At 43.9% G+C, this 72,089-nt stretch overlaps 1 protein-coding gene across 2 annotated transcripts; it reads left to right on the top strand.

Moving 5' to 3' along the window:
- Positions 1 to 13,388: 13,388 nt before the first annotated feature.
- Positions 13,389 to 56,115, top strand: ARHGEF39 (Rho guanine nucleotide exchange factor 39). 2 transcript variants are annotated; one of them, XR_012679377.1, is made up of 9 exons: positions 13,389 to 13,506; positions 41,825 to 41,943; positions 42,863 to 42,933; positions 43,646 to 43,774; positions 46,559 to 46,788; positions 47,127 to 47,215; positions 53,519 to 53,676; positions 55,297 to 55,370; positions 55,875 to 55,887. XR_012679377.1 is itself a non-coding variant. In XM_075187533.1 (9 exons), exons 1-9 carry the CDS (start codon positions 13,396 to 13,398, stop codon positions 55,942 to 55,944), a joined length of 1,008 nt encoding a protein of 335 aa, XP_075043634.1. In that variant the 5' UTR covers positions 13,389 to 13,395; the 3' UTR covers positions 55,945 to 56,115. The 2 variants fall into 2 exon arrangements, 1 of the variants encoding a protein (XP_075043634.1); XM_075187533.1 differs by having other exon boundaries at positions 53,519 to 53,633; positions 55,875 to 56,115.
- Positions 56,116 to 72,089: the final 15,974 nt, after the last annotated feature.

The raw sequence follows: 72,089 nt of genomic DNA on the forward strand, positions 1-72,089 counted from the left end.
GTATGGTGGTGAGAGGGTGGAGAAGGAGTAGTAATAGTTGTATGATGGTGAGAGGATGAGAAGGAGTAGTAATAGTTGTATGGTGGTGAGAGGAGAAGGAGTAGTAATAGTTGTATGATGGTGAATGGAGGAGAAGGAGTAGTAATAGTTGTATGGTGGTGAGAGGATGAGAAGGAGTAGTAATAGTTGTATGGTGGTGAGAGGATGAGAAGGAGTAGTAATAGTTGTATGATGGTAAGAGGATGAGAAGGAGTAGTAATAGTTGTATGATGGTGAATGGAGGAGAAGGAGTAGTAATAGTTGTATGGTGGTGAGAGGAGGAGAAGGAGTAGTGTAATAGTTGTATGATGGTGAATGGAGGAGAAGGAGGTAGTAATAGTTGTATGGTGGTGAGAGGAGGAGAAGGAGTAGTAATAGTTGTATGATGGTGAATGGAGGAGAAGGAGTAGTAATAGTTGTATGGTGGTGAGAGAGAGGAGAAGGAGTAGTAATAGTTGTATGGTGGTGAGAGGAGGAGAAGGAATAGTAATAGTTGTATGATGGTGAGAGGAGGAGAAGGAGTAGTAATAGTTGTATGGTGGTGAGAGGAGGAGAAGGAGTAGTAATAGTTGAATGATGGTGAGAGGAGGAGAAGGAGTAGTAATAGTTGTATGTGGGTGAGATGATGGGAAGGAAGTAGTAATAGTTGTATGGCAGTGAGAGGAGGAGAAGGAAGTAGTAATAGTTGTATGACGGTGAGAGGAGTGGGGAAGGAAGTAGTAATAGTTGTATGGTGGTGAGAGGAGGAGAAGGAGTAGTAATAGTTGTATGATGGTGAGAGGAGGAGAAGGAGTAGTAATAGTTGTATGATGGTGAGAGGAGGAGAAGGAGTAGTAATAGTTGTATGATGGTGAGAGGAGGAGAAGGAGTAGTAATAGTTGTATGATGGTGAGAGGATGGGAAGGAGTAGTAATAGTTGTATGACGGTGAGAGGAGGAGGAGAAGGAGTAATAGTTGTATGGTGGTGAGGAGAGGAGAAGGAGTAGTAATAGTTGTATGATGGTGAGAGGAGGAGAAGGAGTAGTAATAGTTGTATGATGGTGAGAGGATGGGAAGGAGTAGTAATAGTTGTATGGTGGTGAGAGGAGGAGAAGGAGTAGTAATAGTTGTATGATGGTGAGAGGATGGGAAGGAGTAGTAATAGTTGTATGATGGTGAGAGGAGAAGGAAGTAGTAATAGTTGTATGATGGTGAGAGGAAGGGAAGGAGTAAGTAATAGTTGTATGATGGTGAGAGGAAGGGAAGGAGTAGTAATAGTTGTATGACGGTGAGAGGAGGGAGAAGGAGTAGTAATAGTTGTATGACGGTGAGAGGAGGAGAAGGAGTAGTAATAGTTGTATGACGGTGAGAGAGATGGTAAGGAGTAGTAATAGTTGTATGATGGTGAGAGGAGGAGAAGGAGTAGTAATAGTTGTATGATGGTGAGAGGATGGGAAGGAGTAGTAATAGTTGTATGGTGGTGAGAGGATGAGAAGGAGTAGTAATAGTTGTATGACAGTGAGAGGAAGAGAAGGAGTAGTAATAGTTGTATGGTGGTGAGAGGAGGAGAAGGAGTAGTAATAGTTGTATGATGGTGAGAGGAGGAGAAGAGTTAGTAATAGTTGTATTGAGTAGTAATAGTTGTATGATGGTGAGAGGATGGGAAGGAGTAGTAATAGTTGTATGATGGTGAGAGGAATAGGAGTAGTAATAGTTGTATGGTGGTGAGAGGAGGAGAAGGAGTAGTAATAGTTGTATGATGGTGAGAGGAGGAGAAGGAGTAGTAATAGTTGTATGGTGGTGAGAGGAGGAGAAGGAGTAGTAATAGTTGTATGATGGTGAGAGGAATAGGAGTAGTAATAGTTGTATGGTGGTGAGAGGAGGAGAAGGAGTAGTAATAGTTGTATGATGGTGAGAGGAGGAGAAGGAGTAGTAATAGTTGTATGGTGGTGAGAGGAGGAGAAGGAGTAGTAATAGTTGTATGATGGTGAGAGGAGGAGGAGGAGAAGGAGTAGTAATAGTTGTATGATGGTGAGAGGATGGGAAGGAGTAGTAATAGTTGTATGATGGTGAGAGGAGGAGAAGGAGTAGTAATGGTTGTATGATGGTGAGAGAAGGAGTAGTAATAGTTGTATGGTGGTGAGAGGATGAGAAGGAGTAGTAATAGTTGTATGACAGTGAGAGGAAGAGAAGGAGTAGTAATAGTTGTATGGTGGTGAGAGGAGGAGAAGGAGTAGTAATAGTTGTATGATGGTGAGAGGAGGAGAAGGAGTAGTAATAGTTGTATGATGGTGAGAGGATGGGAAGGAGTAGTAATAGTTGTATGATGGTGAGAGGAATAGGAGTAGTAATAGTTGTATGGTGGTGAGAGGAGGAGAAGGAGTAGTAATAGTTGTATGATGGTGAGAGGAGGAGAAGGAGTAGTAATAGTTGTATGGTGGTGAGAGGAGGAGAAGGAGTAGTAATAGTTGTATGATGGTGAGAGGAATAGGAGTAGTAATAGTTGTATGGTGGTGAGAGGAGGAGAAGGAGTAGTAATAGTTGTATGATGGTGAGAGGAGGAGAAGGAGTAGTAATAGTTGTATGGTGGTGAGAGGAGGAGAAGGAGTAGTAATAGTTGTATGATGGTGAGAGGAGGAGGAGGAGAAGGAGTAGTAATAGTTGTATGATGGTGAGAGGATGGGAAGGAGTAGTAATAGTTGTATGATGGTGAGAGGAGGAGAAGGAGTAGTAATGGTTGTATGATGGTGAGAGAAGGAGTAGTAATAGTTGTATGGTGGTGAGAGGATGAGAAGGAGTAGTAATAGTTGTATGACAGTGAGAGGAGGAGAAGGAGTAGTAATAGTTGTATGGTGGTGAGAGGAGGAGAAGGAGTAGTAATAGTTGTATGATGGTGAGAGGAGGAGAAGGAGTAGTAATAGTTGTATGATGGTGAGAGGATGGGAAGGAGTAGTAATAGTTGTATGATGGTGAGAGGAATAGGAGTAGTAATAGTTGTATGGTGGTGAGAGGAGGAGAAGGAGTAGTAATAGTTGTATGATGGTGAGAGGAGGAGAAGGAGTAGTAATAGTTGTATGGTGGTGAGAGGAGGAGAAGGAGTAGTAATAGTTGTATGATGGTGAGAGGAATAGGAGTAGTAATAGTTGTATGGTGGTGAGAGGAGGAGAAGGAGTAGTAATAGTTGTATGATGGTGAGAGGAGGAGAAGGAGTAGTAATAGTTGTATGGTGGTGAGAGGAGGAGAAGGAGTAGTAATAGTTGTATGATGGTGAGAGGAGGAGGAGGAGAAGGAGTAGTAATAGTTGTATGATGGTGAGAGGATGGGAAGGAGTAGTAATAGTTGTATGATGGTGAGAGGAGGAGAAGGAGTAGTAATGGTTGTATGATGGTGAGAGAAGGAGTAGTAATAGTTGTATGACAGTGAGAGGAGGAGAAGGAGTAGTAATAGTTGTATGGTGGTGAGAGGAGGAGAAGGAGTAGTAATAGTTGTATGGTGGTGAGAGGAGGAGAAGGAGTAGTAATAGTTGTATGATGGTGAGAGGATGGGAAGGAGTAGTAATAGTTGTATGGTGGTGAGAGGAGGAGAAGGAGTAGTAATAGTTGTATGATGGTGAGAGGAGGAGAAGGAGTAGTAATAGTTGTATGATGGTGAGAGGAGGAGAAGGAGTAATAATAGTTGTATAGTGGTGAGAGGAGGAGAAGGAGTAGTAATAGTTGTATGACGGTGAGAGGAGGAGAAGGAATAGTAATAGTTGTATGATGGTGAGAGGAGGAGAAGGAGTAGTAATAGTTGTATAGTGGTGAGAGGAGGAGAAGGAGTAGTAATAGTTGTATGACGGTGAGAGGAGGAGAAGGAGTAGTAATAGTTGTATGATGGTGAGAGGAGGAGAAGGAGTAGTAATAGTTGTATGACGGTGAGAGGAGGAGAAGGAGTAGTAATAGTTGTATGATGGTGAGAGGATGGGAAGGAGTAGTAATAGTTGTATGGTGGTGAGAGGAGGAGAAGGAGTAGTAATAGTTGTATGATGGTGAGAGGATGGGAAGGAGTAGTAATAGTTGTATGATGGTGAGAGGAGAAGGAGTAGTAATAGTTTTATGATGGTGAGAGGAGGAGAAGGAGTAGTAATAGTTGTATGATCGTGAGAGGAAGGGAAGGAGTAGTAATAGTTGTATGGTGGTGAGAGGAGGAGAAGGAGTAGTAATAGTTGTATGACGGTGAGAGGATGGTACGGAGTAGTAATAGTTGTATGATGGTGAGAGGAGAAGGAGTAGTAATAGTTGTATGATGGTGAGAGGAGGAGAAGGAGTAGTAATAGTTGTATGATGGTGAGAGGATGGGAAGGAGTAGTAATAGTTGTATGACGGTGAGAGGAGGAGGAGAAGGAGTAATAGTTGTATGGTGGTGAGAGGAGGAGAAGGAGTAGTAATAGTTGTATGATGGTGAGAGGAGGAGAAGGAGTAGTAATAGTTGTATGATGGTGAGAGGATGGGAAGGAGTAGTAATAGTTGTATGGTGGTGAGAGGAGGAGAAGGAGTAGTAATAGTTGTATGATGGTGAGAGGATGGGAAGGAGTAGTAATAGTTGTATGATGGTGAGAGGAGAAGGAGTAGTAATAGTTGTATGATGGTGAGAGGAAGGGAAGGAGTAGTAATAGTTGTATGGTGGTGAGAGGAGGAGAAGGAGTAGTAATAGTTGTATGACGGTGAGAGGAGGAGAAGGAGTAGTAATAGTTGTATGACGGTGAGAGGATGGTAAGGAGTAGTAATAGTTGTATGATGGTGAGAGGAGGAGAAGGAGTAGTAATAGTTGTATGATGGTGAGAGGATGGGAAGGAGTAGTAATAGTTGTATAGTGGTGAGAGGATGAGAAGGAGTAGTAATAGTTGTATGACGGTGAGAGGATGGGAAGGAGTAGTAATAGTTGTATAGTGGTGAGAGGAGGAGAAGGAGTAGTAATAGTTGTATGGTGGTGAGAGGAGGAGAAGGAGTAGTAATAGTTGTATGATGGTGAGAGGAGGAGAAGGAGTAGTAATAGTTGTATGATGGTGAGAGGATGGGAAGGAGTAGTAATAGTTGTATGATGGTGAGAGGAATAGGAGTAGTAATAGTTGTATGGTGGTGAGAGGAGGAGAAGGAGTAGTAATAGTTGTATGATGGTGAGAGGAGGAGAAGGAGTAGTAATAGTTGTATGATGGTGAGAGGAGGAGAAGGAGTAGTAATAGTTGTATGGTGGTGAGAGGAGGAGAAGGAGTAGTAATAGTTGTATGATGGTGAGAGGAATAGGAGTAGTAATAGTTGTATGGTGGTGAGAGGAGGAGAAGGAGTAGTAATAGTTGTATGATGGTGAGAGGAGGAGAAGGAGTAGTAATAGTTGTATGGTGGTGAGAGGAGGAGAAGGAGTAGTAATAGTTGTATGATGGTGAGAGGAGGAGGAGGAGAAGGAATAGTAATAGTTGTATGGTGGTGAGAGGAGGAGAAGGAGTAGTAATAGTTGTATGATGGTGAGAGGAGGAGGAGGAGAAGGAGTAGTAATAGTTGTATGGTGGTGAGAGGAGGAGAAGGAGTAGTAATAGTTATGTGGTGGTGAATGGAGGAGAAGGAGTAGTAATAGTTGTATGATGGTGAGAGAAGGAGTAGTAATAGTTGTATGGTGGTGAGAGGAGGAGAAGGAGTAGTAATAGTTGTATGGTGGTGAGAGGAGGAGAAGGAGTAGTAATAGTTGTATGAGGGTGAGAGGAGGAGAAGGAGTAGTAATAGTTGTACGATGGTGAGAGGAGGAGAAGGAGTAGTAATAGTTGTATGATGGTGAGAGGAGGAGAAGTAGTAATGTACGATGGTGAGAGGAGGAGAAGGAGTAGTAATAGTTGTACGGTGGTGAGAGGAGGAGAAGGAGTAGTAATAGTTGTACGGTGGTGAGAGGAGGAGAAGGAGTAGTAATAGTTGTACGGTGGTGAGAGGTGGAGAAGGAGTAGTAATAGTTGTATGGTGGTGAGAGGTGGAGAAGGAGTAGTAATAGTTGTATGATGGTGAGAGGAATAGGAGTAGTAATAGTTGTATGGTGGTGAGAGGAGGAGGAGAAGGAGTAGTAATAGTTGTATGGTGGTGAGAGGAGAAGGAGTAGTAATAGTTGTATGATGGTGAATGGAGGAGAAGGAGTAGTAATAGTTGTATGGTGGTGAGAGGATGAGAAGGAGTAGTAATAGTTGTATGGTGGTGAGAGGATGAGAAGGAGTAGTAATAGTTGTATGATGGTGAGAGGAATAGGAGTAGTAATAGTTGTATGGTGGTGAGAGGAGGAGAAGGAGTAGTAATAGTTGTATGGTGGTGAGAGGAGAAGGAGTAGTAATAGTTGTATGAAGTTGAATGGAGGAGAAGGAGTAGTAATAGTTGTATGGTGGTGAGAGGATGAGAAGGAGTAGTAATAGTTGTATGGTGGTGAGAGGATGAGAAGGAGTAGTAATAGTTGTATGATGGTAAGAGGATGAGAAGGAGTAGTAATAGTTGTATGATGGTGAATGGAGGAGAAGGAGTAGTAATAGTTGTATGGTGGTGAGAGGAGGAGAAGGAGTAGTAATAGTTGTATGATGGTGAATGGAGGAGAAGGAGTAGTAATAGTTGTATGGTGGTGAGAGGAGGAGAAGGAGTAGTAATAGTTGTATGATGGTGAATGGAGGAGAAGGAGTAGTAATAGTTGTATGGTGGTGAGAGGAGGAGAAGGAGTAGTAATAGTTGTATGGTGGTGAGAGGAGGAGAAGGAGTAGTAATAGTTGTATGGTGGTGAGAGAAGGAGTAGTAATAGTTGAATGATGGTGAGAGGAGGAGAAGGAGTAGTAATAGTTGTATGAGGGTGAGATGATGGGAAGGAGTAGTAATAGTTGTATGGTGGTGAGTGGAGGAGAAGGAGTAGTAATAGTTGTATGACGGTGAGAGGATGGGAAGGAGTAGTAATAGTTGTATGGTGGTGAGAGGAGGAGAAGGAGTAGTAATAGTTGTATGATGGTGAGAGGAGGAGAAGGAGTAGTAATAGTTGTATGATGGTGAGAGGAGGAGAAGGAGTAGTAATAGTTGTATGATGGTGAGAGGAGGAGAAGGAGTAGTAATAGTTGTATGATGGTGAGAGGATGGGAAGGAGTAGTAATAGTTGTATGACGGTGAGAGGAGGAGGAGAAGGAGTAATAGTTGTATGGTGGTGAGAGGAGGAGAAGGAGTAGTAATAGTTGTATGATGGTGAGAGGAGGAGAAGGAGTAGTAATAGTTGTATGATGGTGAGAGGATGGGAAGGAGTAGTTATAGTTGTATGGTGGTGAGAGGAGGAGAAGGAGTAGTAATAGTTGTATGATGGTGAGAGGATGGGAAGGAGTAGTAATAGTTGTATGATGGTGAGAGGAGAAGGAGTAGTAATAGTTGTATGATGGTGAGAGGAAGGGAAGGAGTAGTAATAGTTGTATGACGGTGTGAGAGGAGGAGAAGGAGTAGTAATAGTTGTATGACGGTGAGAGGAGGAGAAGGAGTAGTAATAGTTGTATGACGGTGAGAGGATGGTAAGGAGTAGTAATAGTTGTATGATGGTGAGAGGAATAGGAGTAGTAATAGTTGTATGGTGGTGAGAGGAGGAGAAGGAGTAGTAATAGTTGTATGATGGTTAGAGGAGGAGAAGGAGTAGTAATAGTTGTATGATGGTGAGAGGAGGAGAAGGAGTAGTAATAGTTGTATGATGGTGAGAGGAAGGGAAGGAGTAGTAATTGTTGTATGGTGGTGAGAGGAGGAGAAGGAGTAGTAATAGTTGTATGACGGTGAGAGGAGGAGGAGTAGTAATAGTTGTATGATGGTGAGAGGATGGGAAGGAGTAGTAATAGTTGTATGGTGGTGAGAGGAGGAGAAGGAGTAGTAATAGTTGTATGATGGTGAGAGGATGGGAAGGAGTAGTAATAGTTGTATGATGGTGAGAGGAGAAGGAGTAGTAATAGTTTTATGATGGTGAGAGGAGGAGAAGGAGTAGTAATAGTTGTATGATCGTGAGAGGAAGGGAAGGAGTAGTAATAGTTGTATGGTGGTGAGAGGAGGAGAAGGAGTAGTAATAGTTGTATGACGGTGAGAGGATGGTAAGGAGTAGTAATAGTTGTATGATGGTGAGAGGAGGAGAAGGAGTAGTAATACTTGTATGATGGTGAGAGGAGGAGAAGGGAGTAGTAATAGTTGTATGATGGTGAGAGGATGGGAAGGAGTAGTAATAGTTGTATGACGGTGAGAGGAGGAGGAGAAGGAGTAATAGTTGTATGGTGGTGAGAGGAGGAGAAGGAGTAGTAATAGTTGTATGATGGTGAGAGGAGGAGAAGGAGTAGTAATAGTTGTATGATGGTGAGAGGATGGGAAGGAGTAGTAATAGTTGTATGACGGTGAGAGGAGGAGAAGGAGTAGTAATAGTTGTATGGTGGTGAGGAGGAGTGAGAAGGAGTAGTAATAGTTGTATGATGGTGAGAGGAGGAGAAGGAGTAGTAATAGTTGTATGATGGTGAGAGGATGGGAAGGAGTAGTAATAGTTGTATGATGGTGAGAGGAATAGGAGTAGTAATAGTTGTATGGTGGTGAGAGGAGGAGAAGGAGTAGTAATAGTTGTATGATGGTGAGAGGAGGAGAAGGAGTAGTAATAGTTGTATGATGGTGAGAGGAGGAGAAGGAGTAGTAATAGTTGTATGGTGGTGAGAGGAGGAGAAGGAGTAGTAATAGTTGTATGATGGTGAGAGAAGGAGTAGTAATAGTTGTATGAGGGTGAGAGGAGGAGAAGGAGTAGTAATAGTTGTATGATGGTGAGAGGAGAAGGAGTAGTAATAGTTGTATGGTGGTGAGAGGAGGAGAAGGAGTAGTAATAGTTGTATGATGGTGAGAGGAGGAGAAGGAGTAGTAATAGTTGTATGGTGGTGAGAGGATGGGAAGGAGTAGTAATAGTTGTATGGTGGTGAGAGGAGGAGAAGGAGTAGTAATAGTTGTATGATGGTGAGAGAAGGAGTAGTAATAGTTGTATGAGGGTGAGAGGAGGAGAAGGAGTAGTAATAGTTGTATGATGGTGAGAGGAGAAGGAGTAGTAATAGTTGTATGGTGGTGAGAGGAGGAGAAGGAGTAGTAATAGTTGTATGATGGTGAGAGGAGGAGAAAGAGTAGTAATAGTTGTATGGTGGTGAGAGGATGGGAAGGAGTAGTAATAGTTGTATGGTGGTGAGAGGAGGAGAAGGAGTAGTAATAGTTATGTGGTGGTGAGAGGAGGAGAAGGAGTAGTAATTGTATGAGGGTGAGAGGAGGAGAAGGAGTAGTAATAGTTGTATGGTGGTGAGAGGAGGAGAAGGAGTAGTAATAGTTGTATGGTGGTGAGAGGAGGAGAAGGAGTAGTAATAGTTGCATGATGGTGAGAGGAGGAGAAGGAGTAGTAATAGTTGTATGATGGTGAGAGGATGGGAAGGAGTAGTAATAGTTGTATGGTGGTGAGAGGAGGAGAAGGAGTAGTAATAGTTGTATGATGGTGAGAGGAGGAGAAGGAGTAGTAATAGTTGTATGATGGTGAGAGGAGGAGAAGGAGTAGTAATAGTTGTATGGTGGTGAGAGGAGGAGGAGAAGGAGTAGTAATAGTTATGTGGTGGTGAATGGAGGAGAAGGAGTAGTAATAGTTGTGTGATGGTGAGAGAAGGAGAAGGAGTAGTAATAGTTATATAGTGGTGAGAGGAGGAGAAGGAGTAGTAATAGTTATATGGTGGTGAGAGGAGGAGAAGGAGTAGTAATAGTTGTATGATGGTGAGAGGAGGAGAAGGAGTAGTAATAGTTATATAGTGGTGAGAGGAGGAGAAGGAGTAGTAATAGTTATATGGTGGTGAGAGGAGGAGAAGGAGTAGTAATAGTTGTATGGTGGTGAGAGGAGGAGAAGGAGTAGTAATAGTTGTATGGTGGTGAGAGGAGGAGAAGGAGTAGTAATAGTTGTATGAGGGTGAGAGGAGGAGAAGGAGTAGTAATAGTTGTATGATGGTGAGAGGAGGAGAAGGAGTAGTAATAGTTGTATGATGGTGAGAGGAGGAGAAGGAGTAGTAATAGTTGTATGATGGTGAGAGGATGGGAAGGAGTAGTAATAGTTGTATGATGGTGAGAGGAGGAGAAGGAGTAGTAATGGTTGTATGATGGTGAGAGAAGGAGTAGTAATGGTTGTATGACGGGTAGAGGATGGGAAGGAGTAGTAATAGTTGTATGGTGGTGAGAGGAGGAGAAGGAGTAGTAATAGTTGTATGGTGGTGAGAGGAGGAGAAGGAGTAGTAATAGTTGTATGATGGTGAGAGGAGGAGAAGGAGTAGTAATAGTTGTATGATGGTGAGAGGAGGAGAAGGAGTAGTAATGGTTGTATGATGGTGAGAGAAGGAGAAGGAGTAGTAATGGTTGTATGACGGTGAGAGGATGGGAAGGAGTAGTAATAGTTGTATGGTGGTGAGAGGAGGAGAAGGAGTAGTAATAGTTGTATGGTGGTGAGAGGAGGAGAAGGAGTAGTAATAGTTGTATGGTGGTGAGAGGAGGAGAAGGAGTAGTAATAGTTGTATGACGGTGAGAGGATGGGAAGGAGTAGTAATATTGTATGATGGTGAGAGGATGGGAAGGAGTAGTAATAGTTGTATGGTTGTGAGAGGATGAGAAGGAGTAGTAATAGTTGTATGACGGTGAGAGGAGGAGAAGGAGTAGTAATAGTTGTATGATGGTGAGAGGAGAAGGAGTAGTAATAGTTGTATGACGGTGAGAGGATGGGAAGGAATAGTAATAGTTGTATGATGGTGAGAGGATGGGAAGGAATAGTAATAGTTGTATGGTGGTGAGAGGAGGAGAAGGAGTAGTAATAGTTATATGGTGGTGAGAGGAGGAGAAGGAGTAGTAATAGTTGTATGACGGTGAGAGGATGAGAAGGAGTAGTAATAGTTGTATGATGGTGAGAGGTGGAGAAGGAGTAGTAATAGTTGTATGACGGTGAGAGGAGGAGAAGGAGTAGTAATATTTGTATGGTGGTGAGAGGAGGAGAAGGAGTAGTAATATTTGTATGGTGGTGAGAGGAGGAGAAGGAGTAGTAATAGTTGTATGATGGTGAGAGGAGGAGAAGGAGTAGTAATAGTTGTATGATGGTGAGAGGATGGGAAGGAGTAGTAATAGTTGTATGGTGGTGAGAGGAGGAGAAGGAGTAGTAATAGTTGTATGGTGGTGAGAGGAGGAGAAGGAGTAGTAATAGTTGTATGATGGTGAGAGGAGGAGAAGGAGTAGTAATAGTTGTATGACGGTGAGAGGATGGAAAGGAATAGTAATAGTTGTATAGTGGTGAGAGGAGGAGAAGGAGTAGTAATAGTTGTATGATGGTGAGAGGATGGGAAGGAGTAGTAATAGTTGTATAGTGGTGAGAGGAGGAGAAGGAGTAGTAATAGTTGTATGGTGGTGAGAGGAGGAGAAGGAGTAGTAATAGTTGTATGGTGGTGAGAGGAGGAGAAGGAGTAGTAATAGTTGTATGATGGTGAGAGGAGGAGAAGGAGTAGTAATAGTTGTATGATGGTGAGAGGATTGGAAGGAGTAGTAATAGTTGTATAGTGGTGAGAGGAGGAGAAGGAGTAGTAATAGTTGTATGACGGTGAGAGGATGGGAAGGAATAGTAATAGTTGTATAGTGGTGAGAGGAGGAGAAGGAGTAGTAATAGTTGTATGGTGGTGAGAGGAGGAGAAGGAGTAGTAATAGTTGTATGATGGTGAGAGGAGGAGAAGGAGTAGTAATAGTTGTATGATGGTGAGAGCAGGAGAAGGAGTAGTAATAGTTGTATGATGGTGAGAGGAGGAGAAGGAGTAGTAATAGTTGTATGATGGTGAGAGGAGGAGAACGAGTAGTAATAGTTGTATGGTGGTGATAGGAGGAGAAGGAGTAGTAATAGTTGTATGATGGTGAGAGGAGGAGAAGGAGTAGTAATAGTTGTATGATGGTGAGAGGAGGAGAAGGAGTAGTAATAGTTGTATGATGGTGAGATGAGGAGAAGGAGTAGTAATAGTTGTATGATGGTGAGAGGAGGAGAAGGAGTAGTAATAGTTGTATGATGGTGAGAGGAGGAGAAGGAGTAGTAATAGTTGTATGGTGGTGAGAGGAGGAGAAGGAGTAGTAATAGTTGTATGATGGTGAGAGGTGGAGAAGGAGTAGTAATAGTTGTATGAGGATGAGAGGAGGAGAAGGAGTAGTAATAGTTGTATGGTGGTGAGAGGAGGAGAAGGAGTAGTAATAGTTGTATGGTGGTGAGAGGAGGAGAAGGAGTAGTAATAGTTGTATGATGGTGAGAGGAGGAGAAGGCGTAGTAATAGTTGTATGATGGTGAGAGGTGGAGAAGGAGTAGTAATAGTTGTATGGTGGTGAGAGGATGAGAAGGAGTAGTAATAGTTGTATGGTGGTGAGAGGATGGGAAGGAGTAGTAATAGTTGTATAGTGGTGAGAGGAGGAGAAGGAGTAGTAATAGTTGTATGGTGGTGAGAGGAGGAGAAGGAGTAGTAATAGTTGTATGATGGTGAGAGGAGGAGAAGGAGTAGTAATAGTTGTATGATGGTGAGAGGAGGAGAAGGAGTAGTAATAGTTGTATGATGGTGAGAGGAGGAGAAGGAGTAGTAATAGTTGTATGATGGTGAGAGGAGGAGAAGGAGTAGTAATAGTTGTGTGATGGTGAGAGGAGGAGAAGGAGTAGTAATAGTTGTATGGTGGTGAGAGGAGGAGAAGGAGTAGTAATAGTTGTATGGTGGTGAGAGGATGGGAAGGAGTAGTAATAGTTGTATGGTGGTGAGAGGATGGGAAGAAGTAGTAATAGTTGTATGGTGGTGAGAGGATGGGAAGGAGTAGTAATAGTTGTATGATGGTGAGAGGAGGAGAAGGAGTAGTAATAGTTGTATGATGGTGAGAGGAGGAGAAGGAGTAGTAATAGTTGTATGAAGGTGAGAGGATGGGAAGGAGTAGTAATAGTTGTATGATGGTGAGAGGAGGAGAAGGAGTAGTAATAGTTGTATGATGGTGAGAGGAGGAGAAGGAGTAGTAATAGTTGTATGAAGGTGAGAGGATGGGAAGGAGTAGTAATAGTTGTATGATGGTGAGAGGAGGAGAAGGAGTAGTAATAGTTGTATGATGGTGAGAGGAGGAGAAGGAGTAGTAATAGTTGTATGATGGTGAGAGGAGGAGAAGGAGTAGTAATAGTTGTATGGTGGTGAGAGGAGGAGAAGGAGTAGTAATAGTTGTATGGTGGTGAGAGGAGGAGAAGGAGTAGTAATAGTTGTATGATGGTGAGAGGAGGAGAAGGAGTAGTAATAGTTGTATAGTGGTGAGACATGTGGTGTCTTTCAGGTCTCTTCTGATGTCTCTTGAACGGAACATGTCTGGCTCTGGATTTCATAGTTTCTCGCAGTACCTGCATCTGTATAAGAAGCATGCAGATTGTATAGAACCCACAAGGCATGCAGTACAGGTATGTACTATATAGATGAACCTTACTTTGATGCCCTGTTTGTAAGTTCACATGAGGGATCCTGCTGTCTCTGCCACTCACCAATGCAGTGCCCCCATGGTCCTTCACCTGTATTCTTCTATTGTGTACAGCTGTCAGAGGACCTCTTTGCTGGTTACTCTGGCTAATTCTTCCTGATCACTTAATTTTGATCCGGCCTGGTTTTTAGCTGTGTCCTCTCAGGATGCTGGATGTAACACAGGAGAGTCGGGAGATGGATTAGCGTGTTAGCTGTAATCTTTTAGTCACAGAAACAAGGCAGAATCTTAGCGCTGAGTTTATTTATTGGTCAGTGTCTCTTAAAACAGCTGTTACACACCAGTAGAAGGTAGTAATGTTGCACAATATACAACTTGGAATACAATCCCTTCTTATATAAAGCCAAAATTGGTTTCCACACCTGTTAAATTGATATAGGATCTTGGACGGCTGGACCAATCCCAGGGTGTGATTTGAGCAGGGCGGCCAATCTGAGTTGAGAGACTTCACTTGCTCAGTGCGCGGGCACTTTCTTCCCATGTATTTCTTCTCTATACAGGCAGGAGGGCAAAGTCTTCCCCTTGTAAGTAGAAGACTTTCAACACAGTGATCTAACATACAAAGATTTGGCACCATGATGTAGCTCTGACTACAAGAAAGAAAAATGTCTTGAGATGGAGTTTTAAAATGGTTATCAGCAATTTCTGGCACTCTAGTAACTGTATAGATAGTATTCACTAGTGTGATAATTTTATTTCCTCTTCCTGCTCCAAGGCAATCCTTACTGGTGGTTATTCCTTCTTTAGCTGAGTAGAGACAGGAAGCAAGTTGACACCCTGGAAGGTATATAACTTTCTCCTTCCATAACTTCTCTTTTTCCTGTCTTTTTCATAACTAAGGCAGTAGAGTGTTTATTTTTTTCTCTCTGGCAAGCTCCTTTATGCTTTCCTGCCCATACCGGAGGGTTCTGATTGGGCACTATGGTTTGGCAGGCTCACTGAGAGAGGGTTGGCTCCCTGGACCACAGTTCCCGCAATCAATGTTGTGGATTGGAGAAATAGGTTTCTGGCGTTAAGAATATAATGTTGCACATCGTCGAGCAGCGCCACACGAGCGACTGGTTTAGAGCTACTGAAAGAGGTGGAGTCAGTGGGCAGAGAGCCCAAGGAGGAGGTGCGCATTGTAGCTAGTGAACAAAAGTTGTAGGGAATGAGAACAGGAGGGAAGAGGTCCCTGCTCTCTACAGCTTACAATTTAAATGGAAAGGGGCATGCAAACGGTTGCCACATGGGGGTTAGCCAACGTAAGGGAATCTGAGGGAATGAAGCAAGAGATGGAAGAGGGTGAGTTATACTACATGGTGAAATGGGCAGCACGGTGACTAAGTGGTTAGCACTTCTGCCTTACAGCACTGGGATCATGAGTTTAATTCCTGACAATGACCTTACCTGTGAGGAGTTTGTTTGTGGTCCGGTTTCCTCCTGAACCCCAAAAACATACTGATAGGTTAATTGGCTGCTAACAAATTGACCCTAGATTGCTTGTGTGTTAGGGAATTTAGACTAAGCCCCAATGGGGCAGGGACTGATGTGAGTGAGCTCTCTGTACAGCGCTGCGGAATTAATGGCGCTATATAAATAAATGATGATGATGAATGTTTAAGTGGAGGACTGCTAAGCTTTTCTAAACAGATGGGTTTTCAGTGACCGTTTGAAGCCATACAGGCTAGGGGATAGTCTGATAGAACGAGGGAGATCATTCCAGTGGTGAACGGGCAGCACGGGAGAAATGTTGGATAAGGGAGTGAGATGTAGTTACCAGAGGGTAGGAAAGGCGACAGTCATTGGCCAACTATAGCGTGCTGTAGGAAGTATGTATGGCAGTGGTTCCCAAACGGTGTGCTGCGCCTCCATGGGGTGCTGCAGCAATCTCATAGGGGGGCCGTGACCAGGGCCGGTGGTAAGCAAGGCAGGGGACTACTTGGTTATTATTTTGGCTTAGGGGTGCCTTGAAAAAATTATGGAGACCCTAAGGGGCATATTCAATTGTTGAATATGCCCGCGGCGTTAAAACTATTACTGGTATTACTTTAATAGTAAGCTGGAATTCAGCTCGCATCTTCCTGAGCCGCGAGCTTAAATCCAGCGAGAAAAGTACTGTAATACCGGTATTTACGTGCACTATCACCGTAATGACGGTAATAGTGTGCGCGGCGCGTTAATTTTGGCTAGAACGCCAACAATTAAATATATGCCCCTAAGGGTGCCTCGAACTGAGAAAGTTTGGGATCCACTTTTGTATGGAGAAATGGAGTTGGAGATGGTCTTGTACAGTGTGAGGAGTCTGAAGGGGAAGAGGAGCCAGTGTAAGGTTTGGAGATGAAGCAGATGTGTAGCGGTGCGAGAGGAAGATAAGTTTAGCTGCAGCATTATGTGTTGATCGAAGAGAAGCGAGATGGGAGCTAGAGAAGTCATTAAGAAGAAAGTTGAAGTAGACGAGAAATGATCAGTAAGTGGATAAGCGTTTTGGTCGCATCCAGGGAGAGGAACGGTCTGATACAGGTGCTGTTTCGAAAGGAACGGGCAAAAGATTTATTGTGAGGTGCGAAGGAGACGGAGGAGTCAAGAATGACACCCAGGCAGCGGAATTGGGAAATAGAGTAGATAGTGGTGTCAACGGTGATAGAGAGGTCGGAAGGGGAGAAGACTCTTGATGAAGACAATGAGTTCAGTTTTGACCATATTAAGTTTGAGAACGTGTAAGGACATCCAGGAGGAGATGGCAGAGAGACATCTGGACACCTGGAAGAGGAGGGAAAGAGAGAGATCAGGAGATGAGATGTAGAGTTGTGTCGTCTGCACAGAAGTGATACTGGAGGCCAAAGGAACTGATGAGTTCACCCAGGGTGCAGGTGTACAGAGAAAAAAGCAGAGGGCCAAGGACAGAAACTTGTGGGACTTCTACGGTAAAAATGGATGTGGTGCAGGAGGAATCAGAAGTGGAAACGGAGAAAGAGCGGTTGGTGAGGTAGGATGTGGACCACAAAAGGATGGTGTTAGAAAGTCCAATGGTGTGAAAGGTGTGGAGTAGGAAAAAGTAATTCACGGTGTCAAAAGGTGCAGTGAGGTCTACAAGGTGGGATAAATGTCCCCTGTATTTGGGGAGAGAAGATCATCGGTGACTTAGGTCAAAGCAGTTTCGGTGGAATGGAGGGGGCTGTTGCCAGATTGGAGAGGATCAAGGAGGAAGTTGTTGAGACAAACCACTGAAATATTTTGGCAGCAAAATGGAGAAGAGAAATGGGCTGGTGGAGAAGGAGGTGAGAGGTGTGGGTCCCAGGGGGCAGGTTGAAGATGGAAATGATAATATAAGAGAAAAGACTTTGTCACCCATAGTAGGACGGAGGAGATTTTGTGTCTGATAGTCTCAATTTTGGAAAGTTAAAAGGAGTCTAAGCCAGTGGCAGTAAGGGGTGGTAGGTCAGAGGAGTGTGTTGAAAGTGGCAAACTGGTGGCGGGGATTGGAGGACTGAAGAGATGAGACTTGAAGAATGATTGTTTATCGGGGGAGAGGATGGAACTGTAGGATGAGAGGATGAACTTGAAATGAAGGATGTCTGCCACGGAACGAGATTTCCTCCAGTACTGTTCAGTGGTATGTGTGCATTATTGAATGAACCGGGAAATTTGATGTGCAGAAGAGGTGGGAGCAGCAGAGTCAAGAGTGGGGGTGGGGGTGAGGGTGTGGTTGTAGATGGAGGCTGCGTGGTTGGGGCAGGTCAGAGTGGATAGAGGGGAGAGGAGCATTTCAAGGGAAGAGGGGAAAATATCAGGATCAAGAGCATCACAATTGCTTCTAGAAAGGGTACATTTGGATGTGGGGAGGAGAGCAGGAGATGAGGAAACCATAAAGGAGAGGAGATGTGGGTCAGAGCGCAATAAAGGGAGAAGACAAGCTCAAGGGACTGACCTAGACAGTGGGTGGGGGAAGAGGTCCATTATGAGAGGCCAAAGGAGGAAGAAAGGGCAAGAATTTTGATGAACGTTTTGGTCTGTGGGGATATTTATCACCTAGGATTATGGAGGGGAGGTTTGAGAAGAGGTAGTGGGAAAGCCATGCAGCAAAATTATCAAGAAATTGGAAAGAGGTACCAGGAGGGCGGTAGATGAATGCGATACGGAGGTCAATATGGTACAAAAGATGGATAGAGTGGAGTTCAAAGGAGGAGAATGACAGAGAGGGCTCAGGGGAGATGACACGTAAGTTACAATTGGGGATAGGAATATGACCACCCTGATGACTGGGCGGTCAGCAGGGCATGATGAATGATGAAATATTTTGGTTCAGAAGAAGTCTCCAATTGGTTAAAAGATCTGGATGTGTATGGAATTGAATAGTTTGCAGGAGGTCTCCTCAGGGTAAACTGTATATTCATATGGCGAGGAATATTCACATAATGAAGAGGGGGAGCAGAGAGGAACGAAGATGTGTTAACCCTGATATAGGGGGATACATTATTTAACATATTAATAGAACTATGGGCAATCAAGGTATGCCAGTCCCAGCAACATTACAGGGCACAGAGTATTTATAGAGAGATTAATGAAATCCTAAATAATCAATGAGAAAAATTGGACATTCCTTGATTAAAGAATGTCAAGAGATTGGATAGTGTGTATCACTTTCAGGGGAAGGAATCCACTAGGTGAAGGCTGCGGTAGCTTGTCTATCATTTAGAACTGCGGAGCCTCTAAGAGATCCTATAGATACAAAAATAGAGACTGTTTTCAGTAAATGTCAGTGTGATACAATGGACTGCCTATACCACCCTGTCTGTTGTGTTGCTGGGGACCGTCTGGGCTTGCCTTGCCAATGTCCCCTTTATTTCAAATGTGCCCTCTCACCGCAGTAAGAGGGGTGTTTGCTGCTGCCACCACTAGGCTCCTTCACCGGCACCTAGAACCGCGTCCTTCTTGATGCTAGTGTACCCCCTTACTGGTACACCTGGGCTTGGTACTCCTGACCTCTTGCCTTCAGGTCAGGGTTACTGTGGATTGTTCCCCTCTACCTATCACATTGGCCAGAGCTGCAGTTAGCGGGCAGAGTGTTGGTACTAGATGCTGGATCCAAACCTCAGAGCAACCTTTTAACGGATTAGTTTGGGTCTAATCTGTGGTCATAGGAATTAGAGCAGGTAAGTAGGCATCAAGCGGGTTCCTTAAGCAGTGATGTTTCCTAACTCAGGACAGTTACATACACTAGTTTGAGGTACTAGTGATATCCAGAAAGGTACACATGGAATACTGATACATGGTCAAACAGTGCTTGTTTTTATACAGTTTTGGACACAGCCTGGCAGGGGGGTAAATCAGCCCCCTTTTCTGACCAGGCCCTAAGAAGTCCGAAATATTTAATTAAGAGATTAACAATAGGGTGTGAGTTATTCTTTAAACTTAGGTTTTAAATGAAATGCAAAGTTTACAAAATTTACACTAAGCTATTATATCCTAAGACTTGTATCCAGAGTCTGTATTGTTCAGATAGGTTCCTGTCTCTTTAACAAGATGTGACAATAGGTAACAACCTCCTGCTGGGCCTTCAGGCCAAAGTAGGTTTTTGTCACTTCTGCGATGTAAATGATCTAATTAGCCTAATTGGGGTTTCCTCTAGCAAAGTTGCAAAACCAAATCATGACATACTGTCTCAGAAGCTACAAATCAATATCTCCGAAATTAATGCATTTCCTATACAGAAATGCAACAACATATAATAAAATCGGTACATTTGCAATGATATACAGAGATGCACTGCATCTCTAATTAAAATAAATATCTACAACAAGTTATTCCTATGTGATCCAGCCTCAGTCATGTTAAGTCAGGAATAGTGATTAAAGCAAGGATAACGATAGCCTCATTCTCACGGGCACTGAGTATTTGGAAGGATAATTTGTAATCTGTGCAATAGGAGGTAAGCAGACAGAATCTGCTGATACATCTAAAGATCATGAAGAAAAGAATTGATTTCATTTGTGAGGCAACCCTGGAAAAATTACGTTATCAGGCAGAAGCATAACCTCAATGGTGGCAGTCAGGGGAGCTCTTTAGCTGCACACTTGGACAGCAAATCATTGATAAAAATAGATAAGCAACACTTTCTTTTGAAGCTGCTCTTTTTTTTGGCAATCAATTAGATATGATGATTAAAAACGTCACAGGAAATTACATTACCTACCAATGGATAGCAGAACATCTTTTTCATCAAGGCAACAATTTGAAGAAGTTAGGACATATCGCCTGCAATATTTAAGGCAAAATGTAGGAACCACAAACAACCAGCCTTTTCATTCTTTCAGTGGCATAGTAGGAAGACGCCTCAGAAATCCACCATGACTTGTGGATGATGTTGTCTTCGGCGAGCTTGCTGGGAAGAGGCAGGATTTTTGGATACAGGCTATACGAGATCGATAGGTTCTTGACATTGTAAACAAGGGGCACAGGATAGAGTTTTTTGCAGTACCCAGGAAGAATGTGTTTGTGAAATCATGGACCTCATCATCCCTAGCACAAGTAAAGGTGTTCAGCGACAGTTTGAAAACATTTAAGGAGAAGCAAGTTATTACTTAGGTCCCTACCGGGAAAGCACTGACTTCTACTCCAAAATATTTTTGCTAGTGAACATTAGAGAGGATCTTGTACAGTGCTAGACTGAAGAATGCTCAATCACTTTGTGGAAGCAATAATTTTTTTGCATGGAATACATCAGCTTGATTCTGTGTGAAAATAACAGGACAAAAGTAGTCGTTTTTCTTGTGTTAGCTAATGTAATTACCATTTGTTTAAAATGTCTATTGTATGAGGTGCAGCTGAGATTTGGTTTGTAATCAGAACAATGTCTGAGTTAACTAGTTGGCAGCCCATGTTAATTAGCTAGGTCAACAGGTAACCTGAGAGGTAATGAGGTTAGAACTTCTAAATGATATGCATTGTGCCTCCACAGTAACATATTGGCTGAAATAGCATGGGGAAATGTATCAACATAAATGCTATTGTATCAAAATGTATCACAGACTTGTATTGTGTAACACTACTGATACAATGTTTTAAAAAGTCTTATTGTTTCATGTAAACGTGCAGTGTCATTTTTTTGATGTAATATTGTAACCCCATGTGTAGTGTATCCAGCCAAAACAGCTAATTGAGTCAAACCATTCCATTGTATAATCAAGATAACAGGGACAGTATATCTAAGAGACCCTTTCTGTAAGGGGGAGCTTTGAGACATTTGACCCTACTTTCTGTGTATACAGCGAAAAATATAGGGAGAGGGGAGCTAGTCTAGCTTGGCGGATCCTGGTGTACAAGACATCAGCGAAAAGGAGTCTGGGCCAGGCATCATGGTGGCGCTGGAGGAAACCCTACCAGGACAGGGTCGGTGTGAGCCAGTATCCCAGGCTGGGCGACACCGTAACTGTTTTGCTAATCGGTAGTGGTAATATTGCGGGAGGATAAGACTCTGAAAGACCGAGATTATTACTTTGGAGTGCTGACTGCAAGTGGCTGCTGTCATAATAGTCTTATTTTGGATATATTCTGGTCTACCCGAGTGAGTTGAATCCCACAGAGGGTAACTGCCATCCCAGCTAAGGGTGGTATCCTCACAAATGGCAACTCTAAAAAAAAAAAAAACAGCCATCCTGCAGCTTCCAGTCTTAGTATGAATATTACCTCCACCCCTGGAGTGGCGCCTCATATCTAGGGTCAAATTTCCAAAGTTCTTTCCCCTTCCTCGACAAACCATTGGGTCTATCCTTAACCATTGGTGGGTGCTGTATCTGGGGCTTGGATATGAGCTGTTCCTCCACAGAAGGTCCTCTGCTGGGCTCTAGACAAAATGTCTGAACTAGTCTTGTGAGAACAATGGACACTAATTAGTTTTCCCCCTCCTGTATCTTGCAACCTGATCCCTACCCATAAACCCCTGGCTTCACTTTAAGGACAATGAATAACAACCTCCCTGCCACATCACCAATATACAATAAACAATATACATATTTACAATGAGCTACAATTACAATGTCCCCTTATACACATGTAATTAGACACTGCAGTTGTAGTCTGTTGAGCTAGGAAACAAAAGCAAGGGCTATAAAAAGTACTTGCTATAATCCACAATATGTGAGAAACGAGTAACAGTATGGTTAGTGTTATCACACTCGTTTCATCACAACAAGTCTGAGGCCTTGGACATTCACGTCGCCATTAATAGTATTCTTATTAATGCCACCTGTAGGGCCTGGGAGATTGCCAGAAATACTCCGTCTTTCTTATGCTCATTCCTTATTCCTCCCATTCATGGGTAACATAGATTTTCAAAATGGCCTAGCGACCCTACTGTTTACCAGCTGGGCACAACAACATATCCCCAGGCCACTGACAAATTCACCTTCCTCTCACGCCACTGATTTGTGGGCCATACTGGGTTACCTGGCAAATCAACTAGATATTCCCAGACATGACAAAAATCTTTTGATGATGTTGGCTGCGGTGGAACGCAAAGCCGTCCACCAGCAGTGGATCCACTCGACTTTCCCATCTCTTCAGATGGCCACATCTAGGCTCATATTCTTATTTCAAATGTACTGGTTAGAAACAACACACAACAACAAATTATTGACAGCTGCCCTTTTTCAATGTTGGGGAAAGTTCATACACACACTCCCATCATGCACAAAACTTTTCCCTTAAAAAATGCTTTCAAGAAACATCTCAATACTCTCTGCAGCTTTCAGTTAATCAGACTCCCATTGTTTTGTAATATAAGTGTCCTTCACCCTTTCGCTCTTACATGCAAACCTCCTACGCCCCTTTATACTTGTTCCAGCTCCAGGGATGGATCGCTGTTCTTTGATCAGCAATAGATAGATAGTTAAGTTAGGTAGTAAGTTAGTCTAGTTAGTTAGTTTGTTTGCTAGTTAGTTAGATAGGTTTTCTTAGATAGCTTGTTGGCTAGTTTCTAGACTCTAGATATCTGGCTTATCGACCTTTCAGCTTACAAGTGGGTTTCGGTTTCTGGATAGACTTTCCCTTGGCATACATTCCCCTCATAGTTCCAGATCACTGGCATCTTTTGATTTATCCTAATCATATTTTGTTTTAGCTAGAAAGCTCATCACCGATGTTTAGGTCTATTATCCGATTAAAAATGTGGACAATTATATATTTTATTTTTATAATTATATATATTTCTCAATGTTTATTATCATGTTGGTTTATCTGTATTTTTTCATCGTGCCTTTTGATGTTATCTCTCTTCTTGCCACAATAAAAATTATTTTTGGGGAAAAAAACAAAGAAAAACAATCAAGACCAGGAAGTCTCTCAATTGGTGTTTAATGCAACACTTTAAAACAAGGGAATGTCACTATCGGAGCCTAAATGGACTGTGATGGCCACAGATTCCAGCTCCAGAAGATGGTGAGCTCATCTGAAACCTGAAGTAGTGCACAAAAACCAGTGTGGCAAACAATATAACGTTTTCTGTTACAACTGCGGAGCAAACATTTAAAGTTTTGGGACAATGACACAGTAGTGGTATTATTAGAACGACAATGTGGCACCAAATGTATGTCCATGATGACAGAAGTAGCAATAAGAAAGTATTTCAACTGGTGATGAAAAGTTTGTAGTATTGCAAATAGATCTAATGACAATAAATCAGAATACCAAGGTAACACAATTATACTATTGTCACAAGGAACAAATGCACAGGGAGTAGAAATATTGACAAATCCATGGAGTTAGAAACTAGAAAGTTATGTATTCCCCCAATACCCCTCATATCTAGCAGATTGAGGCACATAGCTTAAAAGCGGGTGGAAATGCTTCTATACTAGCCTTGTGGGCAGTGATTCACACAGGATTGGGAAATGTCCTAGAACAACCATTGGCTCTGCCTCTTTGTCATCCAAACCCAAAGACACCTTCAGTGCCTAGAAATTGAATGGACAGTACTCGAGAGCAAGGGAGACTTGGAAAAGGTCTCACATGTATTACTACTGACAAGAAATAAATGTTTTCCTGAATGATACAAATATACTCCAATTACTGAATTTCAGGAGGGATTGCAGAATCGCTCTTCCATGCTGTACTTTAAAGGCCGATTCAAATCGGAACGCAAGTTGTGGTTTTAAAAAAGAGCATGGACAATGAGCCTTGTTGTGACCGTATTCAAATCCAATCAGATGTCAAGATGCATTTTTCGATTTGAACCTGGGTGTAAGTACGCTCCGCTTAAACATTACTTGCCGAATGTTAACAGACTGAGCAAGGTGCAGTATACACACAAGCATATGTGCAATAAGGTCACATCAGAACTCGTACAAAAATGTTTTATTATAAAATAAATTAACAACTTTACACAGTATAATCAAGAATATAAATATGGCTGGGTCAAAAAAAAAACAGGCATTACTATCAGTTTGCACTTACACCTGCCCTGTAGTTGGTGCAAATGGTACGTCTGAAAACAAACATACTTAAGAAAAATGCTGGGCTAGAATTGGCCGCATCTGCATCAATATATCCTCGGCACACCCTTACCATACGTTACTTATGCCATGCTGCTACTTCCTACCCCCCTTCCACGCTTCAAGTTGTAGGCAGTAGCAAGTGTCGTTTGTTTCCGGACATGGATTGCATGCAATTGGGTTCATTGTTGTCAGGTCCGTTTCTGAGCATGCACAGACCTATTTCATGCAAGATGTGGCACACATGGACTTACGTTTGAATATGAATTGGATCCTAAAGGTGCAGATTTCAGCAAGCAGCCAAAATAATCCGCCCCAGCAGTATCAGTCGCCTTTGAAACTCTGCCGAAGAGTCATCCCAAATGGGATTTTTGACAGAATGGACCTCCTTTGCCACCCTTTTGTGTTGCTGGGGACCAACTGGGTCTGCCTTGCCACCATTCCCTTTCTTTATCCCAAATGTGCCCTCTCTAAACGTTATAGGAGGTCTCTGCTTCCACCACCAGGTTCCTTCACCAGCATCTGAAACTTCTTCGTTCTGGGTAATTCTTGCTTCTAAGTGCGCCCCTTGCTGGGCACCTGGGCTGATAGAGGGCTGAGTGTTAGTAGACAGCAGTTGAAATACAAAATACAGCTCTTTATATACTGTTTCCGACACACATGTTGGCAGAAGGCAATCCAGCCCCCGGCCCGTATCTGGCAACACAGTGTCTGAGATATTACATTCAATGTTCGGGATGCAATATATTCTTGTCAGGCACCGTCTCCGCACTGACACTTGGTGCAAGACGCCTGCACCTTCTCAGCAACCACGTCCTGTTGCCTAGCAGCGGAACGCTATCGCTGCTCACCTGTCTGCAGCCAGCATGTCTTACCGCCAAAATCTCCCTAACCCAATCAGGAGGCACCTTAGGGTATATAAAGCAGCCTCTGACACATGTCTAGTGCCAGAGTATTTGGTCTTCAGCCTTGCTCCAGCGTTTGTTCCTGTGTTGCTGTTATTTGGATTCTGACCCCGGCTTGTTCCTGACTTCTCCTTTGGTTCCTGATTCTGGCTTAGAGTGATATCTGGTATTGACCCGGCTTCCTGACCATTCTCCTGCTTCTAATTTGGCTATATCCGTTCCTTTTGGTTTTGACCCGGCTTGCTGACTACTCTTCCATCCTGCCTCCTGGTGGGCTGTCACCGCTGCCTCAATTGTTACCTCGCCAGCTGACTGATACTGAGGGCTGCGACCTGCATGTCCCTTGCAGCGAAGTCCATACCTCCTTGCGGGGGTTCCTGGTGAAAACCAGGGGCGTGTTAGACTCCGCGCCTCAGTGCTCAGTAGCGCCAACTGCTGGCAGGTATCATCAATTCCACCTAGTGATTCTGACAATTCCCTGAACTTGGATTTAACGAAATGTAAACCTAACATGATGCATACCAATCTGTGATTTCCCAAAGCACCTGCTGTTGCATTATTCAGATAATTTCCCAATCTTTTTAACAGGGCTGGATACACAGGATAAAAACAACCCCTTGCTGTCTATTCAGGCTAAGAACATGTGTTGGTCACTTTCAGATGAAAAGGCTTAATAATCATGGGATTGCCTTCCTTCAGAAAAGTTACAGAAACAAGTTTCCTCCAAGATTTCATAATAAATCAATACAAGAACTATATGAAAAATAAATCCGTTTACGCTCCCAGCGCAGTACTTAACCCTTTTGCTGCTGCATGCCAGTTTCTAATCGACGCCACTGCACCCATACATTAAATATATATTTAAATTACTAAACATTCCCTTTAGTACATTTTTACATCCCCTAACACTAAGGTTTAACTCATTCATCACAGCAGCAATGGGTATTAACCCATTCAATGCTGCAGCAATCGTCTTGACCAAGTGGGAGGTGAAGAGGACCCGGCTATAGGATCCCAAATGGCACCTGGTCAAGGTCTTATTTTTTGCTAGCAATCACATCCGCCAGAAGAGCCATTTCCTTCAAGTGGAACTTTATCAAAGTTGGTTTGATAAAGTCCCTGTGAAGGGACGGTGTCTACCAAGGGTGAACAGCCTACCAAGTTCCCTTGTACATAGGTAAATACTCACACCCAGGCAGATATCCAACTTAACCAATGGTTTATGGTACCAATGATCAAAAGGTCAGATGGAACAATAATGATACATTACATGGTCAAACAGAGCTCCTTTTTTATACAGAAGCTGGCACAAATCTTGGCAGGGGGTAAACCAGCCCCCTGATCCGAGATGGCTCCGCAAAGACTGAAATTTTTCATTCAAAGATTAACATCAGTGCGCGAGGAATGGTGTCTACCATGCTAAACAGCCTACCGAGTTCCCCTGTACGTGGGTACATAATTACACTCGGGCAGATATCCAACTTAACCAATGGTAGCTTTTATTAATGGAACAGCAACAGGCACAAAACCAACATATGTACAGGAGTAACAACTACAGGTATGCACAATGGACACGCGAGTAGTACAATACAATACGATATCGGTCCTATTATGGCCACCTTGGGAAATGCAACTATAGGATTACACCTTCCTGGGACTACGAAGCCCCAGTGACTGCCATCAGGGCAGTGGTCCGGCTGCACTGTCGCCTCGCTTTTGTTGAGCACAAAGATTCACAAGACCTGGGGTAACTTATCCAAAGGAAGAGAAACAAGGGTCCTTGCAGTCCTTATCCCGATCCGTGTCCTCCGTCAGTTGGCAGAAACCATTACCTCCTACACCAGCCTGATCTTTTCTCCATCACACCCCTGACACTGCTCTGTCTTATACCCACAGAATAGCCTCAGGCTGTAGGGGTGTGTTGGGCTGTCTGCTGTGTCTTAGGATATTAAGGTATAGGAATACAACACATGTTTCCTAATTAAGGTGCTTAAATCAGACACAGAAAGCCACCATGTCTGGCTTGTGAATACATTACTAAACAGTATCTTGTCTGCCTACAGATGTAGCTAAAAGCACTATATTACAGTTTCTTATTATAACCTGTAATGTGTAGTTAGCGATGTAAATAGGGCCAAATATACACAATCTATATAATGGTTACAGTATAATGTAATGGTGACATTCACTCCATTGTGTTTTAAACATTACACTTGTCTGACTAGATTTTAAGAGAGGAGGAGACTGTCACGAGACTGGCTCGCTTCTGGCCCCCTCTGGCGTCCCGGCCATCACCTTGACGACCGGGGCGTCACTTCCGGATCCTGGCAACGGTCGGAAGCTTTGTGCCCTGCGCTGCGTCCCGGCAACGGAGGAAGCCGGGCGCGCATGCGCAGAAGTTAAACTAACCTGTGGCTTGATTTAAAAAGCCTGTGGGCTGATTAATGCTTGGTACATTAATCATGCAGGGGGCTGTGTATGATTCAGAGCTAGGCTCTGATTGGTGGCCAATAGTATTTAAGCCAGTGAGGCCTGCAGCCTCACTTCCGTTTATAGCTTCTGTCTCACAGTCTGCTGACCTGCTTGTTCCTGTGTATTGTATTCTGCTGACCTCTCGTGTATGACCCTTGGCTTGGATTTGGACTTCGCTTGTGTATCCCGTGACCCTGACCTTTGGCCTGTTTGCCTGTGACCCTTGACCCCGGCCTGTTAACTGGACTTGCTACCTGCTGCCGGCCCTTGACCTCTGCGTGGACCTCAATCCGCTTGCCTGGGTTCTCCCCAGCCGGTACACACTTCACGACCCTCTGTCAGTCTGCAGCCCAGTCTGTCCCCACCATCAGGGGCTCCAGTGAACACCTGATTGGCAGAGTAGACTCCGGGTTGTGTTGTGCTGGCTGGAGGGGTTCCTAACAGAGACGCTACCCCTAGCTAGATCTCCTGATGTTTTGGTAAACAAAGATAGCTTCTGTTAACCAGTAGTCTGGTTTACCTGATATAATTATTGATGTATTGTTTCTGCAGACCTAGAATACACATAGACTAACTCTTTTGGCATTAGTAAACAATAGGAAGCCCTAGGAAATATTTCACCTACAGTGTAATAGATAATATGACACAATCTCATATAGTACTAATCTTAAAGCTAATATTCAAACACAGTATGGGGGTGAGCACCGACCATGCTATGGGAATGAAAACACACATACTGAATACACAGTCATAATGTGTGCTAGGGCAGACACTCTAGGGGGACATGGGGATAAAAAGTACATGTTCAACGGTATTGTGACAGTCCCGCTGAAATGCGTTGGCCGTAATTGCTTTGGATGAAATTGAGAAGCTTAAGGGAATATTCAGCTGCTGGTGCAAATAGGTTTTAAGTAGTTGTTAACAGGTGGAAAACAATGTTGTTATATGTATTTTTAGAAATAAATTTGACATGTTTTTAGATTAACTGTTTCCTAAGGTTCTTTTGAAATTACAAAATATATAACTTGGAGTAAGAGAAAACATTGTTTAATGAATTGGTAAACAGTATATTGGATAAAGATTTTTCTGCCTTGAGAGCAACTGGGAGATTGAATATATTTGCTAAAGCTTTGACTTGCATACCGCGAGAGTCTTAAGTTGTATCGCTGCAATATTGGGACAATACAATTTATTCATTGTTAGATGTCCTCTCATTTTCTATCTCTGATATCCAGCTCTGGACTATGAAACAGTAGAGACCTCTAAAATCTGGAATTTCATATGTGCTCTGAAAAAACTCCAATTATATGCCTCAAATAATTGTATACAATGCTATTCAAAGACTGTTTATGCAGTGAGAATACTAATTGAAATAGATACTAGATAGAAAAGAAATCACTGTGCTAACACCTGCAAATGAAATTGCAATAGAAGGGCTGCATCCTGGAATCTGGCCTCCAGCCTCCTGAAACCAAATTCAGCTTGGACATGGCACAAAGTCCAGGGAGCCAGTGTGGGTGGGATATTTAACAATACAATCCCCCAGCCGGGAGTCTGTTTCTGGCTGCATGTGGACAAGGGGCGAACAATGGCAGTAGGAGTGGTCAGTGATGGCACGTTAAGGACGTCCGTAGTGTTAAAGTTGTCATATGATAAGTAAAGTTGAAGTTCATTCGGCTGGAGAGACAATACAACCTGATACTGCTTAGCTGTGGTGTAGGAGATATGGCACTACCAGCCCCCTGTGGAATAATCCTATTTAGTTGGGTAACAGGTGCTGATATGCAGCATTAAGCTTGTCGTTCACCCCTCGATCCTGCTGCCTGGCTCAGGCTCTGATTGACTGGATCACCTTCATGTCATTTTAGTGACACGTGGGTGACCAAACTGAACTAACAATAATGACACTAGAAGCAATCCAGCTGAATTGTCATCCCAACATCACTGGTGTCTGTCAATGCTGTCAGATCACTTTACTAGAATGTCAGATGAGGTTTCTATCAGTTTTCGTAGTATCATTATCAGCATTGCATTGTTTTTGGGGTCCCCACACACAAGGCGATACCGTGTCAATTATCACTTCTGATATTACAGAGTATTTGACCTGCAGTGGAATTGTCTGGCCTATTCTACCTTCCCTGTGTGGTGTCACAGGGGAGAATCAGGTGCTGTTTAGAACTACCTTGTGAATGCAGTGCATTATGGTTGATTCTGGCACAATTATTGCATAATGCCTCTTTAGTACAAAATTAAACCCAAATCTCTTCTTCGTCCTTCCAAGCCCTCCAACCAACATTGCTGCCCACATTCTTGCTTCCCGATTCAATGACAAGTTGATGCGAAAATGGTTTGCTCTGCTTCAGTAACAAGTAGCTAAATTAATTTTTTGCACCTTCTCTGTATTTGATCCCATACATGAAAATGAAGCCTCTGCCCTCCTCTTCTGCTCCCACTCTTCTACCTGTTTATAAGACCCCATTCCATTACAAATCAGGTGTTCGCTGTCTCCTGGGCTTATCGCAACCTTAACTAACCTCTATAGTTTCTCCCTTTCCATTGGTATATTTATATCATTATTAAGCATGCAAAAAAATAACCCCCGCCACCTTCAGCACTCTCCTGGCCCCACCCCCTCCTCCCTGACTGCCTCCGACTTCGCCTCCTTTTTCTCCTTTAAAATTGAGGCCATCCGACTTGAGATCTCCTCCTCCTCTCTCGTCCACCCCCCCCCCAACCCCCTTCCCTTCTACTACTTTGGCCCCACCACGGGCGAGGAAGTCCACTCTCTCATCTCATCCTCTCCCCCCTCTACCTGTCCCCTGGATCCCATCCCCTCCCACCTTCTTCGCTCCCTTTCCCCCACCACCTGCTCCTTCCCCTCCCCATTCAAACATGCTCTCGTATCCCCCATTCTTAAGAAACCTAATCTTGACCCCACTTCTCCCTCCAACTATCGCCCCATATCTCTCCTCCCCTTTGCCTCCAAAACTTGAAAGGCTTGTCTGCAGCCGTCTCTCCTCCTACCTTTCTGAACATTCCCTCCTCGATCCTCTCCAGTCTGGTTTCCGCCCCCTTCACTCCATTGAAACTGCCCTGGCTACAGTCACCAATGATCTCCTCTCTGCTAAGGCCAGGGGCCACTTCTCCCTTCTCATCCTCCTCGATCTCTCTGCAGCTTTCGACACCGTCGACCACCCCCTCCTCCTCCAGTCCTTTTGGCCTCTCCGGCTCAGTCTTGTCCTGGTCCACCTCTTACCTTGCTGACCGTTCCTTCTCCATCACTACCTCTGAGTCTCTCTCCCCCCTCGTTCACCCTTCCAGTCGGGGTCCCTCAGGGCTCTGTTCTGGGTTAGGGTGAACTCATCAGCTCCTACGGCCTCAACTACCACCTCTACGCCGACGACACTCAACTATACCTCTCCTCTCCTGATCTCTCTCCCTCCTCTCTAGGGTGTCCGCCTGCCATCTCCTCCTGGATGTCCTCTTGATTCCTCAAACTTAACCTCGCCAAAACTGAACTCATAGTCTTTCCTCCCCCTCACACCTCGCCCCCTTCTGACCTCTTTATCACTGTCGACAACACCTCTATCTCCCCTGTCCCCCAACTTCGCTGCCTCTGTGTCATCCTGGACTCCTCTCTCTCCTTTGGCCCCCACATTCTCTCTCTTGCTAAATCCTGCTACTTCCAGCTGCGTAACATCGCTCGCATCGGGCCCTTCCTCTCCCAAGATGCCACCAAATGTCTTATTCACTCTCTGATCATCTCCCGCTTGGACTACTGTAACCTCCTCCTCACTGGCCTCCCCCAATCTCATCTTGCTCCCCTTCGATCTGTTCTTAACGCAGCCGCTAGGCTCATCTTCCTCTCTCGCCGCTCCTCGTCTGTCTCCCCCCTCTACCAATCCCTTCACTGGCTCCCCTTCCCTTTCAGAATCCTCTTCAAGCTCCTCACTCTTACTTACAAGGCCCTCGCCAACTCCACTGCACCCTACATCTCCACCCTCCTCTTTATTCATGCTCCCTCCCAGCCTCCGATCTGCCAACGACCGTCACCTCTTTTCCCCCCTGATCACCTCCTCCCATGCGCGTATCCAAGACTTCGCCCGCGCTGCCCCCCTCAACTGGAACAAGCTCCCTCCCTCCATCAGAACTTCCCCTAATCTGTCTAGTTTCAAACGGGCTTTAAAAACCCACCTTTTACTTAATGCCTTCCAGTCTCCCACTTAATTTTCTACCTTTTCTTCTGCCTCTTCCCCCTTCATTCCCCTTCCCCTATCCTCCGTTCCTCCCTCTCTCCCCCATGTCTCTCTGTCTGTCTACCCCACCCCTTAGATTGTACGCTCCTTTGAGCAGGGTCACCTCTCCTCCTGTCTTCACCACTTTTAACTCTGCTCTCCAGCTACCTTGCCCTCCTCCTCGAGGACCCTCTTCCCCCCTGTCCCCTCTCGCTCCCTCCTCTCCCCTCTGGGGTTCTCCCTGTCATCCGTGCCCTCCCTCTTGGGCTCCGTCGTATGCAGACCTTCCCCTCCCCCGCCCCTAGCTGTGCTTGGAGCTCACGGATTTACTGTGCTTATTGTTTACTGTACTGTGCTGTCTCTCCTCGCTTTGTAATTTCGTTTGTCCCTGTACGGCGCTACGGACACCTAGTGGCGCCCTATAAATAAAAATGAATAATAATAAAAATTAATAATGTATTCTGATTCAAATGCTCTCTCAGATTACAGTCCTATCTCTAGACTCCCATGCTCCTCCAAGCTTCTTGAGAGAGGCGTACCCATACTAGCCTTACACAAATTATTGTGTCCTCTTCAGTCACGCTTTTGTTCCCAACATCGCACAGAGACTCCATTGACCAACACGGTCAATTACTTGATAAATACCGTATATACTCGTGTATAAGCCGAGTTTTTCAGCACATTTTTTGTGCTGAAAAAAGCCCTCCTCGGCTTATACACGAGTGAACTCCTGTTCTCCCGTCCCTCAGCTTTTAGCTTCCACAGTGGAACGTATGTGCGTTCCACTGACAGGAAGTTCGGCATTTGGAACGCAAACTTGCGTTCCAAATGCCGAACTTCCTGTCTGTGGAACGCACATGCGTTCCACTGCGGAGGAGGTCTCAGCAACAATAGCATCAAATGTAATTGGCATTAACTGGCGCAATGAGGAGACATGGAACTGGGGCTTTGACTTGCAGCCTATTTGCACATTGGACCCTTAATTGTGGACACTCATTATAAAAATCTAGCGATCCCAACAGCGCAGTGGAGAAGACCCCGAGGGAGGAAAACTCCATGATTCTGGTAAGGTGCAGCAACTTTTAGTAGCCCGCCACAACCAGGGTTTTAATCACTACAGCATCAATTTGCTCATATTTCAGGCGCTGGTAGCAATGGTTGCTAAAAACAGGAACTAAAATGTTAGTTTAGGTAACATATTCAGGGAGATATTAGACTCCAATTTTCCCAACCTATCTGCCATGTCCTGCTGGATCCACCAGAAACTGTAAGATATTAGTTCCCCTCCATCACTTACATATGTCTCCTGTTTACCAGTAGCTGCTGCATTTCCCACCCTAGGCTTATACTCGAGTCAATAAGTTTTCCCAGTTTTTTTAGGTAAAATTACTAGGGATGTGCACCGGCCACTTTTGGTGTCTCGTGTTTTGTGTTTTGGATTCGGATTTGCTTGAGGTTTTGGGTTCGGATTTGTTTCGCAAAACACCTGACGAAAGGTTTTGGTTCGGATTTAAGGTTTTGGATTCGGATTTATTTTGAAAAAAACATAAAAAGTGCTAAAAAACAGTTTTGTGGGTTTTTTTTCACTCTTACGCTATTATTAGCCTCAATAACATTCAATAACAATCATTTCCACTAATTTCCAGTCTATTCTGAACACCTCACAATATTGTTTTTAGGCCAAAAGGTTGCACCGAGGTAGCTTGAGCACATAATGCCAAAAAAAGAGGTACAAGATGGAATTGTTCTGGGCCCTTCCTCCCACCCCTCGCGAGATTCGACGCGATACTTGGACGACAGAGCCTCGTTTTCATTTTTTGCCCGCCAGAAATAACCGAACAGTGCTCGGATCCCGTTCGGATCCGCACTGTTCGGTTGGGCTCGGATTAGCGGAATCCGAGCCCGCTCATCTCTAATAAATACTGAATCTAAATAATAGTACTCACCTGTAGGTTCTATGTACTATCAAATTTGTATCCTTTCCATAAGAACGGAGGTAGAGTCCGAGAATGAGAGTTGACAGACAGTTTGAAGAGTCCGTCATATAAAAGTGGTTGTTGAACACCAACACATATACTTTTTTCTAGCCATCAAAAACACTGTGACGAGGTCAACTAGGTGGTTGAAAATTCCCAATGAAACATGGCTCTCAACATAACTAGAGAAACTGTTATTTTGGTATGGCCCCAGTGGAGAAAACTCTTCACATAACCAACCAGAAAAAAAATGTGTGGTGGGGGTGGGTGGTTATCGAAACCTAGTTTTCCTTTGATTTCTGCATGTTGTTGGGTTTGAGACCTTTCCACAAGGAAGGGGGCACAGTCTAGGTGCTAAAGTTATGTAGCATTCAAATCCCTGTTGAAAAAAAATAGAACACTAGGGGAGCCAAGTATTCCGTTACAGGCATTTTAGAGGAGTTGAGAGAAGATTTCCGAAGTAGGTAGAAATGTCCATCATGTAGATCATCCTTTTCATCAGAAAAATTAGGTACTTTTCAATTATCAAGATTCAACTCTGCCATAATGATATGGGGGTTTAGCAGGTAAGGGAACTGGAGGTGAAACAGGAAGGAGAGGTTTCAGGGAGGATGCCAAGCTTAGAGAGGAGTGGTTGTACTTGAAACTTGTAGCTGAAAAGGGAAGCACCATTTATATTTAGGTTTTCTACTTCGGAGCAGATGATTGCTAGCTCTCTGTCAAAAGTCTACTTCAATCTACAAAGTGTGTCAGTTATTTTCAAGAGCTTCTGTTCAGTTGCCTAAGGATGCATTTTCAGCTTTAAGATCTTCCACCGCATTTGTTATCTCCTGGTGAAAGGCAACTCTTATTGCATTCACCAGATTAGTCATGACTTGTTGATAACCAACCCCAAGGACGAGGAAAAGGGGGGGAGGAGCTGAGCTAGGAGAGGGAGGTTGCCTTTGTTATGCTTGGGTAGAGTCACTTTTACCATAGAAATGCAGAGAGCCCAATTGTACATTCTTCTTGTTTTTGTGCAAAATTTGGTTGAAGAAATGTAGGTGTCTCATAGTAACAAGTCTAGGCAGGGAGGTGAGCCAAAGAGAGTAGAGGAATGGCAAATAGGCATCATCGTATTGTCAGCCCTCTCTAAGCCTGTGGTGGCCATTGCATAGACTGAAGATGGCCAGTGAGTCACTTCCAGTATTTCAGATGTACTGAGTGGCCTTATTGAAGTGGTCACTTTCTATGAGTTTCTTTAGGTAAGCTGTTATACCACTACCAGGGTTACAAAAGATATGGCTGTTATTTATCCACAGTAAGAAATAACATGATTGGTGGCCACTAGATAAATTAAATTTTGCATGGATCTTACACTGAAATTCAAAGCAGAGCAGGAGATTGCTGTTAATGTAGAGCTCTTCCCCTACTCCAGAAAAGCTGACATTAAGTAAGTGTGGAACATTGACAATTCTATACAAAATGCAAGCGAATATAGTTTCTGTCAGAACTGCAATCAGTGATCATACTGTGTAAAATCAGGAGTGTACTTTGTTTACAGATCAGTGCTTCTAAATGGAGGAATACATTTATTGTGTGTAGTAACTGGCGTAGATCTTGTTGCACAGAATGGAGCGCAGACTTTCTACAGTCTAAGAAGAGAGAAGTGTCCAACTTTGTTCTGTTCTTGTCAAACTCTTACTGAATAGAGCTGGACTATATGCAGCAGCAGACTCACACAAAGATCCTCCGTCTAGAAGAAAGATGCTCGTTGTGGAAAGACATACTTTAAAGAGGCCCGAGTGAGGAGAAGAGGTGACTGCTCTGCAGGGGTAAAGTTAAGTCTGTAGGTGAGTAAACAGCGGTACCTTAGTCCTTCCGAGCTTGAGCTTAGGCGGGTTGCTACGGGTTGAGTCCGGATGAGCCAGGATAGTGGAGAAGTGTCCGGCTTGAAGCTATGATCGATTTCGGCTAGAACATCTTGTGGTCTGCTGATGCCCAGTCCAGGAAGGTCACACAATGTGGTATTGGCACACGTCTCAGCTTCTGGGGAAGTAAATCTAGATAAAAATTGAGCAGCTCTGTGGACTAGTGTGGTAAGCAGTGGTATTCTGCAACTTTTGGACGACAAAAAATGAGAGAGCACTTTGATGAAGGCATGTATCCTACTGGTTCAGACAGAGCTTTCGATTGTAAAGTTGCCCATCTTAGGCATCCAAGCCTCGCTCCCTATATATTTATTTTTTGATGAGTTTATTTTTGTCAGTTCAGACACATGTTCACCTGTTAACAGTGTTTAATCAATATTACATATTTATATATTTGAATAAGATGTGACTATGATTATATTAAATTATACAGTTATTGTACTTCATACCTATAATTTTGAACCCCTCGCATTTTGCTTTATTTTCTTTTAAAGAAGCCTTTATCTTAAGTTTTGAAAAGTGCTGGTAGTATCCCACCCTTAACCGCTGCTATTCATTCCCTTTGATTGGTTAGGACCAAAATGGTGTTTCTTTCTGGGTCTTTATTTATTACCCTCTCATTAGACAAAATGAAGGTATACACTTTTGCAGACTTTATTTTTTGCAAGGCATATGGAGTATAGTGCAAGGTTGGAGTGGAATTAGCAGCTCTTGGCATGTTAGTACAGTTTCAATATTAACACACTTTACACAGAATGTTAGTTGAGCTACTTTAAGGGTGTAGCATAAAATGTACATGCATTCGTGTGTGCGTATATATCTATCTGCAGGTTACAGCAAGTGGTGGTCAAGATACAAACTCTGGTCAGTAACGTGAGTCTAAACATAAATTAGACACAAGCAGTACCAAAGCACAATAACCTTTCACTGAGTAAATGGTAGATGCTCCTTAATCAAGGCTTGTGATTTTAAGAAGTCTGTGTCCGCTATGGATAGGCAGGGCAGTGATCGTTACACTGAGCATGCTGTGTAAGTTTATGATTAGAGTTTGTTCTGGACATGCTCAGGGGGGTGTTTGAAGAATTTCTCAATAATCCTGACACTCCAGTTCTACAGCTGTGTTAAAGGACTTGTATGTCCCCCAGAAAATACAGAATTAAACAATAAGAATGGATGAACTTGTACAATGTTTTATATTAAATGTGCATTGTATTCTTTTGACAACATATGATATACAATAGTAATTTAGTTTGGTGGATTCATTTTACAGATAAAATAAAGTAGAATAATTCATCCAAAAAGTTTGAAATTAGCAATGCCAACATGAAAGAAATGTCAAACGGAGCTGCAAAAGAATATTTTTTTTTTTGCAGCTAGAGTAATGCAGTGTATAATCTCTGCATTCCGCAGATTCACTATCTAGAGTTGGATTCCTGCCATAGGAGAGGGAACCTTAGGTACTGCCTTCCTGGGAATCTCAGGATTTGTCCTTTGTTTCTATGTGCCTTCTGATGCCACTAATTATGCAGTAACACTCTGTGTCTGGATCACGTATAAATAACTTATTGAATATATTTATTTTAATTAGGAGTGCAATGCACCTTTGTGTATTATTGCAAATGTACTTATCCTTTTATATTGGTATGTGTTTTGTATGGAAATGTATAGACTTCTGAGACAATATGACATGTTTGGGTTTTGAAACTGTCTAGAGACAGATAATCTCATGGTAATTAGACATTTTCATCGCTCAGTGACCAAAACTTCTGTTGAGCCTGAAAGACAAGAGGAGGTAATAATGCTTACTTGTAAACTCCCTTATTATTATTATTATTATTATTATTAATTTTTATTTATAGGGCGCCACTAGGTGTCCGTAGCGCCGTACAGGGACAAACGAAATTACAATACGAGGTGAGACAGCACAGTACAGTAAACAATAAGCACAGTAACTCAGTGAGCTCAAAGCACAGCTAGGGGGGCGGGGGAGAGGAGAGGGGAAGATCCTCCTAAGACAGAGTCCAAGGGGGAGTGCCCGGGTGACAGGGAGACCCCCAGAGGGGGGAGGAGGGAGCGAGAGGGGACAAGGGGAAGAGGGTCCTCAAGGAGGAGGGCGAGGTAGCTGGAGAGCAGAGTTAAAAGTGGTGAAGACAGGAGGAGAGGTGACCCTGCTCAAAGGAGCGTACAATCTAAGGGGTGGGGTAGACAGACAGAGAGACACAGGGGAGAGAGGGAGGAATGGAAGATAAGGGAAGGGGAAAGAGGCAGAAGAAAAGGTAGGAAGTTAAGTGGGAGACTGGAAGGCTTTAAGAAAAAGGTGGGTTTTTAAAGTCCGTTTGAAACTGGACAGATTAGGGGAGGTTCTGATGGAGGGAGGGAGCTTGTTCCAGTGGAGGGGGGCAGCGCGGGCGAAGTCTTGGATACGCGCATGGGAGGAGGTGATCAGGGGGGAAGAAAGGGGACGGTCATTGGCAGAACGGAGAGGGCGGGATGGAGCATGAATAGAGAGGAGGGTGGAAATGTAGGGTGCATTGGCGAGGGCCTTGTATGCAAGAGTAAGGAGCTTGAACAGGATTCTGTAGGGGAATGGGAGCCAGTGAAGGGATAGGTAGAGGGGGGAGACGGAAGAGGAGCGGCGAGAAAGGAAGATAAGCCTAGCGCCTGCGTTAAGTACAGATCGAAGGGGAGCGAGATGAGAGAGGGGGAGGCCAGTAAGGAGGAGGTTGCAGTAGTCAAGGGACCCTTATCAAGTAATCACAGATGAATGTCAATTTTTCAAAGTTAAATTGCGTTCAAAGCAAGATTATAGAAATGTTATATCCTGATGGTAAAGATTCAGTAGAAAACCTCAGACATAGTGGCACCGCTAGTAACAATGTAAAAGGCATTAAACCTCTCCAGGTTGATTTATGTGCAGGCTGCTTAAATCAGTCTGTTTTCGTTAGAGAGGCAGGAGGCCAGATTACCTCCTGCCAAGCTAGTGTTCAAAATTGCATTTAAAGAGCCCTGTTTTACACTCAAATGTAGTATACCATCTCTACTTCTGGAGATCACTAGTACCTCAAACTAGTGTATGTAACTGTCCTTATTAGGACACTTGAGCTAATAAAACATCACTGCTTCAAGAACTTGCTTTGATGACTACTTACCCTGCGGTAATTCCTGTGACCTACAAATTAGATCAAATCTAATTCATTATCCGGCTGTTCTGAGGTTGGGACCCTGTATCTAGTACCAACGCTCTGCTTGCTACCCTACAGCTCTGGCCAGGGGTACCATACACAGCAACCCTGATCAGAAGGCAAGAGGTCAGGCGTCACAGCAACACTAGCAGCGAGAGTTACCTAGAAGGACGCTGTTTTAGGTGCCGCTAAGGAGCCTAGTGGTGGCAGCAGCAATAGCCTCTCCTACTGTGTTCAGAGGGTGCATTTGGGATAAAGAAAAAGGGCCGGTTTCCAGCAACACAATAGACAGGGTGGCATAGGTGGGCCATCCTGCCACACACTGCATTTCTACAGCATCCACTGATGTACACTGGGTACGTTGGGGTATAATATTAGGGATCCAGACATGCAGGCACTTTTAATCTTATTAAGAGTTGACAGTAGCTCCTACCCCTCTCCCTGTAAGACCTCAGTTTAGTTTAAATGCCCAGCAGTGAGGGCATGTTTTTTACCAGGCCTGCCTTTTTTCAGCAATTCAAATTTATTTTATAAAGCAGTTTCTGGAGTCGATGGTGGCTGCATGTAGTGCAGTGTGCTGCACGGACAGCTGTGCACTGCTAGGAGCAGAGGATAGGAGGCAGCTAGAGGGTGTCCACTGCTGCTGGTCTTCCCATGCAGCAGCTACAGCTTCACCAGGCACTGGAGGTGCTGCAGGCGGTGAGTATAACCTTCTCCTAACACAGTTCTGTGAGAGGGGTGTGTAGTAATGTCGCAGTGGACCCCACGGATGGCTGGCTCTTTAACTATGGGCAATCTTTTCCTTAAGGCGCTGGGTCAGATGTATGTTACTCAATTGTAAGCCCCCACTAGGCATTGGATTAGCAGAGGGTTTGTACTTTTGATTCTGGGCCCTGGAGCTTCTTCCCTGTATCTGCACTTCCTCCTTGGTAGTCTCTCACTGCTTGTGTGCAGACAGCAGATCACCAGCCATCTTGGAGCTCCGCAGCGCTGTACAGAGAACTCACTCACATCAGTCCCTGCCCCATTGGGCTTACAGTCTAAATTCCCTAATATACACACATAGACAGACAGACTAGGGTCAATTTGTTAGCAGCCAATTAACCTACCAGTATGTTTTTGGAGTGTGGGAGGAAACCGGAGCACCCGGAGGAAACCCACACAAACACAGGGAGAACATACAAACTCCTCACAGATAAGGCCATGGTCGGGAATTGAACTCATGACCACAGCGCTGTGAGGCAAAAGTGCTAACCACTTAGCCACCGTGCTGCCCACAGGTCTGTAGCCAATTCTATTGCTGAGATTGCTCAGCTTGCCCGTTCTCGAGAGGGAGGTCAGGCCAATGTCCTGTGGCGGTGGTCTTGGAGGAACCGGTTTGGCCTGATGTCTGCCAACTTCAGGGCAGGGCCTAGTTAGGGTTTCTGCCTCTTTTTAGAGAGGATGCTGGATTTGGCACTTAAGTGCAGGAATGTGTTGGCACACATGGCTTCTCCCAAACAGGACAAAACGTCTGGCTCTACGAGAGACCATCCACTCCCTGATTATTTCAGAGGTGGTTATACCAGTCCCACACCATCAATGGGGTTTGGGGTTTTACTCAAACCTGTTTTTGGTTCAGAAATGCGACGGTTCATTCAAACCAATTATGAATGTGAAAGTTTTAAACATCCAACTTCGGGTACCCAGATTTAAGATGGAGCCCTTGAAATCAGTAATAAACAGCATGGAATAGGACGAGTTCTTGGTGGCTTTGGTCTTCAAGGACACGTATTTACATGTTCCAGTCTGGAAGGGCCATCGGTCCTTTCTCAGGTTTGCTATTCGAACAGATCATTCCGGGCTCTTCCCTTTGGGCTCACCACGGTCCTAAGGGTCTTCACCAAAGTCACGGCAGCTCTCTTGTGGTCCAAGAGAGTGGCGATCATTCCCTGTCCGGACGATCTTCTCATCAAGGCGTCGCTGTCAGTGATTCTGTTCCTTGTCCTCTGGTATCCCAGGGTTGGATTCTGAAGTCCAAAAAGTCAAATTTGTTTCGTTGCAGTGGATAATCTTTTTATGTCTTCTTTTTTGAAATCTAGAAACAGAAGGTGTTCTTGCCACCGGACTAGTATCCTAAAACACCCTGAACTATCTGTCTGGGTTTGGCTATACATTCTGTTTAGTGTTTCTGAAAGTAATCACCAGAAATATAGAATCTTCAGAGATTTCTTTTTGTGCTTACAATTCACGGTATTTAAATGTGTATTTGAAGATATTTTTTGCATGTCCTAATTATCTCATATTAAAACCAATATACAGTATCTTCTACCATTTCTAATACGAAGCAATCACAGATGTATTTAGAAGAGATTCTCCTTGAGTTTCCCCATGGATTATTAGACATTTATTCAATTTCAAACAAGACCACAGGGAGGCACATATTACAGGTCAGTTAATCATAAAGGGCATAGTTGGGACCACTTGGGTGACATTTTTGCCTAGAAGAGGTCCATGGAAGACTTAGATCGAGGTACATGACATCATTAACATAATCCAATCTAGAATATAGTATGTATGTTTTTTTTTGTTATTTTTTTAAAATACGGTTTATTAACAAAATCATTTACAAATGTACTGAGAAGTTCAACAGAAATCTAGCAACAATGACACATAGATCGGTATGAGATCATAGGCCAGTTTGAAATGCGACATTTGAAGCTGTCAATGACCATGTCCCAATGGTGCCCTTAAATAGTTTGACGTATGCTGGATATAAATCACAGTGATGTTCATTTCGAACAAGAAGGGGAGGGGGCGGGATAAAGGGAGGGAAAGAGAGAGGGGCAGTTTAGGATGGCGTTGGGTGGAAAACATGGGGGGGTAATAAGAGAGAAATGAATAGAAAGACTCATGCGATGGGAGGCAAAACAGGAATCCAATGGCAGTCTAGTCTGGCCAGTCAATTACAAGTAAAGAGTAGGTTCAGAATTGTAGTTTGTATGTTTTTATGTTTTATTACATTTATTTTTTTTGTTGGAATCTTCAACTCACTGACTCTCAAATAACTGACATAGTAACTGCAGGATCTTCACATACTGTTATCCTTCTAGACACAGGCAAAGAAGAATAAATCCTTTGCTCGTTTCAAGAAGTTGCAAGAATCACGTCCAGAATTTCAAGGTCAGAACCTTGAGCAGCTTTTGGAACTTCCCCTGCACAGGGTGCTGAGGTAAGTTATGTTCTGTATGTTTAGTTGGGAATACTGTGCTAATTAGTGGAGCTTTTTCTGCAGGGAGTGCTTGAGGAAATCCTGTTGTGTGTGTGTGTGTTGTGTGTGTGTGTGTGTGTGTGTGTGTGTGTGTGTGTTGGTGGAACTTCAACTGCATAGAGGGCTGAAGTATGTTGTATCTGGTGTGTGGTGATGGGTCTGTCCTTATTGTGGAGGTTTTCCTGTATACGGGGCTGAGGTAAGTTGTATCTTCTCTTTGGTGGTGACTTCTGCCCTGATTGGGGAAGCGCCTCCTGCAGTAAGTGCTGAAGAAAGTTGTGCCCACTGACTTCTGTCCTGATTGGTTGAGCTTCTTCTGTATAGAGGGCTGAAGGAAGTTGTATCTGGTGTGTGGTGATGACTTCTGCCCTGATTGGTGGAGCTTCTCTTGCATACCTAATTTATTGACCTTGTGGAATATTTCCTGCAGTTTATTGAAATAAGATATGTTTACACAATGCTGTATTTTTCATTTCCTTTTTTTATTTTTTTCAAAATTAAACTTTGATTTAAAAAAAATACCCAAACTAATAAATAACATTGGTGAAGCTCCTGAACATTTGCCTACATCATATACTATTGTTAATACAATATTACTTTCCATTTCCCCTGTACATAGTTATTAGTCATTATTTTGATATATTATAAGGGAACATGAATAATGTGAGAGCTGTTAGTCTGTTGTGTAGGGCGACATTCTACTGACAGTGTATAAAGGAGAATAGGATGTGCTGAGGATCTGTGATTCAGTGATTGCATTAAGTCAAAATTTTGTGCCGCTTCAAGCTTAGTAAGCTTTAGTAGATATCTGTTATGTATAAATTTCCAATTAACACATCGCATCCTAGTGAACTGCATCTATTGATTGGTTTCTTTTCAGATATAAACATTATCTCCAAGATCTAGTGGACAATACGTTTCCAGGAAATACTGACTCTGTGCAGCTTAATCGTAAGTATAAGTTATTGAATAAGAGGGTACTAAATGCAGGACTAGCCCATTCACCTCCTCTACAGACCTTCAATATCCCAGGTTACTGATTGCAGGGGTCTTACCCACTCACCGGGTCTCTCATAACCCAGGTTACAGAATGCAGGATTCTTACCCACTCGCCTCGTCTCCAGGCCTTAGATATCTCATGTTAATGAATGCAGGGCTCTTACCCACTCACCTCCTCAACATGCCTCAGATATTCCGAGTTACTGAATGCAGGGCTCTTACCCAATCACCTCCACAGACCTCAGATATCCCAGGTTACTGAATGCAGGACTCTTACCCACTCACCTCCTCTCCATGCCTTAAATATCCAAAGTTACTGAATGCAGGACAATAACCCACTCACCTCCTCTCCATGCTTCAGATATCCCAGGTTACTGAATGCAGGACAATAACCCACTCACCTCCTCTCCATGCTTCAGATATCTCAAGTTACTGAATGCAGGACAATAACCCACTCACCTCCTCTCCATGCTTCAGATATCCCAGGTTACTGAATGCAGGACTCTTACCCACTCACCTCCGCTCCAGGCCTTAGATATCTCAAGTTACTGAATGCAGGACAATAACCCACTCACCTCCTCTCCATGCTTCAGATATTTAAAGTTACTGAATGCAGGGCTCTTACCCATGTATTTTTGCTATGTTACATTATATCATTCCATAGGAGCCTTACAGGCCATTTCTGAAGTTTGTGAGTATTCCGAAAATCTAAAGCAACTTCAGGAAAATGATCAGCAGGTTCAGAGAGTCCAGAAATTACTGAAAGGTCGGAGGGTCCGTATTGCCTGTCCAGGTGAGTCGTTGTTACTGACTTCCTGCAGAAGGTTGCATATGGGGGTGTGACTGGTATAAATTATATATAATTATTTAAGGAAACAGCGCAGGGCGCTTATTTATATAAATGCAAATGAATTTATTTTTTATATTGTGTATATTTTGGTAAGGGAAATCTTAACTTCTGAGACCATGGAAAGAAACTTGTTTGTTTTAACCTTGCTAGAGGAAATGCATGATTTATGATGTGTATATATCTGATACAATAAGCCTTTGTTTAGGAAGTCTTTGTATATCTTGGTGTAAGGAAATGCCTTGTTTGGGGTTTTGCAACTTTTCTTGGGGGATTCTTTTTTTTTGTGAGGAAATGTGTATTCTGCAACTGTTGGAAGAAAGCACCCATGCTAATCTCATTTTAATTAGACTTTTTGATGTGATTGTCCAATACCCATTAAGGGAAATGAAGGGGCAATTAGAGTTGCTGTCAGATGTCAACTGTACCCAAAACAGGGAACAGGAAATCAAAGCAAGGTTTTAGGATATCACAGATAAGCATAAATATTGTTAGCTTTACATTGCATGTAAATTCACATTTGGGTAAACAAATTGCATCCTGATTCTAAAAATAGCCTGTGAGGCTGTGTCTAAAACTGTATAAAGAGAGCCCTTGTACACTGAAATGTATCATTCTGATGGTCCATTTGACCTGACCACTGATACCTTTAATCAGTGGAACTGTGCTTCTCATGACACCTGAACGAAATAAAAATCACTCTCTGCTTCAAGACCCTGCTTGACAACTTCTTCAATATTGCTGTAATCCTGTGACCTACAGATTAGACCCTAAATCCTCCGGCTGTTCTGAAGTTTGGACCCAGCTCCTAGTACCACCGCTCTGCCCACTACCTGGGCAGCACAGTGGCTTAGTGGTTAGCATTTCTGCCTCACAGCACTGGGGTCATGAGTTCAATTGCCAACCATGGCCTTATCTGTGGAGAGTTTGTATGTTATCCCCGTGTTTGTGTGGGTTTCCTCCGGGTGCTCCGGTTTCCTCCCACACTCCTAAAACATACTGGTAGGTTAATTGGCTGCTAACAAATTGACCATAGTCTGTGTCTCTGCCTGTGTGTGTGTCTGTGTGATTTCACTGCTGTTGATTTCAAGTGCTGTTTGTTTAAAGTGTGGAGTTTGATCCAGTAAGGAATGCTGTGCTGTGTTGAGAGAGTGATATAGTTTGGGGAATTATTCTGTGTGTTTATTGAAGGGGATTCGTTTTTCTGTCTGTTATTAAGTGTCCCTTTTTTCTTTTTCTTTTTGTCTCATTTTTTTTTCTTCTTTCTGTTAGAGCTAGTGGGTGTGGTTTAATTGCATAAGTTGATACAGCTGGTAGAGCAAGCTCTATTTAACAGGAGGCAGTAAGCGATTTCATTGAGCTTGTGATTTCACTGCTGTTTGATTTCAGGTGCTGTTTGTTTAAAGTGTGGAGTTAGATCCAGTAAGGGGTTTAATCTGGTAAGTGGCTAGCAAAGGTTAGTACTCTCAAGTTCACTGTAGGCTATAAGAAGTTAGGTTAGCCATAATAAGATGAGTGGTAGCAGGCTTGATGATCTCACTCAATGCATATCTTGTCATATGTATGCACACTTGGAGCAAGTGTTCCAAGGTTTATACCTCTGTGAGAAATGTGAGCAATTGGTCTCTTTGGAAGCCCAGGTAACTGATCTAAAGCAGACCATTGCAACATTGAGAGACATTGCCAACCTGGAGCAGAGTTTACAGCTCACCGTTGATGTGTTAGCTGAGCAGGGTGGAGCAGAGACAGAGGAGGATGCACAGGTAGGCAGCTGGGTAACAGTTACTAGGGGTAGCAGAGGAAGGAAGAGGCAGGCCAGTTCTGAGCTAGGCAATCCCAGCAGATTTGCCAGATTGGATGAAGATACTGTGGAAGGCAGTTCAGAATTGGTAGAGTTGGATGACACTGCCTCCTCTAGCAACCAGGGGAATGGTCTCTCCAGCATAGAGGGGACCAAAGTTACTCAGGGACCCAGGCAGATTGTGGTGGTAGGGAATTCAATTATTAGGAAGGTAGATAGGGCAATCTGTTACCGGGACCGTGCATGCCGAACAGTGTGCCGACATAACAGAGCGGGGTCATCGACTGCTAAGGTGCATGGTGCTTAAAAATCGCTAATGCACTGCCGATTCCATAGCTGAAGAGTTCCAAACTTCTACTGGCATTAATGTAAGCACAAAAACAGTGCACTGGGAGCTTAATGGAATGGGTTCCATAGCCGAACATGGAAGTCTCACATCACCAAGACCAATGGCAAGTGTTGGATGGAGTGGTGTAAAGCACATCAAAACTGGTCTGTGGAGCAGTGGAAATGTGTTCTATGGAGTGACAAATCACTCTTCTCTGTTTGGCAGTCAGATGGGCGAGTATTGTTTTATTACTGTGTTTGTTCACAATTGTAAAGCTGGTGCTATATAAATAAATGTGACGGAGATGAGCCCGTAGGCTCCTAGACAATCCTGCAAGGTTGTCCTTATCCCTATATAAAGGCTTCACAGTCAGCAAGAGGACACATATCCCCTATCAGGCCAGGAAGGGAAGATGAAAGACACAACCTTTTCCCACAGAGCTAACACGTATAGATTCTTGTTTCCTTTAAGGACACTATTGGGGCAAGTCTTTTGACCACTGTGTGACACCATTTTAATAGGAAATACTTTTGTCTAGATTAGTATGGAGGGAACTGACCCCAGTATGTAAATAAACCTTTATAATATTAATCTCTTGCAGGGAGGCGGTATATCAGGGAAGGATGGCTGTCTCTTGTACCCCCAAAAGGAGAGGATGTCAAACATCGAATGATCTTCCTCTTTTCTGATATCCTTGTTGTCACATCTCGCTGTCACCCTCTGCACCCCTTCAATGCACAGAAGTTCTGCTGCCATGCTGTCTACCCACTCAGAGAATGCCAGGTTGAGAGAGTGCTGGGACATACTCAGAGCCAGGGTGGTCTCATCAGTGTATGTATTGTCCTAGTGTCTCTCTCGTTACAGACAGTATTGTTGTCTCTCTGATGAGTTCCTCTGTCTTTCTTTAATTACAGTGAGAGTCTCTGTCATTAAAAGACAGATATTCCCGGCGCTTTGAAGTCATTTTTTTAAATGGCACTTTTATTAAAGACAAAGCTGGTCGGGCTTCTGACTCTCTCTGTGTATTACTTTCTCTCATCACTGTCAGTGCTTCTGTCTCTCTCTCACGCCTCTGTTGTCACAGACAGTACTTTGGTCTCATACGTACCCTAACCCTATCTTACTTGCTATCCTGCTTCTTACATGAACCTTTATTTTTATTTTCAAAGCTGTCGTTTAAACGAGAAAAGTTGCTCCTGATGTCATCTAATCAGCAAGATATCAACAGCTGGTATGACTGTTTGGTGACAGCGGTCAGGTCAGTGTTTAGTGTGACCATCCTCTGTCTTCTGGAGTCCATACGTCAATTGTCATCATAAAAACATAGAATTTGTCTATCCCACATATGTTAATATTCTCCTGCTGTATTAACCCATACTACATCTGTTGGGAGGCTATTCCACCTCACCACTTCCCTTTATGTGAAGTCATACCAGCATTAGGCTATATCAGCATATAAAAGGATAAACCTGCAGCATAGTGACAACCAGTCCAAGGTCATCACCATGGGGCTGCATTGGTAAAAATACATACAGGGAGAAGGGAAACAACAGGCACTGAGAGTCATTAAGAAGAGCAAGGCAAAAACATGAGTAAGGGGTGCTTGTTAGCTTTATTTTTACACTGAAATTTAAAGGTGATTGTATCTCCCTCTCCAATGTAACATGGATTTGCCAAGGTGCAAAGTTACTCCTTTTCTTTTCTTTTTTTTGCTTTGTTCTCTTTAATGACTCAGGCCTGGTGTGTGTATGTGGAGCAGGTGTACACAATCTATAGATACGGTGTTTATATGTGTACCAGTTATACACAATCTACAGGTACGGTCGGTGTACCAGTTATATACAATCTACAGGTGCGGTCGGTGTACCAGTTATATACAATCTACAGGTGCGGTCGGTGTATCAGTTATACACAATCTACAGGTGCGGTCGGTGTACCAGTTATATACAATCTACAGGTGCGGTCGGTGTACCAGTTATATACAATCTACAGGTGCGGTCGGTGTACCAGTTATACAGAGTCTACAGGTGCGGTCGGTGTACCAGTTATATACAATCTACAGGTGCGGTCGGTGTACCAGTTATATACAATCTACAGGTGCGGTCGGTGTACCAGTTATATACAATCTACAGGTGCGGTCGGTGTACCAGTTATACACAATCTACAGGTGCGGTCGGTGTACCAGTTATACACAATCTACAGGTGCGGTCTGCATGCCAGTTATATACAATCTACAGGTGCGGTCGGTGTACCAGTTATACAGAGTCTACAGGTGCGGTCGGTGTACCAGTTATATACAATCTACAGGTGCGGTCGGTGTGCCAGTTATATACAATCTACAGGTGCGGTCGGTGTGCCAGTTATATACAATCTACAGGTGCGGTCGGTGTACCAGTTATACACAATCTACAGGTGCGGTCGGTGTGCCAGTTATATACAATCTACAGGTGCGGTCGGTGTACCAGTTATACACAGTCTACAGGTGCGGTCGGTGTGCCAGTTATATACAATCTACAGGTGCGGTCGGTGTGCCAGTTATATACAATCTACAGGTGCGGTCTGCATGCCAGTTATACACAATCTACAGGTGCGGTCGGTGTACCAGTTATACAGAGTCTACAGGTGCGGTCGGTGTACCAGTTATACAGAGTCTACAGGTGCGGTCGGTGTACCAGTTATATACAATCTACAGGTGCGGTCGGTGTACCAGTTATACACAATCTACAGGTGCGGTCGGTGTACCAGTTATATACAATCTACAGGTGCGGTCGGTGTGCCAGTTATATACAATCTACATGTGCGGTCGGTGTACCAGTTATACAGAGTCTACAGGTGCGGTCGGTGTACCAGTTATATACAATCTACAGGTGCGGTCGGTGTGCCAGTTATACAGAGTCTACAGGTGCGGTCGGTGTGCCAGTTATACAGAGTCTACAGGTGCGGTCGGTGTGCCAGTTATATACAATCTACAGGTGCGGTCTGCATGCCAGTTATACACAATCTACAGGTGCGGTCGGTGTACCAGTTATACACAATCTACAGGTGCGGTCGGTGTACCAGTTATACACAATCTACAGGTGCGGTCTGCATGCCAGTTATATACAATCTACAGGTGCGGTCGGTGTGCCAGTTATATACAATCTACAGGTGCGGTCGGTGTACCAGTTATACAGAGTCTACAGGTGCGGTCGGTGTGCCAGTTATATACAATCTACAGGTGCGGTCGGTGTACCAGTTATACAGAGTCTACAGGTGCGGTCGGTGTACCAGTTATACACAATCTACAGGTGCGGTCGGTGTGCCAGTTATACACAGTCTACAGGTGCGGTCGGTGTGCCAGTTATACACAGTCTACAGGTGCGGTCGGTGTACCAGTTATACAGAGTCTACAGGTGCGGTCGGTGTGCCAGTTATATACAATCTACAGGTGCGGTCGGTGTACCAGTTATACACAATCTACAGGTGCGGTCGGTGTGCCAGTTATATACAATCTACAGGTGCAGTCGGTGTACCAGTTATACAGAGTCTACAGGTGCGGTCGGTGTACCAGTTATATACAATCTACAGGTGCGGTCGGTGTACCAGTTATATACAATCTACAGGTGCGGTCGGTGTACCAGTTATATACAATCTACAGGTGCGGTCGGTGTACCAGTTATATACAATCTACAGGTGCGGTCGGTGTACCAGTTATATACAATCTACAGGTGCGGTCGGTGTACCAGTTATATACAATCTACAGGTGCAGTCGGTGTACCAGTTATATACAATCTACAGGTGCGGTCTGCATGCCAGTTATATACAATCTACAGGTGCGGTCTGCATGCCAGTTATACACAATCTACAGGTGCGGTCGGTGTACCAGTTATACAGAGTCTACAGGTGCGGTCGGTGTACCAGTTATACAGAGTCTACAGGTGCGGTCGGTGTACCAGTTATACAGAGTCTACAGGTGCGGTCGGTGTACCAGTTATACACAATCTACAGGTGCGGTCGGTGTACCAGTTATACACAATCTACAGGTGCGGTCGGTGTACCAGTTATACACAATCTACAGGTGCGGTCGGTGTACCAGTTATATACAATCTACAGGTGCGGTCGGTGTACCAGTTATATACAATCTACAGGTGCAGTCGGTGTACCAGTTATATACAATCTACAGGTGCGGTCTGCATGCCAGTTATATACAATCTACAGGTGCGGTCTGCATGCCAGTTATACACAATCTACAGGTGCGGTCGGTGTGCCAGTTATACACAGTCTACAGGTGCGGTCGGTGTACCAGTTATACAGAGTCTACAGGTGCGGTCGGTGTGCCAGTTATATACAATCTACAGGTGCGGTCGGTGTACCAGTTATACACAATCTACAGGTGCGGTCGGTGTGCCAGTTATATACAATCTACAGGTGCAGTCGGTGTACCAGTTATACAGAGTCTACAGGTGCGGTCGGTGTACCAGTTATATACAATCTACAGGTGCGGTCGGTGTACCAGTTATATACAATCTACAGGTGCGGTCGGTGTACCAGTTATATACAATCTACAGGTGCGGTCGGTGTACCAGTTATATACAATCTACAGGTGCGGTCGGTGTACCAGTTATATACAATCTACAGGTGCGGTCGGTGTACCAGTTATATACAATCTACAGGTGCAGTCGGTGTACCAGTTATATACAATCTACAGGTGCGGTCTGCATGCCAGTTATATACAATCTACAGGTGCGGTCTGCATGCCAGTTATACACAATCTACAGGTGCGGTCGGTGTACCAGTTATACAGAGTCTACAGGTGCGGTCGGTGTACCAGTTATACAGAGTCTACAGGTGCGGTCGGTGTACCAGTTATACAGAGTCTACAGGTGCGGTCGGTGTACCAGTTATACACAATCTACAGGTGCGGTCGGTGTACCAGTTATACACAATCTACAGGTGCGGTCGGTGTACCAGTTATACACAATCTACAGGTGCGGTCGGTGTGCCAGTTATATACAATCTACAGGTGTGGTCGGTGTGCCAGTTATATACAATCTACAGGTGCGGTCGGTGTGCCAGTTATACACAATCTACAGGTGCGGTCGGTGTGCCAGTTATACACAGTCTACAGGTGCGGTCGGTGTGCCAGTTATATACAATCTACAGGTGCGGTCGGTGTGCCAGTTATATACAATCTACAGGTGCGGTCGGTGTACCAGTTATACACAATCTACAGGTGCGGTCGGTGTGCCAGTTATATACAATCTACAGGTGCGGTCGGTGTGCCAGTTATATACAATCTACAGGTGCGGTCGGTGTACCAGTTATACACAATCTACAAGTGCGGTCGGTGTACCAGTTATACAGAGTCTACAGGTGCGGTCGGTGTGCCAGTTATATACAATCTACAGGTGCGGTCGGTGTACCAGTTATACACAATCTACAGGTGCGGTCGGTGTACCAGTTATACAGAGTCTACAGGTGCGGTCGGTGTGCCAGTTATACACAATCTACAGGTGCGGTCGGTGTACCAGTTATACACAGTCTACAGGTGCGGTCGGTGTGCCAGTTATATACAATCTACAGGTGCGGTCTGCATGCCAGTTATACACAATCTACAGGTGCGGTCGGTGTACCAGTTATACAGAGTCTACAGGTGCGGTCGGTGTACCAGTTATACAGAGTCTACAGGTGCGGTCGGTGTGCCAGTTATATACAATCTACAGGTGCGGTCGGTGTGCCAGTTATACACAATCTACAGGTGCGGTCGGTGTACCAGTTATACACAATCTACAGGTGCGGTCGGTGTACCAGTTATACACAATCTACAGGTGCGGTCGGTGTGCCAGTTATATACAATCTACAGGTGCGGTCGGTGTACCAGTTATACAGAGTCTACAGGTGCGGTCGGTGTACCAGTTATATACAATCTACAGGTGCGGTCGGTGTACCAGTTATACAGAGTCTACAGGTGCGGTCGGTGTACCAGTTATATACAATCTACAGGTGCGGTCGGTGTACCAGTTATATACAATCTACAGGTGCGGTCGGTGTACCAGTTATATACAATCTACAGGTGCGGTCTGCATGCCAGTTATACACAGTCTACAGGTGCGGTCGGTGTACCAGTTATATACAATCAACAGGTGCGGTCGGTGTGCCAGTTATATACAATCTACAGGTGCGGTCGGTGTACCAGTTATATACAATCTACAGGTGCGGTCTGCATGCCAGTTATACACAGTCTATATGTTAGGTTTATGCATCAGTCAATGCATTTTGTATTCTGGATCTATGACTTCTTTATATACAATATATTGAATCTCTGACTCTTAGGCCTTCTGTACCTGCACCACAGTTTATTTAGAATATAGAGCCTCCTGCATGATTTTCACCCTGAGGGCCATTTACCAAAACAGATATCAAGAATAAATGGAGCAGATTTATTTTCTCTGTAAACATAACCCATATTTTGTATAAATGTGCCTTTCCCTCCAGCTATATTACACTTGTCCCTTACTGTTATCATTACACCTGTGTTTTGTGCCTTACAAAGTGTGTTTCCTTTTGGCTGCCGCTTAGAAATGTCCTGACTGTCCAAATTCATCTAACACTAAACATATCAATATCTGACAAAAAACTATGGGCCTGAGTCATTAAGGAGAGCCATGCAAAAAAAGGAGTTTTCTCCTGGACATACCATGTTACAATGCAAGGGGTGCAAATTAGTGTATTAGTTTGCACATAACATAAATACTGTGTTTTTTCAGATAGCACACAAATACTAAGCTGTATTTTTATTCTGAAATTTTAAAGTTGATCTAGGATATGTCCTATTCCAACTCTAGATCTGTCCCCACATTTTAAATTTACCTCCAATGCAACATCATTTGGCCCAGGTGCAAAGTTACTCCTTTTTTATGCTTTGCTCTCCTTAATGACTCAAGCCCTATACATGTAGCGAGCTCAGGCCACTTACCACAAGGTTTTTCAGGTATCCACTGGTGGACATAGGATGCTTTGGGGTGTAATGTGGATTAGGCGCTATTAAAAGTTCTCTGTAGCACCTTTCCTAATATACCTCACTCCTGCAAGGATCTTGGTTTAGTTTAAGTGACCGTCAGTGCAGCGGCCTTTTTTTTCCATACCATTTTTTTTTTCATTTTATTTCTTCATTTATTTAATGATATGGAGGTTTCTACGCTACTGGACCTGCCAGGGTGGTGCCTTGGATGCCGCCCCACCGCTGGAACACTCTGGGGGAGCCGGTCACTTCTGCTTCAGGCTATGACCTGTGCAGCAGTTGGGTGTCGGTGAGTATTACAGCCCTAACCCTAACCATAGCTAGATGGATTATGGCTGTAATCTCACAGGGTAGACTGTTCTAGAGAATCTTAGGGCTCACTCCACCTGATTGGTGACTGCATCTTTATAGAATGGATCCTCAGCTGAGCAGCTACCTGCTCCTCTGTTCATACATTTACGTGATATTGGAACTTTGATGTGTATGCATCTATAGTGACAATCTTTTCTCTTTTACAGTGGATAGTTTCACACCGATTAACAATAAGATCTGTTCTTGCAGGAAACTTCACACAGATGGTGGCACTAACGCAAGGATTGAAGGTCTACAGAGCTCTCAGCGACTTCTTGAGTTACAACAATACATTTCTACTGCTAGAGCTCCAAAGAGACATCATGTGAGCAATGGGTGATAAAGGAAGACTGGGGAAGAAAGTGGAGGTAGTATATAAAAACAGTGCAGCAGAATGTGGAGGTGGTACATGAATTGTGCAGCAAAATTTGGAGGTGGTATAGGAAGAGTGCTGTAGAATGCTGGGGTAGTGTAGAAAGTGGAGGTATTATGGGAACAGTGCAGCAGAATGTGGATATAGTATAGGAAGAGTGCAGCAGAATGTGGATATAGTATAGGAAGAGTGAAGTAGAATGTGGAGTTATCTGACTAGTGCAGCAGAATATGGAGGTAGTATTATAAAAGTGCAGTAAAATGTCTTGTTAGTATAGAAAGAGTGCAGTAGAATGTGGAGCAAGTATTGGAAAAGTACAGTAGACTGTAGATGTAGTATTGGAAGAGTGCAGTAGAATGTGGAGGTAGTATTGGAAGAGTACAGTAGAAAGTGGATATAGTATTGGAAGAGTGCAGTAGAATGTGGAGGTAGTATGGGAGGAGTGCAGTAGAATGTGGAGGTAGTATGGGAAGAGTGCAGTAGAATGTGGAGGTAGTATGGGAAGAGTGCAGTAGAATGTGGAGGTAGTATGGGAGGAATGCAGCAGAATGTCATGGTAGTATATGAATAGAACAGCAATATTGGAAATAAAGAAGATATGTGCTTCCCAGACTGTAGGAAGGAGTTAGCGGGTAAGACAAGTCATTAAAAAAAACTCACATTTCTTTACTATCTATTTTTAAATATTGTTTCACATAAACGTTTAAGGGGAACTAAAGCCACTGTTTGACATTAATATATGATAGCTTTTATGTTTATAAAGTGAATAGTATCCGTGTAACTGCAGTGTTTATATGTAACTAAATATATTCACCATGGTCTTTCTCAGTCCTTGGCAGCAGGCAGTCATGTTAGGTCAGAGGGTCTTCTATAACTGAACAGGCAGGTAGGGACTGACAGCTGGACAGCCTTGCTTTGCAGAAATGCACAGTGTGAATTGGTTGATTGATACACAGGGATGTGGCCAGTGATATCGCACTGATATGAACTGAATTAATCATGTGGGAGGGGACAGCTGCCTGTAATGGGTAGCAGGTGGTAATTTACTTTTACTTTGTAACATAGCTGAAGTGGATTGTTAGGGTAACATTAAAAATATCTCCATGGTTCGTATCTGAAAATTTTAATTTTAGTTCTAGTCATCTTGTAAATTTTTAATCGCACAAATCTTAGGGGTATATTTACTAAACTGCGGGTTTTAAAAAGTGGAGATGTTGCCTATAGCAACCAGTCAGATTCCAGCTGTCATTTATTTAGTAAATTCTACAAAATGGATCTGATTAGTTGTTATAGGCAACATCTCCACCTTTTCAAACACAGTTTAGTAAATATACCCCTTAGTGTTTTTAAATTACTGCAGTATAACTACACACTTATCCTAAAAATATGTATCAGAGATAAAAGCCTCAACTTCACTATACAGCAGTTTTCTTTTAGCTCGAACTGAACTGGTCCCCTATTGTGGCCTCAAATATCGTATTCAAACTACAGTGGGGCTCAAGATGTAGTATTTGCCATGATATCAGTGCCAAATATTAATAATTATTAATAGTGTTATTTTGATGGTGATTACATTGAAGAGTATTATGCAGTAAGACTTTCAATGTGTCTGTAGGTGGAAGATGTAATCCCCTCTGACTCCATAATACTAGAAGACACGTCAGCCAAGAGACTGAAAACATCAGAGAGGTACGTACTGACTGAGACAGTCATACATAGAGCTATTATACATACCTTCTGACCCAATCAGACATAGAGCTGTACGTACTCACTGAGCCAATTAGACATAGAGCTATACGTACCTACTGTCCCAATCAGACAAAGAGCAGTAAATATTTACTGACCAATTCAGACCTAGAGCGATATGTACTCTTTGACCCAATCAGTCCTAAAGCTCTACGTACTTACTGACTCAATCAGACATAGAGCTCTACGTACTCACAGAGCCAATCATACATAGGGCTATACATACCTTCTCACCCAATCAGACATTGGGTCAAGAGGTATGTATAGCTCTATGTCTGATTGGGATAAAAGGATTAAAATGGATTTCATATATTGTGATACACAGCAATGCCAGCAGGGAAGTCAGGTGTTAATAGAGGGTTATTCAATGATAATCTAACATGGTCCCTATCTTTCTGTCTCACTGTCCCTATGTTTGTTGCTTATTGATGTTTCCATCGTTGCCAGCCATGAAGAACAGATTGAGCCGCCCTCGCTTCTCTCTGTAGCTGCTGGTTGGAGATGTGTGATCCTCTGAGGACTTGGATGGAGTTGTATCTGAAGATTTGCCCTTTATTCCTGTCACTCTCACGTAGGATACGAATGGGACGAGGTGTATTACCCTCCCGTGAGGAGTTTTATCCCATATTTACAGCATTCTTTTTATTTCAATAAAAATTGTGAAATATTGGTATTGTTGTTTATATGTTCTCACATTTCCAGGCTAACTTTGTGTGTAAATGTATAATGCTGGATTTAATGGATGATATCACTGTAATGGACAAGACAGATAGTTGTCTAGAGTGCATATGATGGACTGCACGTGATGGTGACTATTCAGATTATACCACAGCTATCGCATATCGCCCCAATACAAGGGGCTTGATACTCTCACCTGCCAAATGGGGGGATCCCTGCCAGGCGCCGCGTCCGTCCGATGGCGATGGCCATCTTGATTCCGGGTCTGCGCATGCGCAGATCTGTCCTGTCATATAGAACTTCTCCTCTCTGCTCCCATTCGTCCAACCTGTCATCACCTCACTATTTAAGGCACCTGGGCCAACACTCAGTTGCCTGTTCTTTGTTTGTCAGCCCTGACTGTGTGAAGATTTGGCTCCCTGGCTCCAGCTTACCTGTTGCTGTATCTCTGCATGACTGACTCAGCTTTGCTCATTCCTGGATATCAGCTCAGAGTTTACCATCTATTCCAGGATCTGAGTTCAGCTGTTCAGTGTGACTAATCTACAGATCTCAGCTCACAGAGTCCTCCTACCTGTTCCTGTATTTCTGCCTGACAAACCCAGGAACCATATTCCCTGCCGTGAATCGTGACAGGTAGAACAGGCTCTTAGTAGATATAGAAACAAAAAAAAATACATGACGGAGAACCCTCTGCGAAGGATATGCTCCAGCATTTGGTTGGAATTTTGTATTCTCATGTTGCTCCACTATTCTAAGTACTACAGTGTCTTCAGACCCTTTCCACTCGCCTGGATCACCTTCAGGCTGCACGTCCTCCGGTTTCTCCGCCACCTCCAGTTGAGTCAATTGCCCAGCAGGCCTCTCCAGCGTCTCCCTCTACGCTTAGACTCCCCACACCTTCCAAGTTTGACGCTGACCCTAAAACCTGTCGTGGATTTCTGAATCAATGTCTGATCCAGTTTGAGCGCCAACTTCATAATTTCCCTAGTGGCAGGACGAAAGTCGCTTACATCATTTCACTATTGACAGGATTAACCTTGGCCTGGGCTTCACCCTTGTGGGAGAGAAACAATGTATTCCTTAGTGACTGCTCTGCCTTTTCTGCATTTCGGAGGATTTTTGATGATCCTGGACGTGTTGCCTCTGCAGCTACTAGCCTTCTGAGACTCCGCCAAGGGACCCATTCTGTGGCTCAATATGTGACTGAGTTCCCAACACTCTCTTCAGAGCTCCAGTGGAACAATTAGGCTCTAGTGTCTGCCTTCTGGCAGGGACTCTCCGATCGGGTGAAAGATGTTCTGCCCCCTCCAGAGTTACCTTCCACCCTGGATGCCCTCATATCCCTTTGTAACAGGGTAAATCTACGATTCCAGGAGAGGTCAGCTGAGAAAGATCATTCCCGTTGCTCTACTTTTAGGCTGGCTCCCTGTTTTCAACCTCCTACCGTTCCAGACAAGCCAATGCAGCTAGAAAGAACTCGTTTGGCCCCTGAGGAACTTGAGAGAAGACTAAGAAACAACCTTTGCATCTATTGCGCAGAATCCAGGCATTATGTCCAAATAAGTCAGGAAACGCCAAACCCTAATCTGTCAGGTTGGGGACTTGTAAACCCTCCTCTATTTCTGGTTCCTGCTCCATTCCTGTTTCTGTACAGTCTCCTTCTATCAAGTTTAACTCTTAAGCCTTATTACTCCGGAGCAGCTGGAAACTTCATTTCCTATTCCTTCGTCTCTCGGTGGTCTTTGCCTACAGTATCTTTCAAGATTCCTATTATCATAACTGCTATTGATGGTTCTTGGCTCCCCAATGGGACCATTAATTACAAACAAAACCAGTCACCCTTCAAATTGGAGCACTGCAACTCTGAACAGATCTCGTTCCTGGTACTGCCTCAAACTACTACACCCATGATCCTGGGCTTACCGTGGCTTCAATGACACTCTCCACATATGGATTGGAACTCTTCTCAAGTTCTGGCTTGGGGGTCCCTTCTGCCACTCTCATTGTCTGGCTCAGGTCAAACCGCTTCATGTGTCTATGGTGTTAACACCCTCTCCTCCTCCAGCATTACCTCCTCAATACTCCTCGTTTTCTGACTTCTTTGACAAGGGACGCTCCGAGCTTCTCCTGCCTCATCGCCCCTGGGATTGTCCGATTGATCACCTTCCGGACAAGACTCCCCCCAAGGGAGGTGTTTATCCTCTCTCCCTGCCAGAGACACAAACCATGTCCACCTCTTTTCGGGAGTACCTACAGCGTGACTTTATTCATCCTTCTACCTCCCTTGTTGGGGCAGGTTTCTTTTTTGTAAAAAAAAATAAAAAAGATGGAACTCTAAGACCTTGTATAGACTACCGCGGTTTGAATTCCATCCCTATAAAAATCTCTATCCTATCCCCCCGATCACCAAACTATTTGATAGGACTAAAGGTGCCAAGATTTTCACTAAATTGGACTTGCGAGGGGCTTACAATCTCATCAGGATCTGAGCAGGCGATGAGTGAAAGACCGCCATTAGCACTCGGGATGGTCATGAGTATCTCGTCATGCTTTTGGACTTTTTATGTCAACGAAGCCTTCAAAGATTTGCTCTACTCTCCTTGTCAGGTTAGAACACGAGTATTGGAGTGAGATCCTGCTGTCACAATGAGTATTGACTAAAACTTCCCTGGAGAAGCGGAATCTAACAAAATGAGAGGTATTTACCAGGGATTCCGCAAGGGAATATGGGCTTCTGCGGCTCTTGCCTTGCAGGTCGCGGTCCTCCAGGAAAGTTCCCAAAGTGACAGCTGAGAACAACTTATATGGCAGGAGAATGAGCCAATTTAGACATCAAATGGTGGTAAGAAAGATTACCATTTTATTATAAAACTTTAGTACAAGAGTTCAATGCAGACAGTATTTTTCAAATGATGATCACAAAGGCATGCAGGAATAATGACTTTCAGCAACATTCATCAATACAAGCTGCACATGCAATAATCAGATTCTCCATAGTAGAAATCTTGAAACACCAGAATCAACAAAGTCCAAATATATTCAGCACCGATAGACACAGCTTGATACTGACAGTAGAGTTGATAACGGTAATCAACAATGCAGGCCAAATTAATAATAGAAGTAAATCATAGCGTTTACTACAAGCCTTTCAACAGTTATGCAGAGATCAAACAGTCCAGCATCCAGTAGTAACGAACTCACGGCAGCGATGAATAGCAGCTTTACCACAAATAGTGGAACAGGTAACAAAGTCAGTAACATAGATCGAGCAAGGAACAGATGTAGTTCATAGCATTCTACCACGAGCAGTAAAGCAAGCATGTAGAAGTTGAGGAATCCAGCAAACGGCAGCAACGACCACACAGCAGCGATGAATACAGCAGCTTACCACAAGTTGTGGAACAGGTAACAGGTGTAGATCATAGCGTTTACTACAAGCAGTGGAACAGGCACGCAGAGATTGAGGAAATCCAGCAAACAGCAGCGATGACCATACAGCACCTTTACCACGGATTGGGCAACAGGTAACAGGTGTAGATCATAGCGTTTACCACAAGCAGTGGAACAGGCACGAAGAGATTGAGGAAATCCACCAAACAGCAGCGATGACCATACAGCAGCGAGGGCCATACAGCAGTGATGAACACAGCACCTTTACCACGGATTGTGCAACAAGTAACAGGTGTAGATCATAGCGTTTACCATGAGCAGTGGAACAGTATGCAGAGATTGAGAAAATCCAGCAAACAGCAGCGATGACCACACGGCAGCTTTACCACGGATTGTGGAACAGGTAACAGCTGTAGCTCATAGCGTTACCACAAGCAGTGGAACAGGCATGCAAACAGACATCAGAGTAACAGATATGACTTGAAGAACCAGCAATGCAAGACCGTAAGGAAGGCCCTAATAAAGGGAGGCTGACCAATAGCAATACTCACTAGCACACAAGTGTAATGATCACAGATGCAGATCATGACCAATAATCTGCACTAGCAACAGAAATTAAAGTGACCGTCAGTATTTAGAGGCTCGGGTAGAGGTACCTGGATAGTGGAGTGTTACACTCCTGCATAGTAGTATATCTCAAAGACATCATGATTTTTTATAAAGATCTCGTTTCCCACCGTCTACATATCTCTGAAGTTCTATCCAGACTCTGCAAGAATCATCTCTTGCGAAATGGAGAAATGTTCTTTGGAAGCCCTGTCTATGTCATTCTTGGGTTACATTGTTTCCGGCACCGGGCTACAGATGGATCCCGAGAAGATTTGTGCCATACTAGATTGGCCACTACCATCTGGCCTCAAGGCTATCCAGTGTTTCCTAGGTTTTGCCAATTATTATAGACAATTTATCCAAGGATATTCTACCATTATTGCTCCAATTACAGCTCTCACCCACAAAGGAGCCAATACCAAGGTTTGGTCCTCACAGGCTATGGATGCCTTTACCTTTCTCAAAGGGGCTTTCTCCTCAGCTCCCATCCTTAGACAACATTTTTTTCCTTGAGGTTGATGCCTCTGCAGAGGGTATTGGAGCTGTACTCTCCCAAAGACCCAACTCCAATAAATTCCTGGCTTGCACTTTCTATTCTCTTCATGACCCCTTAACTGAGTTTGACAACAGGCTGTACTGATTGTTTTATCAACCTTTCCTCCAACTCCACTTCATCAATATCACTACCGGACACTTTCTCCGTCATATGTCCGCCATCACAAAAATAGAATGTTTTAAACAGAATGCAAATGAGAAAAATCCTTGGACAAGAAAAATATGAAAACGGCCACTCCATTGCCGGGATAATAGTCTGTGCAAGTCCTTGGTTCAGGTGTCATTGCTGCAGTCTTTAGGTCTCCCGGAACAGGTTCACAAGTGACAGATCTGCGTTGTCGGTCTCGAATTTATCTTGTACCTTCTCTGGGTTGTTGAATTTCCTGCTGTGCGTAGAATGGATGGACCCAAGTGTCTCTTTCTGCTACCTTCAGAAATGTGGTTCTGGTCATCAACACTCGGTACGGGCCTTCCCAACAGTCTGTTAAACAACCTGACTGTAAGAAATTGCAGATCACAACATATTCCCCAGGTTCAACATCATGACAGTTTGTTTCTGGCATACCAGGTGACAGCATTTTGATGTTATGTTGCTGTTGTTTTAGCTGTTTGCTGATTTTTTTTTAGATATTGCACAGTCACTTCATTATTGCACTTCAAATCTTCCTGTGTACCTATGATCAAATGAGGTTGTCTGCCAAAAAGTATATCAAAGGGGGGCAGATTAAGAGTAGGTCTGGGAGTGGTTCTGATGTTATGGAGGACTAGTGGCAACGCTTCTGGCCACGTCAATCCAGTTTCAGCCATTATCTTACTCAGTCTTTTCTCAATAGTACCATTTAACTTTTCTACCTTACCACTGGCTTGTGGTCAATAAGGAGTATGAAGTCTGATATTGATTCCCATAAGTTTAGACATGTTCTGAAAGATATCATCAGTAAAATGACTACCACTATCTCTTGCTATGATTCTAGGGATACCATATCTGCATACAAAGTCCTGAACAATTTAGCAGTAAAAACAGCAGTATTAGTGGCAGCTGAAAATGCCTCTACCCAATTAGAAAACACATCAGTACAAACTAATACATATTTGAGTTTCCTGCAAAGTGGTAATTGGATGAAGTAAATTTGTATTACCTGAAAAGGTCCGTCTGTAGGAGGGATAGGGGATGGCTCAGTTGGTATTGTCTTCCCAACATTTTTCCTCAAAAAAGTAAGACATGACATTACCTTCTTACTGGCTTGAGAAGAAAAGCCTGATGCACACCAGTATGCTCTAACCAGCTTACACATACCATCTTTACCCAGCTGAGTCAGACCATGTGCTGCCTCAGCCAGGCCTGGGTAATATGCCCTGGGAGCCACGGGCCTACCTTGTCCATATCTCCAGAGGACTCTTTACCACATCCCTTCGCATTCCAGACCGACTTTTCCTGCAGGGAACACAAATCTTGCATGTCAATTAATTTCTGTGTGTCGTCTGAGAAACCATCATTTTGTCAATTGATACATTTACAGGGTAACCCTGCTGCCCATTTGGCAACGTCATCAGCCCTGCTATTGCCCACCGACACTCGGTCTTCTTCGTATGTGTGGGCTTTGCATTTTATGACAGCCATCGCCTTTAGTAAATGTATCGTTGTCAGGAGTCCTTTTATGTGGTGTGAATGTATTACTGGTGTGCCTGCTGTCATAAAGTTCCTAAGACGCCAAAGATCCCCAAAATCATGTACTAACCCAAAGGCCTACCTAGAGTCAGTGTATATATTAGCTGATTTACCCTCTGCCAGCTCACACACTCTCCTTAGTGCCACTAGATCGGCCACTTGGGCTGAGTGAAGTTATTACTGACCTGGCCGTCCCTGTATCTACAAGAAAGGTTTGTTTTGTACCAGATATATCAACTGTCATTTTAGGTTCTTCCCTAAGATTCTCAGTCAACCTAACTGGCTGTAGAATACAGGTATGACCTGACCCCTAGCACTTGCCATCACTCTCCCGCAAAGCATTTGCTGCTATGATGTGTGCGGGTAGTTGTTGGGAATTTTCTGAAACTTGCATATATGTCTTCTCTGTGGGTATCTATGTGATTCCCTCTTAGGCGGCCCATAACTCCCCTCTCTACAGTACTTCGTTATGTGTCCCTCTTTATGGCAATTATAACACTTCACTGTCGTACCTCGTTTTCTGTATGTGTTGTAAGTTTGTAGTTGTGTGTGTAGTCCTTCTGTCACACATCGCTCTCCGGGTATCTCCACCCGAGCCTCAGCACACCTACCCTCACCTTAATTCTCCTCATTATGCAGGCTGTCAGCAGCAGTCTGCACCTGCTATGGTTCACCTGTGTTATGGCTTGTCTAGCCATTGGTCAGTACTCCTTTATAAGGCTCCCCCTCTCACCTTTTCACTGCTGGTTCTTCGAGTCTTCACCTGGCCTGAAACAGCTTCCTTCTCTCCGTGATATCTCCCTCTGCTGATCCGTTCCACATCCATGTGGTAATAGCTGTGGCTCACCGTCTGCTGCATAACCTGGATACCGCTGATCTCTGCTCACCTGTTCCACTTATTAGTGGTAATCACAGTGATCAACGTCCGCTATCTACTGTGTATGCACCGCTGACCACTGCTGATCCGTTCCACATCCATGTAATAGCTGTGGCCCTCCATCTGCTGCATAACCTGGATATCGCTGATCTCTGCTCACCTGTTCCACTTATTAGTGGTAATCGCAGTGATCAACGTCCGCTATCTACTGTGTATGCACCGCTGACCACTGCTGATCCGTTCCACATCCATGTAATAGCTGTGGCCCTCCATCTGCTGCATAACCTGGATATCGCTGATCTCTGCTCACCTATTCCACTCATTAGTGGTAATCACTGTGATCAACTCCAACTATCTACTCTGCATGCATCGCTGACCTCCGCTGATCCATTCCACTCCCCAGTGGTATAGCCGGGGTTCATTGCCTGCTGCACACCCTGTACTCCATTGAACTCTGCATTCATGCTCCACTCCTTAGTGGTAATTGCTGTGATCAACGCCTGCTATCTATTCTGCATGCATCACTGACCTCTGCTGATTCGTTACACTCCCCAGTGGTAATAGCCGTGGTTCATTGTCTGCTGCATACCCTGTACTCTATTAAGCTCTGCATACATGTTCCACTCCTTAATGGTAATTGCTGTGATCATCATCTGCTATCTACTCTACATGTACCATTGGCCTCGCTGATCCGTTCACTCTCCAAGTGGTATAGCTGTGGTTCATTGTCTACTATATATACTGTTTATCTTTGATCTCGTAAAGCCATATCTCTGTTCTGTCTCACTGGGAATTTCCCTAGAGGGCAGCGACCTGCAGGGTGGAAGGTGTTGAAGTCCAAATCTCCTTGCGGGTGAACTCTCCCTATCTCTGGTGAACACCTTCCACTCTGTTAGACTCCGCGCCCCTGGGGAAGTCTAGCAAATACCAGCTGAGACAGCAGGATCTCACTCATTCTTCGTGTACTAACCTGACACATTCTAAAGCCTGGATACTTACCATCATGAGCGCCCCTTTCTTCTTGCATATATTTTTTATCATGCTCCACGACAGACTCTCTAAGTGCATCTACCAAGATGCCTCTCCAGTTAGGTAAAGAGGTTTGTACCCTGGTCTTCAGATTTTCCTTGAGACCATCCATTCGTGCCGTAACAGCTAGAGATGAGCGGGCTCGGATATCTGAAATCCGAGCCCACCCGAACGTTGCCGATCCGAGACAGATCCGGGTATTCCCGCCAATTGCAAAACTGAAACCGAGGCTCTGAGTCATAATCCCGCTGTCGGATCTTGCGATACTCGGATCCTATAAATTTCCCCGCTGGCCGCCGCCATCTTCACTCGGGCATTGATCAGGGTAGAGGGAGGTTGTGTTAGGTGGTCCTCTGTCCTGCTATATCTCGTGCTGTGCTGTGCTGGGGAAATAACAATGCCCTTAGAAGGACACAGCACAGGACCCAGCAGCATCACTGAACTCAGAAGGACAGACAACTGGACTGAGCAGAACACAGCCCGAATTTTTTTTAAAAAAGTTATAAAAAAAAAATAATTATAAAAAAAAATATCCAAAAACAATCCTGCAGTATAAGTCCATTGGTACTGCAATATTACAAAGTTCACTGATTCTGCAGAATAGACTGGGAATTAGTGGAAATGATTGTTATTGAATGTTATTGAGGTTAATAATAGCGTAAGAGTGAAAAAAAAAACCACAAAACTGTTTTTTAGCACTTTTTATGTTTTTTTCAAAATAAATCCGAATCCAAAACCTTAAATCCGAACCAAAACCTTTCGTCAGGTGTTTTGCAAAACAAATCCAAACCCAACACCTCAAGCAAATCCGAATCCAAAACACAAAACACGAGACACCAAAAGTGGCCGGTGCACATCTCTAGTAACAGCTACTTCCCTGTGATGCACATCATCCTTTATGTCCGATATCCCATTGCTGACAGAGCTCTAGCAAAATAATCTGCTGCAGTCTCACTATCTTTTTGTTTAATAGTGAAAATTTTGCTCCAGTTCACTACAACTGGAAAGTATATGACCAACTGTGATATTATTTGTTTGATATTTTCTTGATTAACATCCTCTGTTAAGGATCTATCTTCCTCCAATATACAATCCTTAATAAACGTTTGTATATCAATATTGGGAGGAAGACAGGCCCTCAACACCACTCACCAATCTTTATTAGTTGGCTCATGCGCATTACCTAAATCTTTAACACATTTCTGACATTTGGCCAACTCCTTTCTAGGATCTGGGAAATCGGACATAATTGAATATAGCTCAAATCTAGTCCACGGACAATGCGTTGCTACATGTTTTATAGTAACTACACCATCTTTGTCCGCTTTCCCATTGGGGACTGCTTTTGTGCGGACAGCATGTAAACCTACCAAATCGCTGTATTCAGGATTAATTGCTGGAATTACTGTTTCGGTACAATGAATGTTCCCCCGCCTATTACTTTCTCCACTACTCTCACAAATTTCAGCTGCTGCCCCTGCTGGTGGGACCGTTCCCTTTCCTTGTCTGCGTGGTGCTTCTTGCACGTTAATAGCATGGGCAATGGATGGGTTCATCTTCTTCTTCAGAAACATTGTTAAAATGGCTTAGCACAGGATAATTTTTACTTGTTTTATTTGTAACATTTTTGGTATTGGCTGTACTTACCCCCCAACCGCATATGGCGGTTGGGGGCGCGTTTATGCTTCCTTTTCCTCGCTTTGTAGCGCTTCCTTATGGTACGCACGTGCTACCTTGCCACGTGTTCCCTTCTTGTTGCCACAGTTTTAAGCAGTCATTGTTTTTAATTCTCTTTTTCATTGATTTAATCAAACATATTTTATCTCTAACAGTACTTAATACCTCTGAATCGAAACTACCAACCTTGGGAAAGGGTCTCGCACATTCCCTGGTTATCTTGACCCATTTGTCGCAGTTGACCATCTCTAGCGTTTGCTTAGTACCCATGTGGAAACAGACTTTTCCAACGCTTCGTAGCACACAGCGAGGTCCCTGACACAGGAACTGGGAGACCAAAAATATCAACTTTGCAATATCCTGCCTTTCCAGCAGACCTGCTGAGTATTCTACCACTGGTAGCACTAAATATTTACTAGTACCTGCCTTTCCAGCGTATTTTCTCCCACACCTCCCAAGTCACAATCACGGTTGCACGCTCAACCATGCGGTCCGATCGCACCGCTTAGAGATACTATCATTAAACTTTGCAATTACTATTGGGAGTGCGACGTAAAACCCTTGTTTTCGTTTCCAGTATACCTGCCGTGTATACCAATCCTCGGCTGTCCTACCTGTCTCGTCAAACAGCAACTGACATTCCCTGTCTCTCTTTCGACAGTAAATCAACTTTCTCTTCACAATCACACAATTCACACACACACACACACACATATATATATATATATATATATATATATATATATATATATATATATATATATATATATATACACATACACACACACCTTTGTTTTCTGTGGAGAAAAATACTTTTCCAAATAATTGTAATAACTTTTTAAGAGGCTTTAACAATTCATTTCACTATAAAATACAACAGGGCTATATCAAAACGACTGATTAAACACATGGCAACAATACAGAAAGTACGCATACGCCATACGCTATACAAAATAAATTGCACTGTGACAATAAAATAAACAGTTTTTCTTTCTTGTTCCTAGGTTCTAATCAGCGCTTCTTTTATTACGCAAAAACGGACATTCGGTTTCACAAAACAGAATGATAAACAGGCCTCGAACACATTGCGTTTTTACCCATATATGACGCGTCTCCACCCTTTGTTGAGGAACCGAAATCTGTAGGCTTTGCGAATCTTCCGGTAGCGTGATCTCCGCTGAAGAGCCCCCAAATTGTTATGTTCGTTTAGTCGCTATTCAATGAAAATTGTCCAATTCCAATAGTTTGATTCCAACTCACAATGCAATAGCAAAAGTAAAAGGAGTAACAATTAATAAAATAATTACAGTCGATTACATATGCAGGCGTTCTGGATCCAGCATACAGTCATTCAATCCTGAAGTCTGTGGTCAAGAAGACTATGATAGTCCCAGAGCTTATTTTATATAGAGTTGGTGTTATATTGAAAACAGTAGAGATTATTCGGCATGTTTCCATTGGTTCAGGCTTCAGGTCAGTCTGGTATAATGCAGGACATAGGTCAGTTCAAACGATGCCCTCCAAGGGTGGGGGTCAGCTCTCCAACAGCTGCATACATATCTTCCTGCCGAAAAGCTGGTTCAAACTGGTCTATTTGCATTACACACACAATACCATTCTGATCATTAATTCCCTACCATCCATAACTTGCATACGCAAGGTGCGATCTCTTGGCCGATAGGAACGGATGTCTGAGGATAAATAGGGGATTAGAATGACACTTAACATTATTATATTTAACTATAATCTCTATTAAATTTGGTTATAAATGTCTGTGTGTTGGAACTATTTTAAGGTGAACTATTTACAAGTGAATGTGTAAGTGCACATGAGTGTAGAAATGTAAAAAATGCACAACCCTTACAGCGCTTCACAATTCTCTGCTGCAGATGGACAAATTCTAAACCATACACTAAGGTTCAATAGATGTAGACATAAAAGTTATTATGAATCAGTCCTTTCTGCGCTGAGATCCCCAAAAAACTAATAGTACAATAGTAAGAGTAAAATAAATAAATACTTATATTGAATGATGTTATGATATATCGTTGCTCTTTGTTATTCTCCTCTCCAATATTGATGTACATATAAGTGGAAAGAATAAAATAGTAACAATAGTGTAATCCTGTATGATATTAAATGATATTAAAAAATCGTACAATAATTCACAAGTGTCTGACAAATGGTTAATGAAAACCAGAATAAACCTTCACCGACAATTGTAATTGAATAAATGAACGTTCCACCATGTGAAATTCCGTATCTTCATATATCGTGGGAGATCTTCCGCAGGGGGTACTACTTACACCATATATTCTTTAATGATGGCACTTCAAAAATAATGAATGGATTCATCAAACATCTCCACGGATGGTCACTGTTCAGCATCTCACTGATCCCTCTGCAATCGCTCTTCACCTTCCCAGAGCCAAGCACAGGGTTGCCAACTCTCTTTCCAGTTCTACTGCTTCCTTCAGGTGAGAGCTCCTGCTTACAAACACCTGCCTGTTTGGTGTGTGTTAGCTCCATTCATTATTTTTTTGGGGGGGATCTCAGCGCAGAAAGGACTGATTCATAATAACTTTTATGAGTGTAGAAGTAGGGTTGAGCGGGCTCGGATTCCCGAAATCCGAACAGTGCCGATCCGAGCCCGGATCCGAGCACTGTTCGGGGATCCCGCCCGACGCAAAACTCAGAACGAGGCAAAACGTTATCATCCCGCCATCGGATCTCGCGAGATCCGGATTAATATTATTCCCCGCTGACCGCCGCCATCTTCACTCGGGCATTGGAGCTTGGATTGAAAACAGCTTTCAGACTTTTGCCTTGAAAAAGCCAAGAAGCGTTGGCGTTTTGTTTCACCTATCCTCATTGCCTCTTATTTCAATCAAGAATCGCTCCCCAGTTTTTACTAGGTAGGGTATTTCACATAACCCCAGCGATTCTTGTTACTCAGTTCGGGGGTGTTCACTGATCCTGCAGTATAAGTCCATTGGTACTGCTATATAACAAAGTTCACTGATCCTGCAGTATAAGTCCAGTGGTACTGCTATATAACAAAGTTCACTGATCCTGCAGTATAAGTCCATTGGTACTGCTATATAACAAAGTTCACTGATCCTGCAGTATAAGTCCATTGGTACTGCTATATAACAAAGTTCACTGATCCTGCAGTATAAGTCCAGTGGTACTGCTATATAACAAAGTTCACTGATCCTGCAGAGAGTTAAGAGAGTTAAGCTGTCATCAACAACACAGCAAACAACTCTGCCTTCTAAAGACATGGCATCACAAATCCCAAAGGCGAGTCCAAGGGTGTTGGTGGTTGCGAAGCCTGACCTTCCCATCACTGTACAGGAAGAGGTGGCTCCTTTCACCATTTGCAGCACGCCCTCTGCAAATGCTGGAAGGATCACCCACAGTGCAGTTACAGATTTGGATAATGAAGGTGTCAATGTTGTACACCAGGAGGAGGATATTGATGTAGCTGGCGCTGAGGAGGGACTTGACGAGGAGGATGCTGATGTGGTTTTCTTAAATGAGGCACCAGGGGTGAAAACAGTTGTTGTCCATGGGATGAAAAAGCCCATCGCCATGCCTGGCCAGAAGACCAATAAATCCACCTCTTCGGTCTGGAATTATTTCTATGCCAATCCCGACAACAAATGTAATGCCATATGTACCTTATGTAAAGCTGCAATAAGCAGGGGTAAGGATCTTGGCCACCTAGGGACATCCTCCCTTATACGTCACCTGAAGAACCTTCATAAATCTGTGTTTAGTTCAGGAACTGTGGCTAGGACCGTCAGCAGTCCAGGGACACCTAAATCCCTTGGTGCCGTTGTATCCACACCAGCAACACCCTCCTCATCAATTTCCTCCTCGATCTGGATCGGAGATAGTCCTGCAGGCCATGTCACCGGCATGACTGAGTCCTCTTCAATCCGGGATTCTTCCGGAGGATCCTGCAGCGGTACGCCTACTACTGCCGCTGCTGCTGGGAGTCGGTCATCTTCCCAGAGGGGAAGTCGTAAGACCGCTACGTCTTTCACTAAGCAATTGACCGTACAACAGTCATTTGCCATGAGCACGAAGTACGACAGCAGTCATCCTATAGCAAAGCAGATAACTGCAGCCCTGACAGCTATGTTGGTGTTAGACGTGCGTCCGGTGTCCGCCATCAGTGGAGTGGGATTTAGAAGGTTGATGGAGGTATTGTGTCCCCGGTACCAAATCCCGTCTAGATTCCACTTCACTAGGCAGGCGATACCCAGGAAGTACAGAGAAATACGAAAAAGTGTCCTCAGTGCTCTGAAAAATGCGGTTGTACCCACTGTCCACTTAACCACGGACATGTGGACAAGTGGTTCAGGGCAAACTAAGGACTATATGATTGTGACAGCCCACTGGGTAGATGCATCACCTTCCGCAGCAACAGCAGCAGCATCTCCGAAATGCCTGCTCGTTCCAAGGCAGGCAACGTTGTGTATCACCGGTTTCAGTAAGAGGCACAATGCCGACATCCTCTTAGAGAAACTGAGGGAAATCATCTTGCAGTGGCTTACCCCACTTACACTCTCCTGGGGATTTGTGGTGTCGGACAACGCCAGTAACATTGTGCGGGCATTACATATGGGCAATTTCCAGCACGTGCCATGTTTTGCCCACACAATAAATTTGGTGGTGCAGCATTATCCTAAAAGTGACAGGGGTGTGCAAGATATGCTTGTGGTGGCCCGCAAAATTGCGGGACACTTTTGCCATTCTTCCTCTGCCTACTGAAGACTGGAGCACCATCAAAAAAGCCTGAACCTGCCCTGCCATCACCTCAACCAAGAGGTTGTGACGCGCTGGAACTCCACCCTCTATATGCTGCAGAGGATGGAGGAGCAGCAAAAGGCCATTCAAGCCTACACAGCCACCTACGACATAGGCAAAGGAGTGGGGATGCGCCTGAGTCAAGCGCAGTGGAGACTGATTTTCGTGTTGTGCAAGGTTCTCCAGCCTTTTGAACTTGCCACACGAGAAGTCAGTTCCGACACTGCCAGCTTGAGTCAGGTCATTCCCCTGATCAGGCTGTTGCAGAAGCAGCTGGAGAAAGTGAGGGAGGAGCTGGTAAAGCATTGCGATTCCACAAAGCATGTAGCTCTTGTGGATGAAGCCCTTCGTACGCTTAGTCAGAGGAATACATTCTGCCCACCGTGCTCGATCCTCGGTTTAAAGCGTATGTTGTGTCTCTGTTTCCGGCGGACACAAGTCTACAGCGGTGCAGAGACCTGCTGATCAGGAGATTGTCATCTGAAGAGGACCGTGACATGGCAACAGCTCCTCCTTCATTTTCTTCCACACCTGTGGCTGCGAGGAAACAGCTGAGATTTCCTGAACGACCCGCTGGCGGGGATGCAGAGAACATCTGGTCCGGACTGAAGGACCTGCCAACGATTGCTGACATGTCTACTGTCGCTGCATTGGATTCTGTCACCATTGAAAAAATGGTGGAGGATTACTTTGCTGACAGTATCCAAGTAGACATGTCAGACAGTCCTTACTTGTACTGGCAGGAAAAAAAGGCAGTTTGGAAGCCCCTGTACAAACTGGCTCTATTTTACCTGAGTTGTCCCCCCTCCAGTGTGTACTCCGAAAGAGTTTTTAGTGCAGCAGAGAACCTGGTCAGTGAGCCGCGAAGGAGGTTGCTTCCTCAAAATGTTGAGAAGATGATGTTCATCAAAATGAATTATCAATTCTTCAATGAAGATCAGCAATGGCCTCCAGAGACTACAGAGGGACCTGTGATTGTGGAGTCCAGCGGGGACGAATTGATAATGTGTGAGGATGAGGAAGTACACACTGAAGGGGGCGAGGAATCAGAGGATGAGGATGAGGACGACATCTTGCCTCAGTAGAGCCAGTTTACTTTGTACAGGGAGAGATGAATTGCTTTTTTTGTGTGGGGGCCCAAACAAACCAATCATTTCAGCCACAGTAGTTTGGTAGGCCCTGTCGCTGAAATGATTGGTTTGTTAAAGTGTGCCTGTCCTTTTTCCGCAACATAAGAGTGGGTGGGAGGGCCCAAGGACAATTCCATCTTGCACCTCTTTTTTTGGCATTATGTGCTCTTTGGGGCCTAGCTTTTCAAACTGCCATCCTGTCTGCCACTGCAGTGCCACTCCTAGAT

Source organism: Mixophyes fleayi, chromosome 1 (genome assembly GCF_038048845.1).
Source record: "Mixophyes fleayi isolate aMixFle1 chromosome 1, aMixFle1.hap1, whole genome shotgun sequence".
Taxonomy (NCBI): domain Eukaryota; kingdom Metazoa; phylum Chordata; class Amphibia; order Anura; family Limnodynastidae; genus Mixophyes; species Mixophyes fleayi.

What these genes read in the sequence shown, in the direction of transcription:
- ARHGEF39 (XM_075187533.1), top strand. Translation starts at nt 13,396, where the DNA reads ATGTCTCTTGAACGGAACATGTCTGGCTCTGGATTTCATAGTTTCTCG. An exon ending in CCACAAGGCATGCAGTACAG is followed by an intron (nt 13,507 to 41,824) that starts GTATGTACTATA and finishes TTATCCTTCTAG; the next exon opens with ACACAGGCAAAGAAGAATAA. An exon ending in GCCAGGGTGGTCTCATCAGT is followed by an intron (nt 46,789 to 47,126) that starts GTATGTATTGTC and finishes TTATTTTCAAAG; the next exon opens with CTGTCGTTTAAACGAGAAAA.